General features: G+C 41.2%; 4 protein-coding genes across 6 annotated transcripts; 3 read left to right on the plus strand and 1 right to left on the minus strand.

The window, feature by feature from the left end:
* The first annotated feature begins 21,576 nt into the window (after nucleotides 1-21,576).
* On the plus strand, nucleotides 21,577-42,284 carry NDUFB6 (NADH:ubiquinone oxidoreductase subunit B6). 2 transcript variants are annotated; one of them, XM_032137760.2, is made up of 4 exons: nucleotides 21,577-21,877; nucleotides 23,702-23,794; nucleotides 36,060-36,104; nucleotides 41,022-42,284. In XM_032137760.2, the coding sequence occupies exons 1-4, from the start codon at nucleotides 21,698-21,700 to the stop codon at nucleotides 41,088-41,090; spliced, it is 387 nt and encodes a 128-aa protein (XP_031993651.1). In that variant the 5' UTR covers nucleotides 21,577-21,697; the 3' UTR covers nucleotides 41,091-42,284. The 2 variants fall into 2 exon arrangements, with proteins under 2 accessions (XP_031993651.1, XP_031993652.1); XM_032137761.2 differs by lacking the exon at nucleotides 36,060-36,104.
* LOC116459099 (DNA fragmentation factor subunit beta) lies at nucleotides 24,469-28,871 on the plus strand. Its single transcript, XM_032139379.3, is given in 6 exon segments — nucleotides 24,469-24,543; nucleotides 27,416-27,689; nucleotides 27,692-27,715; nucleotides 27,718-27,872; nucleotides 27,874-28,326; nucleotides 28,328-28,871. Coding segments are annotated over 6 exon segments (1,209 nt in total). The 3' UTR covers nucleotides 28,556-28,871.
* On the minus strand, nucleotides 42,278-44,154 carry SMIM27 (small integral membrane protein 27). Of its 2 annotated transcripts, none has more exons than XM_032137764.2 (3): nucleotides 43,607-44,154; nucleotides 42,802-43,053; nucleotides 42,278-42,484 (listed from the first exon to the last, which is right to left on the minus strand). In XM_032137764.2, exons 2-3 carry the CDS (start codon nucleotides 42,844-42,846, stop codon nucleotides 42,362-42,364), a joined length of 168 nt encoding a protein of 55 aa, XP_031993655.1. In that variant the 5' UTR covers nucleotides 42,847-43,053; nucleotides 43,607-44,154; the 3' UTR covers nucleotides 42,278-42,361. The 2 variants fall into 2 exon arrangements, with proteins under 2 accessions (XP_031993655.1, XP_058287379.1); XM_058431396.1 differs by having other exon boundaries at nucleotides 43,507-43,693.
* TOPORS (TOP1 binding arginine/serine rich protein, E3 ubiquitin ligase) lies at nucleotides 43,911-54,739 on the plus strand. The gene is made up of 3 exons (XM_058431395.1): nucleotides 43,911-44,053; nucleotides 44,331-44,525; nucleotides 50,953-54,739. Exon 3 carries the CDS (start codon nucleotides 50,956-50,958, stop codon nucleotides 53,890-53,892), a length of 2,937 nt encoding a protein of 978 aa, XP_058287378.1. The 5' UTR covers nucleotides 43,911-44,053; nucleotides 44,331-44,525; nucleotides 50,953-50,955; the 3' UTR covers nucleotides 53,893-54,739.
* The last annotated feature ends 16,570 nt before the right edge of the window (nucleotides 54,740-71,309 follow it).

The following is a 71,309-nucleotide window of genomic DNA, read 5'->3' on the forward strand; positions in this document are numbered from 1 at the left end:
ACGCCTGTAATCACAGCTACTCAGGAGGCTGAGACAGGAGAATCTCTTGAACCCGAGAGGCAGAGGTTGCAGTGAGCCGAGATTGCATCATTGCACTCCAGCGTGGGTGACAGAGCGAGACACCATCTCAAAAAAAAAAAAAAAAAGGAAGAAAAAAAGTTTTAATTGCTCTACTTACTTGTCAATACTTGGTATAATCATTCTTTTTAAATTGCACTGGGGGGCTGGGTATGGTGGCTCATACCTGTAATCCCAGCACTTTGGGAGGACGAGGTAGATGGATCATTTGAGGTCAGGAGTTTGAGACCAGCCTGGCCAACATGGTGAAACCCCGTCTCTAGTAAAAATACAAAAAAATTAACTGGGCATGGTGGTGCATGCCTGTAATCCCAGCTACTCGGGAGGCTGAGGCAGGAGAATCACTTGAACCCAGGAGACAGAGGTTTCAGTGAGCCCAGATCGCACCACTGCACTCCAGTCTGGGTGACAGAGTGAGATTGCACCTCAAAAATAATAATAATAATAATAAGTTGCACTGTGTTTTTTTTTGGCATTTCTGTAATGTCCAATAATGTTGAGCATCTCTTCTGTGCTTGTCATTCAAAACTGTACTTTATCAAAGTGTCTATTCAAATTTTTTTTGCCTATTATAAAAATGAGATTAAAAAATTTTTTAATCATGTATTTTTTTTCTTATTACTGAGTTGCAAAAGTGCCATGTCTATTTAAAACCTGTTGGCATTTTGACTGAAAATGTGTTGATGCTATGGATCAATTTACAGAGAATTGTCATCTTAATAATATTTAGTTTTCTTATCTATAAATATTCTTTTTGTATTTATATAGGTCTTTAATTTCTCTTGGCAAAATTTTATAGTTTCTCAGTGTGTGGCTCTTAAATATGTTTTATTAAATATATCCCTAAGTATTTAATATTTTTGATGTTATTGTAAATTGTATTTTTTATTTCAACTTCCAATTGTTCATTCTAGTGTATATGAATATAAATTATTTTTATGTATGGATCTTGTATCCTACAATCTTGTTAAATTCATTATTTCTAGGAGCATTATTGGCCTACAAATAAAGATGGTTTTAGTTCTTCCTTTCAAATCTGTGTATCTTTTATTTCTTTTCTTAGCATTATGGTGCTGACTAGGGCCTTCAGTACAATATTAAATAGAAGTAGTATAAGCAGGCATCTTTGTCTTATTCCCAATTTTAAGGGAAAGAATTAAGATTTTCTCCATTAAATATGTTAGTAGCTAGTGCAGTGGCGTGTACCTGTAGTCCCAGCTATTCAGGAAGCTGAGGCTTGAGGGTCACCTGAACCCAGGAGTTCAAAGTTTGAGGCCGGCCTTGGCAACACAGCAAGATCACATCTCTTAAAAGAAACAATAAAAAAGATGTTAGTTGTAGAATTTTTGTAAATACTCTTTACCAGATTTAGGAAGTTCCCTTCTTTTCCTAGTTTGCTGAGAGAGTCTTTGTTCTGTTTGTTTTGGGTTTTTCTTAAATCATGAATGGGTGTTAAATCTTGTCAAATACTTCTCGGTCTATTGATTATACAGTTTTTCTCTTTTCCTATGTTAATATGGTAAGTTCCGTAAGTTGATCTTTGAACTTTCAACCAAACTTGCATTCTTGGGATAAACTCTATGTAGTCCTGATGTTATCATATTGTATACTGCAGGATGTGATTTGCTAAAGTTTTCTAAAGACTTTTTGTATCTATATATTATGAAGGATGATGGCCTGTGATTGAGTTTTCTTGTAATGTCTTTGTTTGGTTTTGATGTTGGGGTACTGCTTCCCTTGTAGAATGATTTGGGAAGTGTTCCCTCATCTTCGGTTTTCTCAAGAGTTTGTGTAGAACCGGTATTATTTCTTCCTAAAATGTTTGTTAGAATTCACCAGTAGAGCCATCAGGAGCTGAAGTTTACTTTGTGGGAGGTTTTTAAACTACAAATTAAATCTCCCTAATAGATATAGGGTTATTCACGTTATCTATTTGTTAATGTATGAGCTTTGCGAGTGTTTGTCATGCAAGGGATTTGTCCATTTCATCCAAATTGTTGAATTTATTGGCATGGCATTGTTTATAACACTCTTTTATTTTCCTTTTAATGTCTGCAGGATCTGTAGTGATGTTCTCTCTTTCATTTGACATTGGTGACTTGTGATCTCTCTACTTTTTCTCATCAGTCTGACTAGAAATTTATGATTTACTTTTTTGTCTTTTCAAAGAAACAACTCTTGGTTTCATTGTTTTTTTTCTCTATTACCTTTCTTTTCCCTTTTTCTTTGATTTCTGCTCTTCATTTATTTCCTTTTGCTTACTTTAGGTTTCATTTGTTCTTCTAATAGTTTTTTAAGTGGAAGCTTAAATCATGGATTTGAGTCAGTTCTTCTTAAATATTATTCTTCAATATGATAACTTTCCTTTTTGAGCACTGTTTTAACTAAAACCCCACAAATTTTTATGTGTTTTTGTTTTTTTTTATTATTATTATTTTTAAGTTCTGGGGTACATGTACAGGATGTGCAGGTTTGTTACATAGGTAAACGTGTGCTATGGTGGTTTGCTGCACCCTATCAACCCATCACCTACATATTAAGCCCAGCATGCATTAGCTGTTTTCCCTAATGCTCTCCCCTCACTGCCCTCCCTCAACAGGCCCCAGTGAGTGTTGTTCCCCTCCCTGTACCCATGTGTTCTCATTGTTCAGCTCCCACTTATAAATGAGAACATGCAGTGTTTGGTTTTCTGTTCCTGAGTTAGTTTGCTAAGGATAATGGCTTCCACTTTTATCTATGTGCCTGCAAAGGTAATGATCTCGTTCCTTTTTATGGCTGCATAGTATTCCATGGTGTATATGTGCCACATTTTCTTTATCCAGTCTATCATTGTTGGGTATTTGGGTTGATTCCATGTCTTTGCTATTGTGAATAGTGCTGCAGTGAATGACTTCTATTCCTTTGGGTATATACCCAGTAATGAGATTGCTGGATCAAAAATGGTATTTCCAGTTCTAAATCTCTGAGGAATTGCCACACTGTCTTTCACAATGGTTGAACTAATTTACATTCCCACCAACAGTGTAAAAGTGTTCCTATTTTTCTGCAACCTTGCCAGCATCTATTGTTTCTTGACTTTTTAATAATCACCATACTGACTGGTGTGAGATGATACCTCATTGTGGTTTTGATTTGCATTGCTCTAATGATCAGTGATGTTGAGCTTTTTTTCACTTTTGTTGGCCGCCTGTATGTCTTTTTTGAGAAATGTCTGTTCATATCCTTTGCCCACTTTTTAATGGAGTTGTTTGTTTTTTCTTGTAAATTTACTTAAGTTCCTGGTATATACTGGCTATTAGACCTTTGTCAGATAGGTAGATTGCAAAAAATTTTTCCCATTCTCTAGGTTGTCTCATTCCTCTCCTGATCATTCTTGCTTTCCTCCAACTTATTGAATATATGGAGCATATTTGTAATAGCTTTTTAAAACATCCTTCTTTGCTAATTCCATTACCTTTGTCATTTTTGTTTTTTTCTATCAATTATTTTTTCCTGGTTATGGATCTGTTTTCCTGCTTTTTTGCATGCTTGGCATTGTTTGTTGTAGTGATTTCTCAGGCTTCTTTCTCTGGCCTCAGGTAGTTTTCTCTGACTCATGCACAGATCACTATTGAGTGGAAGACTTCAGAGCTCTCTCCCTCTGTAGCTCCCTCCTTTCTGAAAGAAATTCTAGCTGCTTTGGCCTCCTAAAACTTCAGTCTCTAACTCAGTGAGACTGCCGTGCTCTGTTTGGGTTTTCTCTTCCTGCACTGCAACCTAAAAACTTCTTCAAGCAGAAAACGGGGAAATTGTAGGGCTCACCTCATCTATTTTCCTCTGGCAGGGATCATAATCACACATTGTCCAATGTCTTAGAACCATTGCTTCATATGTTTTGTCAGATATTCTAGTTGTTTGGGGGTAGAAAGGTAAATCCAGTCCCGGGTAGTTCATCATAGCCAGAGGTAGAATTACATACATATTAGCTCAGCCAAATTTAATCCCTCAACTCTCTGGACTCCTTATTCTACCTCCCACACACAGATAAAAGCACACACAAATGTGCAACATTTTTGGTCTAGGTTTTAGTGGATAAGGAAATATATGACTGCTATAAATCTGGAAGTACTGGGATGGAAGGTACTTTCAACATAATATCCAAGATAGCTAGATAGCCATAGTGTCTGGTAGGAGACTATCTTAGCCGAAAGTAGTACTCTGATTTCTTATCTACAATTGTGGACATGTCTTAGAACTGTTTAATAATAAGCTGGGTGCGGCGGTACATGCCTGTAATCCCAGCACTTTGGGAGGCCGAGATGGGCGGATCATCTGAGGTCAGGAGTTCGAGACCAGCCTGGCCAACATGGAGAAACCCCATCTCTACTAAAAATACAAAATTAGCTGGGCATGGTGACACATGCCTATAATCCCAGCTACTGGGGAGGCTGAGGCAGCAGAAGTGCTTGACCCAGGGAGGCGGAGGTTGCCGTGAACTGAGATCATGACATTGCACTCCAGCCCGGGCAACAAGAGTGAAACTCCGTCTCAAAAAAAACAAAAAACAAAAAACAAAAAAAAAGAACTGTTTAATAATGTTGAGTATAGTGTGGGGCCTCCTTTTACATACAGGAACAATCCTGATGGATGGTAGGAGTGGAGGCTCTGCTGTTGGCTTCCTTTGTTTCTGGGAATAAACCAATGTTGCCACTATCAAATTTGCAGGAGGCGATGATGAGAGCAGAAGTGGTGGAAGATCCCACCATTGGTCTTTAATCTTTAATCGGATAAACTTCCTATTAGGCTTGAGAGCCAATACCTGACACAAAGGATGCCAGTATTAATGAATGCACAGTTAGGAAAAAGAGACACTAGCATTCTCTGTTCTATCTCGTCAGCAATTCTGGAGATGTCTAATAAGGACAACTACCAGGCCCTAGTTAATAAATACGGGTTTTGCAGCTTTTTATTGTAATCATCCTATTTTAGTTTCAGAAAATATTTTAATTGGGTGGTTTAGACTTATTTGGAGTTGTCAAAATCCATATAACATAGCAGAATAACCTAGGACTTTGAAATGTGTGTCTCAAAATAGAGCTGGAAAAGGGAGGGGGGACAGAATCTGTGTTGGCTTTAAAATCCACTTGGAGCGAGGGAAATTTACAGCTCCAGCTTCTTCCTAAACTCTTGCAGCATCACTGCTGATTCTGCACTTTGGGGGACAGGCTGTCATTTCAGTGCAGGTTGTTCATTTTTAATGATTTGTTCAGAACAAAATACTCTGTTAAGAAAACTCGGGCTAAATTCTTTCACCAAAACATTTCCATGTCATACTAAAAGAAGAGATTTGCCACATCAATAGTATTTTAGAAAAATCAACTGCAATTGCTAACGAAGTGCCCTAAATACTTGAAAAGGTCTGAGAGCCGCAGTTACCAGGAAGCTGTACATCTCCAGCTTTGTAGCATTTTGAAACGAGGCCATCTAGTGGAATCTCCTAATTGTGAAACCATGAGTGCATCCTTTAAGACCTTACATTTGAGTCTTTAAAATATGCGTTTTCATGCCTCTAGACCCAAATTAACTGTCTCCAATACAAATCTTTTGCTCAGAAATAAGTATCTTTCCATTCAATTTCCCGCACTGATTAATTTTGTAATATCATGTTCTGTGGATATACATTCAATTAAGTTTCTAAAACTAAGTTGTTTTCTTTTTTCCCTTCCTGTGGAAAACAGCCCTTTCTAGCTTGTCTCCTTTCACTGCCACCCCCTCAACTGTGAAGTCTCATTGAAGAATTAACAAACGTTTAACAAACGTATAGGTGAGACGACCCGAGATTTATACAAGATAGTATATTGTATAGGATCTAGATGTTTGTTACAGAAGTAACTGGACTGTGTATGACCCATCAAACACATTGTTGGCATGTATGAGATGTCAAAGGATGTTTCCGTGGACTGGTTGCATATGCCCTTCCTTAGCCCTCCAAGGAAGCGTATACATAAACCTCTCCCTAGCCAAATGGAATGAAGGGTTTGTTCATCAAACCCATTTTGTTCTTTTCCTGAAAACATAGCTAAATTACATTTTCCAGCATTCCCTGCAGTTAGGTGGGGCCCTGTGACTGAGTTCTGGCAAACAGAATGTGGATGGAAGACGTGCAGTCCTAGCTCCTAAAATATCCGACATTGTCCCCCATTTTTTTGTCTCCCCTCCCCACCCACATCTGGTGGATGTCATTGCTCAGGCAGACCATGGGACCCTTTATCATCCTGCGTCCTTGAATGTCTAAGTAGAGCCTAATCCTCCGCCCTAATCCCCATAACCTGCAATAGACTGTGATGGGGACATGAAATACACTTTTAGCATTCTAGGCCAGTGAAAATTTGGAGTTATCTGTTAATTACCCTGATTAAGACAGGAGAGAAGAAACTGGGAGAAGGAAAGAAGATAATAGGAGAGAAAGGCAATGATTTTCTTCAGAGACACATGTGAGCATTTGAACTCTTTTCTGCAAGTTTTAAGAGCAAGCACATGGTTTATAAATACTGAAAACGTCCAGCAGAACAGCTGTAAGTAAAACCACAACATTCTGTTTGACAGAATTTGCTCTTGTGGAGTCAGAGGCAGGCTTTGGCTGGAAATGATGAGACTTGGAAAGAGGTGCTTCCCACAGCTTTAGCCATGGTGAGTGCAGTGTGAGGTGTTCACCACATGGGAAGTTTGGAAACAGGGCCTTGTCAGTTTAGCCACCAGACATTTACTAATGTTATCATACATCATTTCCTACTAATTAAACTTCTTAATGAACTCTATTCCAAGATGTCCTGCAAAGATATGGATGTGCCTTTTTCCAAATAATAGATATTTCAGTTATATTCAAGCTATGCAGAGTGGGATGTTGAATAAATTTTTCAACGAGCCATTTGTGAAAGCAAAACTTGGCACAGGTTTAACAGACAAAGAAGCCTTTAGATGGGCAAAAGCAGCAAAAATCACAGAGCCACGGAGGTCAAAGTTTACAGAGGCAATAGGACTTGGGTAAGACTCTGCTGGCAGATGGAAAAAGTCAAGGAGAAGGTAGTGAATACGGTGATATTTTTGAGGGACAGAAATGCAATTGCTCCATAATGTAGGGTTGAGGTAGGGGAAAAGGGTGAAATTAAGTGGTGTAGCCAAATAAAGAGCCTTGAAAACTATCAGTGGGATTTTTTGTTTGTTTGTTTGTTTGTTTTGAGACAGTCTTGCTCTGTCACCCTGGCTGAAGTGCAGTGGCACAATCTAGGCTCACTGCAACCTCCTCCTCCTGGGTTCAAGCAATTCTCTTGCCTTGGCCTCCCGAGTAGCTGGGATTACAGGTGTGCACCACCACACCCAGCTAAGTTTTGTGTTTTTAGTAGAGACAGGGTTTCGCCATGTTGGCCGGGCTGGTCTCAAATTCCCGGCCTCAAGTGATCCACCCATCTCAGCCTCCTAAAGTTTGGGATTACAGGTGTGAGCCACTGCCTAGCCTGGGATTTTGATTTGAAGCTACAGGCCAGAGTTCCTGGGTCAAATGCAGGCATACCTTGGTGTATTGTGCTTCACTTTATGACACTTCACATAAGTTGTATGTTTTACAAATTAATTGTTTGTGGCAATTGTATGGCGAGCAAGTCTATCCGCACCATTTTTCCAACAGCATGTGCTCACTTCACGTATATGTGTCACCGTTGGTGATTCTTGCAATGTTTCGATCTATTTCATTATTATATCTGGTATGGTGATCTTTCACAGTAATCTTTGTTGTTACTATTCTAATTGTTTTGTGGTGCAATGAACCGCACCCATAGAAGATGGCAAACGTAATTGATAAATGTTCTGTGGGTTCTGGCTGCTCCACCGACTGGTTGTTTCTCCATTGGTTCATTAGGTTTAAGGAAAGAAGCCCTCTCCATAACAAAAGTGCAAGGTGAAGCAGCAAGTGCCGATGTAGAAGCTGCAGCAAGTTAACCAGAAGATGTAGCTAAGATCTGTGATGAAGATGGCTACACTGAACAACAGATTTTCAATGTAGACCAAAAAGTTTTATATTGGAAGAAGATGCCATCTAGGACTTTTATAGCTAGAGAGAAGTCAATGCCTGGCTTCAACGCTTCAAAGGATAGGCTGACTCTCTTGTTAGGGGCGAATATAGCTGGAGACTTTAAGTGGAAGCCATTGCTAATTACCATTCTGAAAATCCCTAAAAAGCCCTTAAGAATTTTGCTCAGTCTACTCTGCTTGTGATCTATAAATGGAACAACAAAGCCTGGATGACAGCACATCTGTCTACAGCATGGTTTACTGAATATTTTAAACCCACTGTTGAGAACGACTGCTTAGAAAAAGAGACTTCTTTCAAAACATTACTGCTCATTGACAATGCACCTTGTCACCCAAGAGCTCTGATGGAGATGTACAAAGAAATGAATGTTGTATTTATGCTTTCAAACACAGCATCCATTCTGCAGCCCATGGATCAAGGAGTAATTTCAACTTTCAAGTCTTACTCTTTAAGAAATATATTTTGTAAGGTTACAGCTGTCATAGATAGTGATTCCTCTGATGGATCTTGGCAAAGTAAATTGAAAACCTTCTGGGAAGGAATTTACTGTCATATATGCCATTAAGAAGACTTGTGATTCATGGGAGGAAGTCAAAGTATCAACATGAACAGGAGTTTGGAAGAAGTTGATTTCAACTCTCATAAATGATTTTGAGGGGTTCAAGACTTCAGTGGAGGAAGTAACTGCAGATGTGTTGGCTATAGCAAGAGAACTAGAATTAGAACTGGAGCCTGAAGATGTGACTGAAGTGCCTCAATCTCATGATAAAACTTGGTAGATGAGAAGTTGCTTCTTCTGGATAAGCAAAGAAAGTGGTTTCTTGAGATGGAAACTGTTCCTGGTGAAGACGCTATGAACATTGTTGAAATGACAACAAAGGATGTCAAGTGTTACATAAACTTAGTTGCTAAAGCAGCAGCATGGTTTGAGAGGATTGACTCCAATTTTGAAAGAAGTTATTTCGGAAGCATAAACAGAAGACGGCCGCATTTATATACAATGCTCAACAATACTTTTTACTAACAGTAAGGACTTTTAAGACTCTTAAGTCACATCTATGAAGTAAAAAATGAAGGCAAAGTGTATCAATTACCCTGTAAATTTGTATTATAATCAGTTGAAATTATTCAGATCCCACTTTTTTTCCCTCCAAAAGCCATCTTTCGCCCAAGAAAATCAACTAAAACTAAGGAGAAAAAAGACAAAATTAGTTACTCATGGTGGGAAAAGAGAAAAGAAGGAAAGGAAGAACAAAAAGAAAACATACCTTTCCGGAAGACTTTAGAAAACTTTAGGCTTAAACACTTGGCCTCTGAGGTTCCATGAGATGCATCATTATGAAATGTAATTTACTAGGTTGAAATTAAAGAATAATCTCTTACAACTAAGAATACTAGATCTTTCCTCAAAAAACTAAAAATAGAACTACCATGTGATCTAGCAATTCTACTTCTAGATATATATCCAAAGGAATTGAAATCAATATGTTGAAAAGATTTTTATCTGCGCTCCCATGTTCATTGCAGCACTATTCACAATAGCCTATGATGTGGAATCAACCTAAGTGTTCATCAGTGGATGAATAGATAAAGAAAATGTGGTGTGTACACACAATGGAATGCTATTCAGCCTTAAAAAAAATACGGAAATCCTGTCATTTGCAACAGCATGAATGAATTAGAGGACGTTATACTATATGAAATAAACCAGGCAATAAAGACAAATACTACATGATCTCACATATACATGGAATCTAAAAAAAGTCGAACTCATGAAAGTAAACAGTAGAATGGTAGTTACCAGAGGCTGGTAGTAAGGGGGAGTGGGTGGACAGAGAGATGTTGGTCAAAGGGTACAAAATTTAAGTTAGGCAAGAGGAATAAATTTGTGGGATGTGTTACACAGCAGGGTGCCTACAGTTAAAATAGTGTATACATCAAAATTGCTAAAAGAATAAATATTTTTTTCTTTTCTTTCTTTTTTTTTTTTTTAGACAGAGTCTTGCTCTGTCACCCAGGCTGGAGTGCAGTGGTATGATCATGGCTCACTTTAGCCTTGGCCTCCCAGTCTCAAGTGATCCTCTCATCCCAGCCTCCCAAGCAGCTGGGACCACGGGCATACACCACCACGCTGGGCTAATTTTTTAATTTTTGTAGAGACGGGGGTCTGACTATGTTGCCCAGACTGGTCTTGAACACCTGGGCTCAAGTGATCCTCCCGCCTCAACCTCCCAAAACGCTGGGATTACAGGTGTGAGCCACTGTGCCCAGCCAAAGAGAGTAAATTTCTAATGTCTCACCACAGAAAATTAGTAAGCAATGGATATATTAATTAGCTTGATTTAATCACTGTACAGTATATTCAAAACATTATATTGTACCCCATAAATATATATACTTATTACTATTAGTATTTTCTAGAGACAAGGTCTCACTATATTGCCCAGGCTGGTCTCAAACTCCTGACCTCAAGCAATCCTCCTGCCTTGGCCTCCCAAAGTGCTGGGATTACAGGCGTAAGCCACCATGCCCTGCCACATGTATAATGATTATCTGTCAACTAAAAATAATACTAATAATGTGTTTTGAAAAAAATATTAGATCCTACAAAGTTATTTGTCATTCTAGTCCCTAAAAGGCAGTTTAGCTGAGCTTTTGATTATATTCCCTGTTGATTATTAATAACTTTATAGAAAAAATAAACTTGTATGATGTTATAACAGTGTTTTTCAAACTTAAATAATATAATAATCCCTTTTAGAGGAGCAAAAAATTATTGCATATCTCCAGTGTTAAATTATTTTTATTCCTTTATTTAAGTGTTCATAAGCATCAAATTACATATACACTCAGTGTGTAGTTTGTTTCAACTACAAAACTGAAATTAATTTTCAAGTTAAGTGCAAACAAAAACATAAAACTAATAAAATTCAAGGAATAGTGTTTTCATAAAACAAAAACAATGGTATGGGTTGAATAGTGGAAAGATGCATTTGGAGATTTTATGCTTCATTGTGTATTGCACTGACTTTGAACACACTGGAACATTATTTGAGTCATGGGCATTGTTTTTATTTTTCCTTTTAAATAATGACAATCATTTGAAACAATTCATTGTTTTGAAGAGCTGATCTGCTTCATAGCACCCTCCAAGTTGCCATAGTAATAAAATATTAGAACAATTAAAAGTCATAATAAATGCCTTTCCATTTGGCCTATTTATTACCTCATCTACTAATGGAAGTGTCATGTGAAGTGTGCTATGAGGTGACTCTCTTCACCACCTCCCTACATCTGAACGACTATGAAACCTTTATTCATATAAAGTGCCAGAGCATTACAGGGCCTCCTCTTGGCTCTCACACAATTGTAAACACTCATACAGTTTGGGTATTTGGTTATAAGGTGGTTATCCAAGTGATCTAGAATATACTCATGCCAGAGTTTTAAAATGATCATTGAAATGAAAACACAAAGTTCAGAAACTCTTTCAGAGAACTCGAGGGCTCCGGTGTTACAAAGTTAGTGATTTTAATCAGTTGCTCTTTCTTTTGTTTTGTTTTGTTTTTGTTTTTGAGACGGAGTCTCGCTCTGTCGCCCAGGCTGGAGTGCAGAGGCGCGAACTTGGCTCACTGCCAGCTCCGCCTCCCGGGTTCACGCCATTCTCCTGCCTCAGCCTCCCGAGTAGCTGGGACTACAGGCGTCCACCACCACGCCTGGCTAATTTTTTGGTATTTTTAGTAGAGATGGGGTTTCACCATGTTAGCCAGGATGGTCTCGATTTCTTAACCTTGTGATCCGCCCACCTCGGCCTCCCAAAGTGCTGGGATTACAGGAGTGAGCCACTGCGCCGGGCCAATCAGTTGCTCTTTCTAAAGAGAGTTTCACCGGCACCGCACCACTTGCCACTGAGAGTGCCGGGATCCAACTAGAAGTCAAATTTGAGCAAATGAATATTGTTTTAGACTACTAAATGTTTAAGACGTCAGAGAAGTGATTCTGCTCTACTAATATCAGAAGGATAAGAAGACAGTGGTAGTCAAGCCCATTGTGCTCCCCAGATGGAAACTAATATTCAACTAAAGGTGCAGCTCAAAACTCTGTCTCTGGTACACAGTGCGTGACCGTCTGCCCTATAAGTAGCAAACTTCACCATGAATTGCTGATGCCATTAGTTTCTGTGTATCTCCAAAACACTGACCAGAAAAGTTCCACGGTAGAGATTTGTAAGAGAATGCCCTCGCTCGTGCATCTTCACAGATTTTTCTGATCAACATGAGCAAGTTTGCCTCCTTGTCCCCTTGAAAATAATAATGTCTTATGTGGTTGAGTGAAGCTATATATATATTTGCTAAAAAAAAAAAAAGAATCTTACAGGGAGATAAAGGGATTTCTGGAGAAATTAATTTTTTTTTCAATTATATGGGACAAATGATGCTTAAAATGAAGATAGGACAACGGATCTTAAACTTTTGACTGAACAGTGGAAAGGGAACTTGGATGTGAAATTCCCATCTCCATTCCTGGTTGCAGACTCAGTCTGACGGGGAGGTCTTGCATTCAAATCTGCCTTCTCCCCACAGCCTCTGAAATCCACGGCCTGTGTGCCCCAATTAGTACACTCTGCCAGGGGGCAAATGAAGCCCCCTACTGGCTTTTAAAAACATAGCTGGAGGTGTAGACCCTTATTAGACAGATCCAAAGTTGAAGATGTAACCTTACTGACAGAAGACGACACCTCCTCATCTTATTTCCTGGCCCCGTCTCTTCCCTGCCCACTGTGCTTTAGCTCCTTTGAGTTTTGTGGACTGGTTACTGAGGCCTTAGATAAAATGCAGTTTACCTGTATTTATAATTTTTCAGCAAGTTAGAGTGCCCTCTGGTGGGAATGTCTCCAGTAGTTACCCAGGTCTTGCAGACTATCTGAATTTGAGTCCACATTTTCTGCTTGTGCTAAGCTGAACATGGTCTCTTACTGCTCCCTTTTTATTCAACTCAGCCTCATGAGTTTCACAGCCAGATATAAGTGAGAAAGGATGGAAATGTGGTCGTCAGTAGCCAGTGGTATATTTTTCTAAGCAATATTGATTTTATTTATGTTTATTTTCAAATGTGGTAGTGGTGGGGAGTGGGGGGGGGGGGGGAATGTAGTAATTTCCCAGAGTAAGCCAGAATGATGGATGGTTCCAAATTCAAGAAATACTAAATGTATTTAACTCCACTAGCAAAGGAAACATTTGGGTTATCAAATGACTCATTGCGTAACTAAGTGTCCTGTTTTTAAAAGTTTTTTTTCTCTCTCTTTCCTGCCGGTTCCTTGTCTTGCCTTTAACAATGAGTCTCTGCTCTCACTCTTTCTCCCAGGCACCCCCTTGCAAAGTGTTTCCCTTATCTAATTACGTGTTTGTTTAGAAGTTCCAGAGACTAAATCTTAAAGCAATTCAGGCTACTATGGGATTCTCCCCCACCTGGAGATTACTTCAAGGCTGCAGTTAATTTGCAACCTGGCTGTCCCAGAGATGGCACCAGCCCACACACCAGATGGGGCGACAGCTCAAGATAGTCATCAGAACAAGTCACATAGGCTGACCCCTATCACCACTCCTGCGCGCCCATCATACCAAACTCCCTTTCAGCCTTTATCCTTGACCTAGAAAGCTGAAACGGTTTCTTTAAGGCACTAGCTTTGGCCATTTTTCCACTGCTAGCTCTGGAATAAAGTAACTTTCCTTTAGTTGTAGTTCATTTTGTTATTGGCTTTGCAAGTGGTGAGCAGCTGAGCCTGCACTCGGTAACAATTGGGAACCTAAATTTAGTATTTCCTGTGATGTTTAAGCACTCAGGGGCTTATCGTCCCTTTAGTATCAATTGTTCAGATCTCACCATAACAAAGTTGAGAGTTCAATCTAAGTAGCTTGCAAAATTTTAGTCCAAAATGTAGTAAGACAGACTGAGGATTAGTAATAGTTTAAATACACAGTTTAGTTACTACTTCAAGGCATTTTTTTTTGGTGGAGACGGGGGTCTTAGTATGTTGCCTAGGCTGGTCTCGAACTCCTGGGCTTACACAATCTTCCTGTCTCAGCCTCCCAAAGCAATGGGATTATAGGCTTGAGCCACTGTGCCCAGCCTCAAGGCATAATTAAAAAATTTTTTTTATTTAGAATATTTTAAAATATTTACAAAATAGTATATGAGAGACTATAATAAGCCCCCATTTACCTATCAGATAGCTTCAACAGTTGCCAACTTATTACTAGTCTTATTTCTCTATGCCTTCTTCCTCCTTTCTCAATTATTCAGAAGTAAACTTCAGACCTCATAGCCTTTCATCTATAAATATTTCAGAAGAGATCTCTAAGAGATTAGAACTTCATTTCAAAAATATAACCACAAATCATCATATGCAAAAAAATTAATGACAGTTCCCTAATAGCATATCGAGGTAATGTTTAAATTTCCCTCTGTCTCTTTTAATCCATGGATTCTCCTCTTTCTCCTTTCTTTTTACTCAATATATTTTTAAAGAAACCGAGTCACTTATATGCAGTTCCTACAATCTAGATTTATCTCAATGAATCATTTTGGTGTTGTATAAGGAGCTCCTCTGTTATTAAATAACTAGTTAGATCTAGAAACTTGATCAGATTCAGGTTCAATTTTTGTTTGGCAAGGCAACTTCACAGGCAATGAGGCAGCTTTCCACCAGGAGGCGCAGTAGGTCTCTTTTTGAGATCTTTGCAGATATTGATGGATAAATCACTGCATTGATTTATTAATAAACTAACAGTTGCAAAATGGTGATATTCTACTGTGCCATCCCCTTTTCTTTCATTAGCTTTTTAATGATTCTTTGAGGAAATTTCCCCTCATGAATCATTTTATTACTTTAAGATGCAATTTGTATAGACAGCCTAGAAAAATGCTTGATTTTTTTCCTTACCAGTTTTCAAAATGAGTTGGTTCTTCTGAAGAATAGAAAGGAAAAACAAATTCAGTTTCTCACACTATAGTCTCACAACCCACTTCTGACACCAGAAGCAGGGGTGTTCTTCTCCCCTCCCTGCCCCCCGACCAGCCGACCTCAAGCAAGCAATCAATTCTGCAGGAGACACCAGCTGAGCGTCCTCTAATTCAATTCAGTTCTGACACTATCTACCTGGAGACAGTGTTACAGGACAGAGAAATATGCTACAGGAAAGGGGTCCCAATCCAGACCCCGAGACATGGTTCTTGGATCTCGTGCAAGAAAGAATTCAGGGCAAGTTTGCAGTGCAAAGTAAAAGGAAGTTTATTAAGAAAGTAAAGGAATAAAAGAATGGCCATTCCATAGTCAGAGCAACGCTGAGGGCTGCTGGTTGTCCATTTTTAATGGCTATTTCTTGATGATATGCTAAACAGGGGGTGGATTATTCATGCCTCCCCTTTGTAGACCATCTAGGGTAACTTCCTGACATTGCCATGGCGTTTGTCAACTGTCATGGTGCTGCTGGGAGTGTCTAGTGAGAATGACCAGAGGTCAGTCTCGTTGCTATTTTGATTTTGGTGGATTTTGGCTGGCTCCTTTACTGCAACCTGTTTTATCACCAAGGTCTTTATGACCTGTATTTTGTGCTGATCTCCTATCTCATCCTGTGACTTAGAATGCCTTAACCATCTGGGAATGCAGCCCAGTAGGTTTCAGCCTCATTTTACCCAGCTCCTATTTGAGATGGAGTTGCTCTGATTCACACATCTTTGACAACAGCATCAGAACCCACAGGTTGAGGGTTCAGCCCCACAAGAGTTCTTCCCACTTCAGATCTGAAGTAACAAGTTGTCACCCATATTTCTGTCCAATCGGCTATAAATTGGGGTTTCTATGACCGCCCTGCTCTGGCTTTATTAATTTGTTAGGACAATTCACAGAACTCAGGGAAACACATTTTCTGGCTTATTATCGTAAAAGATATCACAAAGGCTACAGAAGAACAGTCAGATGGAAGAGGTGCACACAGCAAGATATGTGAGAAGGGGTGTGGAGTTTCCATGCCGTCTCTGCCACCCTCCAGGAACCTCCATATGTTCAGCTATCCAGTCTCTTTGGATTTTTGTGGAAGCTTCATTACACAGGCATGACTGATTAAATTATTGGCCATTGGTAATGAACTCAACCTTCAGCCCCTCTCTCCTCACCAAAAGTTGAGGTGGTGGGGCTGGAAGTCCCAACCCTGTAATTATGTCTTATTCTTTCCAGTGACCAGTTCTCATCCTGAGGCTATCCAGGGAGAGCCAGTCATGAATCATTAGCATACAAAAAGACACATCACTTTGGAGATTCCAAGGATTTTAGAAGCTATGTGCCAGGAAATGGGAAGAAGACCAAATATATATGTTACAATATCACAGTTCCCTAACATCATCCAAAGGTGAAAAGTGAGGTTTTAAAAAATCATTATGAATTCATGTATGTGAATATAGTTGATAGTTTTCAATCCACTGAAGTTATTATACTTGTTGATGCTCAAATTTTCCCATCTTTAACCAATGGGAACCTATTTAAGTTGGCTCCCAAATCCTTTTGACATAACCCTACTGGCCTTTAAAACTTCCCTGCTTTCTGACATGATAAGATGTTTCAGGCTTTCTTTACATTTCCTAATCCAACCCAGGCCTGGGGTTAGCCATTTTTCCAAGGCAGAGGTTCTCAAAGCTTGGCCCAGGTCCTCTTAGGAGTCCCTGTGATCCTTTTATGGGGTCCGTGATGTCAAGATTATTTTCATAGTAAGAGTTATCACTCAGTATCCATGTCCCCAAGGATACTGAGGGTCCCAGGGCCCCTCTCAGATACCCAAATCCACAGATGCTCATCTCCCTTGTTAAAAGAAAAACTGTAGACAAATTAAATTTAACAAAGTTTAATTGATCAAGGAAAAAGCAATTGGGCCCTCAGAATCACAGCAAATTCAGAGAGTTATCTCTGCACAGTTGGAGAGATTTTAAGAATAGAAAAAGGAAACTGAAATTTAAAAAAAACAAAAAACAGAAGTGAGGTACAGAAACAGCCAGATTGGTTACAGCTTGGCGTTTGCCTTATTTAGACCTGGTTTGGACAGTTGGCCACCTGTGAGTGGTTGAAGTATGGCTGCAGTGATTGACTGAGATGCAGCTATTGTTACAGAAGTATGTCTCCATTAGATTTGTCAGTTTGCTCATCTATCAAGTTAGGTTGCAATTCCTAAGTAAGAACTCAAGTAAGCAAGTATGGAGACTTTCTCGGGCCAGATTTTAGTTTGGTTTAGCACCCTCATGTAAAATGGGGTAGTATTTGCATATAACCTATGCACATCCTCACATATACTTTAAATCATCTCTAGGTTATGTAACTGGGTATCCCCATTTTTCTAAGAAAAAGAGAATGAGTTATTATTTTTTATTAGTTTTCTTCTTTTCTCGTTTCTTGCTGTTCTCCACTTCCTACTAGCCCGTTTGAAATGCAATTATAACCTTTTACCTCCCCTTCACCAGACACTCCCTACCGGGCAAGTTCATCTAACTCTGTACTCAGAAGCCCCAGAACAAACTCTCACCACCAGGAGATTGCCTCAAGAGGTAACAGTCGATTTACAACCCAAAGTATACCTGATAAGAAACCCTTTCCCACCGGGAAAGTTTTTGGCCATTTTTATAACTTATTTCTGCCCATAAAGATGCCAACTTGACTGCCTACTAGATAAGGTGCCAAGCTAGCATGTGGACTTACTACCCACTTGCTGTCTCCCCTGCCTTTCGAAAGTACCCACTTTCTGCTCCAAAAGTGAAGCAGTACCTTTGAGGCTGGAAGCCCATACTTCTTCCCCTAAGCTAGCTTTGGAATACAAAGTCACTTTCTTTATACCAGACCTCGCTCTTGTTTACTGGACTCTGCAAGTGTTGAATGACTAAACCTGTGTTTCAGTTACAATTACTTATAATACCTGATACAATGTCAATACTCTGTCAATAGTTGTTAGGCTGTATTGTTTAAAATTCATATTACTGTTTATTGTTTTTTTTTTTTTCCTGAATAGTTTCTATCTGTGGTTGGCTGAATATGTAATTGTGGAACCCACAGATACAGACGACTGACTATTTGCCCTTTTTATTTTATGCTTATAAAGTCTTATTCTCTCACAAATATACATGGGGATCTTCAGAGGCTATACGATGTGTTACATTATGATTGAATGCAGAAGCAGTTATAACAATTCCGCTGTCATTTATGAAGCGAGACATTAAAGACATTTACAAAAATGTAAAACAATGGCATTCTTCTCACTAATTTTTTAATGAGTATATTGTTACTTTAAAATGTTTAATTTCTAATGCAGTAAACATCAATAGATTTAACCCACATAAACAAAAGCTCTTCGGGATCTCCAACAATTTTTAAGAATTTAAGAAGTCTTGGAAGCAAAACTTGAGAACTGCTGCTTCAAGCAGTCCTAGTTCCTTTCAATGGAAAATGTACATGAGAGATCACAATCTAAGAACAAAAGATGCTCATGATTACTGGTTTGGCAATTTCTTTTAGGCCATTATCAACAGGCAGAGCTAAGACAAAATGATATACATTTTTAAAGATAAAATACAATATGAGTTCATACTGATTCTTCCCGTTCACAATTTAAGACTATAGGATTTTTACTTAAATACATACAATTTATATACATATCTCCCCGTACCAAAAAAGATCAGTTTTTACAATACTCACGTAAACAGTTATTTTAAGTGTCAGATTAACAATACCACGATCAACACCACTATCCCTAATATGATTATTTAAAACAGTTTAAGATTTTTTTTTTTTTTTGAGACGGAGTCTCACTCTGTCGCCCAGGCTGGAGTGCAGTGGCGCGATCTCGGCTCACTGCAAGCTCCGCCTCCCAGGTTCACGCCATTCTCCTGCCTCAGCCTCCCGAGTAGCTAGGACTACAGGCGCCCGCCACCACACCCGGCTAATTTTTGTATTTTTAGTAGAGACTGGGTTTCACTGTGTTAGCCAGGATGGTCTCAATCTCCTGACCTCATGATCCACCCGCCTCAGCCTCCCGAAGTGCTGGGATTACAGGCGTCAGCCACCATGCCTGGCCAAGATTTTTTTTAAGTTGTTTTTTTTGTTTGTTTTTACAGGTTGTCTCTCTGTGGATTTACAATAATTCAATGGTTTAAAGTTATAGCTGATCCTTGAAAAAAACAGGTTGAACTTCGAGGGTCCATCATACGTGGATTTTTTTCTGCCTCTGGCACCCCAAGACAGCAAGACCAACCCCTCTCTTTGCCTCCTTATGATTTTCTTAATAACAGTTTATTTTCTCTGGCTTACTTTATTGTAATAATATAGTATATAATACATATTCAAAATGTGTGTTAATCGACTGTATGTTATCAGTAAAACTTCTGGCCAAGAGTAGGCTATTAAGTTTTTGGAGAGTCCAAAGTTATATGTGGATGTGTGATTGTGCCAAGTGGAGGGGACTGGCACTCCTAACCCCAGAGTTGTTACAAGGGCTATTGTATTTAGAATGATGTGTACCTTTGAGACTATGCCACCAAGCGGACCAATTAAGAGCTACTGGTTTTTACTTGATTTTTATGGACTGCTTTTTGTAAATTTAATTTTGTTTTATAACGATATTGTTAAAATTAAAACTTTAGAAAAATTAAATTTAGCAGAAATTAATTGAGCAATGACCAATTTGAGAATCAGGCAGCCCTCAGAACCAGAGAAGGTTCAGAAAGCATCGTTCCACAAAGAGGCCAGGCAGCACGCATAGAAAAAAAACAGAAATGAGATACAGAAACAGCTTGATTGGCTACAGGTTGGCCTTTGCCTTTTTTGAACATGGGCTGATCAGTTGACCACCTGTGATGATTAGCTGAGACTCATTTGTTACAGAAGTATACTCCTAAGTTAGGCTGTGAGTTAAATTGCATACTAAGTTGGGTTGCAGTTCATTATATAAGGACTCAAAATAGGGAGACATCTTTAAGCTAAATTTAGTTTCACAATGTGAAATATTTACTTGGTTCTAAAGTCAAATTTATGAAGTAAGATGTTTCCAGAGATGTCTAGATTCTATCCCTGTCTCCTCTATCCTATTTATTTCCTCCACCATAGGTAACATCTTTAAAAACCTCAATTGTTTTCATTCCCATTATTTTGAAAATTTAAGAAAATATGTATATATATTGAAATTACCACCATCTTTCTCTTTTTGGGTAAAAGATAGCATACTGTATAAATTCCTATCCATTTATTTTTTTCACTTTATAATGTATTCTGGAGATCACACCACAGATGTATATAGAGTTCTTCCTTATTACTTTTGACGATTGTATTAGCATTTCATTGCTTTGTTGTGTGAAAGTTCTTGAGAAGCCACTGTTTTGGCCTAGCTTCATGCACTAGGCCCCAGCAGACCAGACCAAACCAGAATGGAGTCGTTTGTGCTACGTACCACACAATCAAACTGAACTTTGAAATGGGCCAGTTTCCCAAAAAATAGGAAATTCTCTTAAGCCTGAGTCAGTGAAACAAGGACGTTTCTTCTGCTTTAACCCCAAGAGAAAGGTAACTTTGAAACGATGAGTCCGCTGTTTGTTCGGTTTCTGCTTTCTTCAGCCCGTTTGCCAATAAAACCAACCGCCTCTGCTCAGCTGATCAGAACACTCATTCTACTTTATAGAATGAGGTGTTTTCTGATTCTAGAATCATAAATAAGAGTCAATTCAGAATTTTAAACTAATTCGTTGTAATGCTGTCTTTTGACTGTTGTACTACAATTAATTCAAGCAGTCCTTTATTTAGGAATTTGGGGGTAATTTCCAATATTTTGGTATTATGAATCGTGCTGAATAGTCGTGCATGCCCTTTCATATTTTCACCACATGTATTTTTGGGTGAAAGCATGAATGCATCTACGCAATTTTGCTAGATATTAAGCTGCTCTTTTCACTATTCCTGTACAGATGGAGGGACAGATGAGACAGCTGCCCAGGACACTTCAGCAGTTACTGGCACAGCTGGGATTTGAACTGGGATGTAACTATTTTCAAACACTCTCTAGGTCATTCCAAGGTGGGAGAGGCAAGCAAATAATTTTGAATCTGGACAGCATATTCACTGGAACACTTATGCTTATCCTTCCTCCTCCTAGCATACAAGTTCTTCCTTAGCAAAACCTCCAGTCCTCTAATTTAGCATACTTTCGTCTAATCTGTCACTTTCCCCAGGCCCCACAACTACGAGTTCTCCTTGTCCCCACCCGGTCGTAACTTGGTCGGGTATAGCGGAGGTGGGCGGAGAGAGAACTTGAGGTGGAGACCTTTGCGCATGCCCGGACACTGCTTTCCTCGCGAGGAATCTGGGGCCCCTGCAGAGGCAGGACCAGGATGTGACGTAAGAACTGCGCGCGGCGCCCGGCGCTCGGCGTTCCCGCAAGGTCGCTTTGCAGAGCGGGAGCGCGCTTAAGTAACTAGTCCGTAGTTCGAGGGTGCGCCGTGTCCTTTTGCGTTGGTACCAGCGGCGACATGACGGGCTACACTCCGGATGAGAAACTGCGGCTGCAGCAGCTGCGAGAGCTGAGAAGGCGATGGCTGAAGGACCAGGAGCTGAGCCCTCGGGAGCCGGTGCTGCCCCCACAGAGGATGGGGCCTATGGAGAAATTCTGGAATAAATTTTTGGAGAATAAATCCCCTTGGAGGAAAATGGTGAGTGACAGACCTTTCCGGTCCCCCCCAACACACCCCACCGCAGCCGGCAGCCTGAACCCTGAACGTCCGCTCCCTGCAGCCACACCAAGGACTGATAACGCTCAGTGCTCTGGGACACTGGCCAGTCCCGAGAGTCCTCCTGGAGTCTCGGGAGGCAGGAGTCCAGGAATATGTATGGCTTTGAGAGAATCATGCCTTTTACTGTTAAGTACAGTGAGACGGGGGCGAATTTTAATACTTAGGTTTTCCAGGACGCTGCACATTTGATTCTCCTTTGACAGTAGAAATCTTCCCTCAGAATAATAACCAAGGACTCGCTAGAATTGAAATTCTGTGATTTAAGTATTTGAGGACACTTGTCTAACATTTAAGTGTGAGGTTCTAGAGACCAAGTAACACAGTATCCAACTACCAGAGGGCACAGCCAGCCCCTAGCTGGTGGTACAGCCCCTTGTGATCCCCGTAAAAGACAGGGTCCTGTTGGTATGCCTTGTGAGTCACATTCAAGAGCTACCTTTCTAAACTACCGTTCTGTACTTTTAACACAATGTTTCATTAAAAAATGACATTTTGGGCTTTGAAGAAAATCACTCATTCAAGAACTTTATTTTCAAGGCCTCTGGGTATTTTCTTGAGGTCTGTTATGGGTGATAAACATCTCAGAATTGCTTTCAGTTACCTGCAACACTTACTGATGACAGGATAATAGTAGTAATAATACTAAGTAACACATGGGTGCTTGCTGTGTGCTTGGCACTCTACTGAGGGTTTTACATGCGTTACTTCATTTCTTTATTCCTATAAGGTAGAGATTCCTAATCCTCACTTTAAATGTGAAGAAGCTGAGGCCTACAAAGCTTCAGTGGTTTGCTGGTGGTCAGGGAGGTAGGAATTGAATATGAGTTCATATTGTAATCAACATGTATCTGTTTCTTACTGTGCTACAAAGTCTAGTGCAATAGAATTGTTGAAAATTTTTCTGAGAAAGTGGTATTGGATACTTATTTATGGTGGTAAAATCCAACTCTTCTCCTACCCTTTGTATCCCTGACATTATCGGAATATTGGCTGTCACTGATTTAAAGTTGACATCCCATCCATCAGCCAGTGATATAAGGAAGTAAACAAATAATCATGTGTCGAAATTCACCTTACCTTACTTTAATTTATTCTTTTATAATCATATGTGTTATAATTCTTAGATTCTGGATTCCCCCTTCCTTGAATGGATAGGTGTTTTTTAATCAAATTGGAAGACATGGGAAAGTTCCATTTTTAGTTCTTTTTTAAAATAGTGTTGCAGAGGGCATTTTGGAGTGAGTTTGGGACACCCCATCTTAGTATGTAAAACGGCCTTTTTCCAGCATTGGTGTTGTCAAGGTTGTCTGCCTTATACCTAAAATGATGCGAGTGCCATTGATCAATAAATAGGTGAGATGACTGTACCTGAAAAATTCTATAGGTTTGATTACTCTGGTTAAATACGTTAAAATTATTCTTTCATTATTTTGCTATATTTTATCTTTAACAAACTTATAATAAGGATACTTTTAGAAGTCTTTAAACTATAAATGCCTTGTTATAGTCTTGCAAAATACTACTTAAGCATTTTGGTCTGGACTTTGTAGGTATCTTCTAGCAGACTCTGCATTTACTAAGAATATTTGAGTAGATGAGGTTACCTACGGACTATAAGAAAATATGTACCATTTAGAGTTTTGTAAAATAATCATGACATTGTTACATCATTGATGCCTTTTGTTCTGCCATAAATATAAAAAATGGGATATGTTTATTTTGTGTATGTGTTTTTCCCCCCAGGTCCATGGGGTATACCAAAAGAGTATCTTTGTTTTCACTCATATACTTGTACCTGCCTGGATTATTCATTATTACATGAAGTATCATGTGTCTGTAAGTATGTCCTTTTCAGAATTTATTTTTAATATTGTCCAAAATTATTTTCTTTGTGGCTATCTTACCCTACTTAGTGGAAATAATATGCCACTTATAAACAGATTTTGAAGTACTTTGAATTCTCTTAGGTAAAAGGTTTAATGAAAGTTACGTAATTGGGTATAGTTTTTTAAAAATACCGTCACTAGTTTACAACTTGAAATGGATTTCCTCATAGAAATTAGTTTTAAAGTGATAAGAATGTAGTGACCTAATAATACTAGGGTAAATTTGGGGTCATGAATAGGAAGGGAGAAAACAATTCTGCTCCTTTTTAAAAACCTGTATCTCTTATAAGGTAAAAATTCAAAATAGACAAAGCTTATCTTTGTCATCACCCCATTTCTGTTTCCTTCATTTTATCTGATTCCTCACAATTTTTATTTATTTAGAACTCAGGATGTCCAGATGCCTGCACTTTTTCACTGATAACAGATCTTGCATGGGCTGATTGAACTGAGCCAGTTGTGGTATTTTAAAGGCTCGGTCTGGTGCAGGGTGTTGGATCCCAGGCAGAATGAGAAGGGCATGCATTTTGGGAGGTGGCGTGGCAGAGGGAGCAGTGGTGACTGCGTAGCATGTAGTGTTGGAACACAAAAGAGTGAGGAGGGCATTCGTATACCAAGAGAGGGATGTTAGATCCTCAGTGGGTTGCAGGAGAGGAGGGTGAGCACATCTGTTTGGGGAGCAACAGTGGCAACAGCCTAGTATAGGATATTGGTACCTGAGCGGAGGGAGGAAGACATCTGGAAGAAGGATGGTATGAGGCAGTGAGGCAAGTGATAACTCAGAGTAAGAGGTCAGAAACTGAATGAGGTGAGGCAGGTATTAATGCTGGGATGTGGTTGTGGTGACAGGAGATGGATTATATATAGGGAGATTGGCCAAATACAGGCATACCTCAGAGATATTGCAGAATTGGTTGTAGAACCCTGCAGTGCCAAAAGTATTCTTTGGTTCTAGACCACCAAAACGAGTTACACAATTTTTTTGGCTTCCTAGTGCATATAAAAGTTATGTTTACGCTGTGCTGTGGTATAAGTGTGTAATAGCAGTATGTGTAAAAGAACAATTTATATGCTTTAATTTAAAAATACTTTATTGCTGGGCCATGCATGGCGGCTCCCACCTGTAGCCCTAGCACTTTGAGAGGCCAAGGCAGGAAGATTGCTTGAGGCCAGAAGTTCGACCAGCCTGGGCAACATAGTGAGACTCCATGTCTACAAAAAAAAAAAAAAAAAAAAATAGCTGGATGTGGTGGTCCACACCTGTAATCCCAGCTACTCAAGAGGCTGAGATGGGAGGATTGCTTGAGCCCAGGAGGTTGAGGCTGCAATAAACTGTGATTGCGCCACTGCACTCTGGCCTAGGTGCCAGGTTGATATCCTACCTTAAAAAGAAAAAACAGGCTGGGCACGGTGGCTTATGCCTGTAATCCCAGCACTTTGGGAGGTTGAGGTGGGTGGATCATGAGGTCAAGAGATCGAGACCATCGTGGCCAACGTGGTGAAACCCCACCTCTACTAAAAATAAAAAAAATGAGCTGGGCATGGTGGCATGTGCCTGTAGTCCTAGCTATTCGGGAGGTTGAGGCAGAAGAATCACTTGAACCTGGGAGGTGGAGGTTGCAGTGAGCTGAGATTGTGCCACTGCACTCCAGCCTGGCGACAGAGCGAGACTCCGTCTCAAAAAAGAAAAAGAAAAAACAAAAACTTAATTGCTAAAAAATGCTAATGATCATCTGAGCCTTCAGTGACTGTGTATGATCTTTTTGCTAGTGGAAGGTCTTGCTTCGATGTTGATAACTGCTGACTGGTCAGGGTGATGGTTGTTGCAGGCTGGAGTGGCTGTGGCAATTTCTTAATATAAGATAGCAGGCGGGGCGCGGTGACCCACGCCTGTAATCCTACCACTTTGGGAGGCCAAGGCAGGTGGATCACAAGGTCAGGAGTTCAAGACCAGCCTGGTCAAGATGGTGAGACCCTGTCTCTACTAAAAATACAAAAATTAGCTGGGCGTAGTAGTGGGCGCCTGTAATCCCAGCTACTCGGGAGGCTGAGGCAGGAGAATCACTTGAACCCAGGAGGCGGAGGTTGCAGTGAGCTGAGATTGCACCACTGCACTCCATCCTGGGCAACAGAGCAAGACTCCATCTCAAAAAACAAAACAAAACAAACAACAACAACAAAATATATATACATATATATATGTATGTACATGAGACAACAGTGAGGTTTGCCACATCGATTGACTTTTATTTTCATGAAAGATATCTCTGTAGCATGAGATGCTGTTTGATAGCATTTTACCCACAGTAGAACTTTCAAAATTGGAGTCAGGCCTTTCAAACCATGCCGCTGCTTTATCAACTAAGATGATGTAATATTTGAAATTCTTTGTTGTCATTTCAACAATGTTCATAGCATCTTCACCAGGAGCAGATTCCATCTCAAGAAACCACTTTGTTTGCTCATCCAAAGGAGCACCTTCTCATCTATCAAGCTTTATCATGTGATTGAGGCACTTCAGTCACATCTTCAGGCTCCCCTTCTAATTCTAGTTCTTTTGCTATATCCACTACATCAAGAGTTCCTTCCTGCACTGAATTCTTGAACCCCTCAAAGTAATCCACGAGAGTTGAAATCAACTTCTTCCAAACTCTTGTTCATGTTGATACTTTGACCTCCTCCTGTTAATCACGAATTTTCTTAATGGCATATAGGATAGTAAATTCTTTCCCAGAAGATTTTCCATTTTCTTTGCCTAGATCCATCAGAGGAATCACAATCTTTTTTTTTTCTTTTTGAGACAAGGTCTTGCTGTGTCACCCAGGCTGGAGTGCGGTGGTGCCATCTCGACTCACTGCAACCTCCGCCACCCAGGTTCAAGTAATTCTCCTGCCTCAGCCTACCAAGTAGCTTTTGATATGAAGTGAGAAACATGCAGCTCTTTCTTTTATTTGAACAGTTAGAGGTCATTGTAGTGTTATTAAATTGGCCTAATTTCAATATTGTTGTGTCTCAGGGAATAGGACGGTCCAAGGAGAGAGAGAGAGGTGGGGAATGGCCAGTTGGAACAGTCACAACACACAGCGTATACTCATTAAATTCACTATCTTATATGGGTGTGATTTGTGTTGTCCCTAAAATTTGTAGTAGTAACATCAAAAATCACTGAGTGCAGATTACCATAACAGATGTTAATATAACAATAATTGCAAAGTTTGAGGCCAGGCACGGTGGCTCACACCTGTAATCCCAGCACTTTGGGAGGCTGAGGTGGGCAGATCAGCTGAGGTGAGGAGTTCAAGATCAGCCTGGCCAATATGGTGAAACCCCATCTCTACTAAAAATACAAAAATTAGCCGGGCTTGGTGGTGCACGTCTGTAGTCCCAGCTACTGGGGAGGCTGAGGCAGGAGAATCCCTTGAACCTGGGAGAAGGAGGTTGCAGTGAGCCAAGATTGCACCACTGCACTCCAGCCTGGGTGACAGAGCGACACTCCATCTGAAAAAGTTTGAAATATTAGGAGAATTACCAAAATATGGCACAGAGACGTGAAGTGAACACATGCTTTTAGCAAAATGGCACTGAGTTTCCAGGATTGGTGCCTAGCCCATGCCAGTTTTGCAGAGCACACCTGGTAGACCCCTGCGGCCGGAGCCTGGACCGGCTTGAGCAGCTGACCAGCGGGTGCCACTGCCTGCGGGGCCCAGAGGCCTTGAGGACATCTGCAGTGCTCCAGAAGCCCAAGACTGTGAAGCTGCGGGCCCTGTGCAGCCCGAGGAAGTTTGGCATGGCGGGCAGGAGCTGCTGGGAGATGCTGCGCAAGGGCTACCTCTGCTTCCAGCTCCCTCGTACGAGGATGGCATGGAGCTGACCAAAGCGTCCTTGACAGCGCCGAGCTGGTACTGCTCACCTCAGGCCAGGCCTGGCAGGGCTATGTCAGTGACATCGGGTGCTGCTTCAGTGCTTTTTGCCAGCCGCACGCGTGACTCATCCAGGCCGCTCGGCAGCTACTGTGTGATGAGCAGGCCTCCGCGGAGGCAGAGGCTGCTGGCCGACCTCCTGTACAACGTCAGCCAGAACATCGCAGCCGACACCCGGGCTGAGGACCCGCTGTGGTTTGAAGGCTTGGAGTCCCGATTTTGGAATGAGTCTGGCTATCTGAGATACAGCTGTGAGAGCTGGATCCGGAGTTACCTGAGAGAGGTGAGCTCCTGCTCCTCCATGGTGGGTGCAGAGGCTCAGGAGGAATTCCTGTGGGTCCTCCGCTCCATGTGCCAGAAGCTCCAGTCTGTGCAGTACAATGGCAGCTACTATGACAGAGGAGCCAAGGGTGGCAGCCGTCTCTGCACACTGGAAGGCTAGTTTTCCTGCCAGGGTCCCTTCGACATGGACGGCTGCTTGTCAGGATACTCCATCAACCCCTACAGTAACAGGGAGAGCAGGATCCTCTTCAGCACCTGGAACCTGGATCACATAATAGAAACAAAAACACACCATCATTCCTACACTGGTGGCAGCAATTAAAGAACAAGACGGAAGAGAAGTGGACTGGGAATATTTTTATGGCCTGCTTTTTACCTCAGAGAACCTAAAATTAGTGCACATTGTCTGCCATAAGAAAACCACCCACAAAACCAGCTATGACCCAAACAGAAGCTACAAACCCCAGACAAGGTTGAAGAGGAAGTGGCCTGTGCGAAAGCTCCAGTGACATATACACACCACTTTCTCGTCTTTGTTCGAGGCCTGTCGTGGGCATAATTTTAACAGGTGCCTTTTTTTTTTTTTTTGGTCACTCCATTAGCTCCTGGAAAAAACTTTAAAAAATATTTCCGGCAAATCTGATTTCAGTACATTTCTGAATCATTGTTTGTTTGTTTGTTTTTTGTAGATGGAGTTTCACTTTTGTTGCCCAGGCTGGAGTGTAGTAGTGCGATCTCAGCTCACTGCAACCTCTGCCTCCCGGGTTCAAGTGATTCTCCTACCTCAGCCTCCCAAGTAGCTAGGATTACAGGTATGTGCCACCATGCCCGGCTAATTTTTGTATTTTTAGTAGAGACAGGGTTTCGCCATGTTGGTTGGGCTGGTCTCGAACTCTTGACCTCAGGTGATCCACCTGCCTTGGCCTCCCAAAGTGCTGGGATTACAGGCATGGGCCTCCATGCCTGGCCTGAATCATTTTTTGTACCTTCTGACAGCCCAACTTCCAGAGGACAGCTTTGGGGTACTCACTGGATGTCTTGTGAGTCATCAGTAGGGTTAAGAATTGTCCTGAGCTGAAGAATTCTTCTGTTCTCTGGTTTTACCAGTATTTGGTTTGCTCATGTGGTGTGGTCACCGTACTAAAACGGTGTCATGGCTGAAGTTAGCCACTCTTGTTTGAGGGACAAGTTGTTTGTGTGTCAGCTGTCTGCTGGGTCTCCATTTCCATGGCAAATGGTCAGCTCCATCCTTCTTGACAGTTCTAAATGCCCAAAAGAGAGGTGTCATGCTTTGGGGGTAAGATATTTGTACTCCATAAAGAACATAAAAGGACATTCACTGCTGAATTTTTTCTTTTTTTTTTTTGAGACAGAGTCTCACTGTGTCTCCTAGCTGGAGTGCAGTGGCGTGATCTCGGCTCACTGCAACCTCTGCCTCCTGGGTTCAAGCGATTCTCCTGCCTCAGCCTCCCAAGTAGCTGGGATTACAGGTGTCCACCACCATGGCTGGCTAATTTTTGTATTTTTAGCAGAGATGAGGTTTTGCCATGTTGGCCAGGCTGGTCTCGAACTCCTGACCTCAGGTGATCTGCCCGCTTTGGCCACCCAAAGTGCTGGGATTACAGGCGTGAGCCACCTCACCTGGCCTGCTGAATTGTTTATAATGGCAAAAAGTAGGAAACCTCCCAATGTCTATGAATAGGGCCATAGCTATTATGTTGAACCACATGAAACTGCCATTTTCTAGGCCAAAAATGGTGAGCAATCGTTAATTTCATGATTCAACTTGATACATAGTGCAAAACGATGTTGCAGTTTCAAGCTTTTATGAAGAAAGCGTTTCTGTGTAGAAACTGAGGCCGGGTGCGGTGGCTCACGCCTGTAATCCCAGCACTTTGGGAGGCCGAGGCGGGTGGATCAGGAGGTCAGGAGATCGAGACCATCCTGGCTAACACAGTGAAACCCCGTCTCTACTAAAAATACAAAAAATTAGCCGGGCGAGGTGGCGGGCGCCTGTAGTCCCAGCTACTCGGGAGGCTGAGGCAGGAGAATGGCATGAATCCCGGGGGGCAGAGCCTGCAGTGAGCCGAGATCGCACCACTGCACTCCAGCCTGGGCGACAGCGAGACTCTGTCTCAAAAAAAAAAAAAAAAAAAAAGAAACTGGAAGCTGTTCAGTGCACCAGCAGCTGAACCCTGCTCCTGTTCCATTTATTAGAGTTACTATCATCTCAGATAATATGGAGCTCATGTCAGCAGTGCAGGTGGTGGGTGCGCAGAGACAATCTGGAAGGAAACACGCTGATCTGAACAGCAGTAATCCTGGGGGACACGGGGGTGGGACTAGATTACAGAGGACTCATTTTCTAAATCATGTATTTTTATGATACTTGAATTTTTTTGAAATGGGCATTTTTAATGACATAATGTACTTTTTTTTAAAAAGTGTAATATTTGAATTTTTACATTTGTTGTATAATCAGGAAAAGCAATAAAGATTTTTCAGAAAAAAGAAAAATGGCACTGATAGAGTTGCTTGTCTCGGGGTTGCTAAAACCTTCTATTTATAAGAAAACACAATATATCTGAAGTGCAGTAAAGCAAAGTGCAATAAGGTGAGGTATGCCTGTGAGTACATATGTTGATGATAAAAGGACACAAGATTCTCACTGCCGGAAAAGGGAGTTACATATGTGAAAAGGAAGAAAAGTTTGTGGTGGTATAATGGAATTGGAGGTACTGGTGTGAACTCATGGTTTTTAAAATGTATTGATAGACCTAGAAATAGATATAGATGTAAATGTGGATGTGTGCATGTGTGTCTGTGTGTACATATTCTCTAGCTCTGTCCACTGAGAGGACCTGGAAACATTGCCACTCCTTAGTAATTAGCACACTTAGAAGCTAGGTCTTATTTTCTAAATACAGTTATGCACTGAAAGGACCCAGAGCTCAGAGCAGTGGCCGATTCTAGGGCGGGAGGAGAGAAAATATAAGATGAGCTTGGAACATATTATTGTGCCAGAAAGTAAAGAAGTGCTGAAAGAATGATGGGAACATATTTCAAAGGACACAGAGTCGTGCAAGGACTCCTGCCTGGGCAGTTTGAACTTTAAAATAAATAATGATAGTAATAGATGATAGTCACCTGAATAAAATGAAAATCCATGAGTGCAAACTGATATAAATAAGTGAATTAATAAATGGGTAGAAAAGAAAGCTTTTTGATGCAATAATTTGCTGAATGATAGAATTAGAAAAATTACCATTTGAGAATCATCATAGTAATATTTAATTCAGCTAAGGAACATCATAGAATGCTAACATTAGTCTGGGCACAGTGGCTCACACCTGTAATCCCAACACTTTGGGAGGCTGAGGTGGGAGGACTGCTTGAGGCCAAGAGTTTGAGATCAACCTGGGAAACATAGTGAGACCCCATCCCTCCAAAAAAAAAAAAAGAGCCGAATAGTCCCACCTATTGAGGAGGCTGAGGCAGGAGGATCGCTTGAGCCCAGGATATGGAGCCTGCAGTGAACTATGATTGTGCTGCCCTCTGTACTCCTGCCATCCTGGGTGACACAGTGAGACTCCCATCTCAATCAAAAAAAGAATTTAAAAAAAAGAGGATGCTAATACTAATTTTAAAATACTTATCCTCAAAGTACTTATTTGTTACAAAGGGAGAAAGAGTATCTTTGTAGTAGAGAAATCTGGCAGACGCCGCCTTAGTCAAGGGGTCTAAATTAACATTATTGATAATGGGGCAAACTGAAATTATGTGTTACTTGATAGGCTGCAATAAGAACACAGCATTACTTTTGTGATATTCCTGCCAAAGGTACATAACTTGAATGTAATTTATTGATTAAATTCATATGAGGAAACAGAAGATAAACCCAAAGTGAGGGGCTATTCTGCATCATTATTGGCATTATACCTTCAGAAATGTCAAGATCATGAATGTTAAAGGACAGCTTTAAGATTGTTCCAGATTGAGGAAGAATAAAGAGATATGCCAACTAAATGCAATTCTTCATTAATAGGCATAATTGCATTATCTGTAAGAACAGTGACGGTGTTGGCAGTCAGAATTTTAAAGAGCCTACACAATCAATGGAGAACATGTCATGTAAGGGGATTTTCTGGTAAGTCCAAACAATTGTTGAGACAATTGAGAAGATTTGAATGGATTTTTTAGACCAGGTAGAGATAGTAATGTATGAGTGTTAATTTCCTGATCTTGATAGTTGTATTGTAATTATTTTAAGAATATTGTCTTTGTAGGAAGTATACTAGAGTAATAAACTAGTCAGCAATTTACTATAAAGTGATTCAAGGAAAAAATTCTTTTTTTTCATTCTTGCAGCTTTATGTAAGTTTAAAATTATTTCAGAATAAAGACAGAAGTTAAGGACTGCCTAACAAATTATAGAGAATCCAGTGGATATTGGCTTTCTGTTAGCCTATTGACAGAAGAGTGAAACAACCAAAATTTTGGGGGGTTTTCAGAACACCCCTGCCCCCAACATAACTTATTCTCTTTGATTGTGTTCTCTACTGATTGTGTAGACTCTTTAAAATTCTGATTGCTGACATCTTTGTTCCATGTACTAAGCAGATTAAGCCCCTTGATTAACAAGTACGGAGTGTCTAGCATGTCCTCTTCCTTTATTGCTGTAGAAGAATATACAAGACCAAATTCCTGACCTCAAAGACTTTATAGTAAAGTTGGAAGATAGGTATAATTTGGGAAGGAGTATGGAGGAAAAAAGTTAATTCCTGTTAGAAGCAAAGATATGGAGTCAGTAATGAACGTGGCCGTTTGTACCTAAGACTGAGGAGCTGACTAGAATGGAAGGTCTGTTGACTAGGTAGTCTGGGACCAATTTATGGAGGGTCTCGAAAGTTAGATAGAAGAAGTTGAACAACATGTGATAGGCAATGGGAAGCTTTCCATTTTTTAATGGGAGAGTGACTTGATGAATGTGATACATTGAGGAAAACAAAGAAAAACATTGAAATGTATGGTGAATTGAAGGGAAGAAAGTTCTGACAGCAGGGCAGATCAGCTGGAGGCCATTGCATTTTAGTAGATGTCAGTTGAGAATCTGGTTAGGGTGAAGATAGCAGGGATGAAGAGGAAAAATAAAGCCAGAGACACTTTTAAAGGAAGAAACACCTGAAGTTGGTGGTTGATTAAGTTGGGGATAAAACCAAAGTTCACAGTCATTTATGACTGTAAAATCTCTAGCCTTGGAAATTACAAGTAGGGTATTGGAAGGGAGGGCTTTCTGATGATGGAATAGAAGTGAATATTTTAGGCTGGGTGTGGTGGCTCATGCTTGTAATCCTAGCACTTTGGGAGGCTGAGGCAGGCGGATTGCTTGAGCTCAGAAGTTCGAGACCAGCCTGGGCAACATGGTGAAACCCCATCTCTACTAAAATACAAAAAAATTAGCTGGGCTTGGTGGCGTGTGCCTGTAATCCCAGGTACTCAGGAGGCTGAGGCAGAAGAATTGCTAGAACCCGGGAGGCAGAAGTTGCAGTGAGTCGAGATCAGGCCACCACACTCTCCAGCCTGGGCGATGTAACAAGACTCCATCTCAAAAAAAAAAAAAAAAAAAAAAAAATAGTGAAGTTTTTAGAAGCATGTGCTGCCATGGCAGTTTTGGAGATGTCCAAGTGGACATGGCCTGTCTTATACATGAGATTATTAGTTCTAAGAGGAGTTAGAGTTGGGTTAGGGGATTTTCACATTACAAACTAACACAAACTCTCTCTACAACTATTAAAAAGGGCTAACAATTTATATATCTAAGGGTGAGAGAATAGTTTGTATTTCTGTTGTTGATGGGCTTAAAAAAACTTTATGTTCATAAAAAGACTACTTCGTTTCATTATACATCTGTTATATTTTCACTATTTTGGCACGTAAGACCCTAGAGAAGAAAATATATTACTTTCTGTTAGTGAAAGTTTAACATCCAAGAGTGATTTTTATGTGCAGAAAGAACTGGTTACAGTGACTTAAAATACAGATTAATATTCAGTTCTTGAGTTTCAAATTTAAAAACATAATTTTTTCCTAATTCTTTAAATTCAGTTTTAAAATTCTACTAAACTATGCATCTAGTAAAATAAGAATAATCTCCTTTGTTTTTTACTATCTTTGGATTAACTGAAGTTGAACTCTTCTGAAACAATTCCATTTACAAACATAGCCAAATTCTGTTAAATATTTTAAATTGTATTTATACATTTTGTGTGTTCAGTTTTATTTCGATGTATTTATATGGTAAATTTATGATTCTAAGAAGTAATTTTTTTCAACATAGGATCACAAATCTAAATCAATTATGCATTTTAACTAGAATCCTAAACCAATATTTATTTATTTATTTATTTTTTTGAGACGGAGTCTCGCTCTGTCCCCCAGAGCGGAGTGCAGTGGCGCAGTCTCGGCTCACTGCAAGCTCCGCCTCCCAGGTTCACTCCATTCTCCTGCCTCAGCCTCTCCGAGTAGCTGCGACTACAGGCGTCCGCCACCATGCCTGGCTAATTTTTTTTTTTTTTTTGTATTTTTAGTAGAGACGGGGTTTCACCGTGGTCTCGATCTCCTGACCTTGTGATCCGCCCGCCTTGGCCTCCCAAAGTGCTGGGATTACAAGCGTGAGCCACCGCGCCTGGCCCTAAACCTAATTTTTTAAAACCTCTATTAGCCAGATTATCTTACACATTACAAACTCTAACCAACAGAATGTATGGAATGTACCAATGTTTTCAGAACTTTTAAAAGTTCACACATTCACTTATTTATACTCTGGGTTTAACTTAGTTTATCATATCTAAATTTAACTACATTTTTCTGGGATCGAAAAGACATTTCTTTTTTTTTTTTTTTTTTTGAGACGGAGTCTTGCTCTGTCGCCCAGGCTGGAGTGCAGTGGCGCAATCTCGGCTCACTGCAAGCTCCGCCTCCCGGGTTCACACCATTCTCCTGCCTCAGCCTCTCCGAGTAGCTGGGACTACAGGCGCCCCCCACCACGCCCGGCTAATTTTTTTGTATTTTTAGTAGAGACGGGGTTTCACCGTGGTCTCGATGTCCTGACCTCGTGATCCGCCCGCCTCGGCCTCCCAAAGTGCTGGGATTACAAGCGTGAGCCATCGCGCCCGGCCGAAAAGACATTTCTAAGAGAAGCAAATTTAACAAGCTGCAGTCACTAGGTTGACAATTCAATACAGTAATGTGGTTGCTTATCTGAGGGTTCACACTTCCGGGTGATTTTTCCTGAGCCACAGATGGACATATTTAGTTAAACATTTTGTGTCAGTAGAGGTCCCAAAGCCACTCACTTACCTTTTCTCTTGATTTGGTGGCGGGCGCCTGTAGTCCCAGCTACTCGGAGAGGCTGAGGCAGGAGAATGGCGTGAACCCGGGAGGCGGAGCTTGCAGTGAGCCGAGATTGCGCCACTGCACTCCAGCCTGGGCGACAGAGCGAGACTCCGTCTCAAAAAAAAATAAATAAATAAATAAAAGAATCAGTGTACTCTGCCTTGAAGTGTGGAGAATAGACTGTTTTCATTTGCCTAGGAGGGCACAAGTGGAAGCAGGGAGGCTAGTAGGTGCTGTTGTGGTAGTTGAGGTGAAAATATGATAGAGGCTTGGACAAGGGTGGTGATGAGAACCAGTTGGATTGAGGGTATATTCTCAAGATAGAATTAACAGGCTCTGCTGAGGAGTCAAGGTTTCTGGCTTTCATAACTGGGGGAATAAGAGTGTCATTTACTGGAGGAACAGTTTGAGGATGGGAGAAGTTAAGTGTTGGACCTGGTTAAGTTTGAGATGCCTATTTGATAGCTAAGTAGAGATATTGAGTAAACAGTTGGATATGTGAATCTGGAGTTCTGTGAAAGTTTGGAGCTTAAGTTAAAATTTGGGGTATGACCTATTTCTTATTTTCAGAAGAAACTCTTAACACCATAATTAACACAGAGTTAACTTTTATTACAGGAAAAACCATATGGCATAGTTGAAAGGAAGCCCAGAATATTCCCTGTAAGTCTTAAAACTTCTGATTTTGTTTGTTGTTTTTCTCTCTCCTTTTCCTCCCTTTCCAAGCAATTATTAGATTAAAATGTTCTTTCCTTCTCACTTTCGGTTTAAGTCCATTTTGGGTATTCTTGTAAAAAAAAAAAAAAAAAAGGAAGAACTAGCATGAGGTGACAATTACAGTTCAAGCGGGAAGTGAGCACATTTATTTTCAACCTGGCTGTAAAACGTATTTTGTGACCCTGATTTTCCTAAAGGGAGTACCAAAAGTTTTTCACTGTGTCCTGTTTCATGTTGGGTAAAGAGCTTAGGGCATGAGCCTAAGCAAACATCCATGCATGGTGACAGCAACTGAATTTCTGTTATTAATTCCAAACTCTCATGTCCTATGGCTTTGTGCCTCATTTTCAAGATTTGACCTTAAGTCCTCCATCTGTGAATTTAATATCCACTAATGAGTGTTTTAAATTTTATACTATGGGCCGGGCGCAGTGGCTCACGCCTTGTAATCCCAGCACTTTGGGAGGCCGAGACGGGTGGATCGTGAGGTCAGGAGATCGAGACCATCCTGGCTAACACGGTGAAACCCCGTCTCTACTAAAAATACAAAAAATTAGCTGGGCGTGGTGGCGGGCGCCTGTAGTCCCAGCTACTCAGGAGGCTGAGGCAGGAGAATGGCGTGAACCCGGGAGGCGGAGCTTGCAGTGAGCCGAGATTGCGCCACTGCACTCCAGCCTAGGCGACAGAGCGAGACTCCGTCTCAAAAAAGAAAAAAAAAAATTTATACTATGAATGTGTGAGCTATAGTACTAATTTGAAATGAGTTATTTTAGCATTAAAAGATGACTCAGTAGTTGGTGTTTACTAGCTGTTTGTGAGGTTATTGTTTAGCATAGTAGAATACATACTATGTTCTTGTGTACTTCTAGTCACAGATAATGAACTATCATAACTCAAAAGGACACAATTTAAATAACAAAACTTACCGTGATTCTTGCTTTAATCAAATGACTTAGTCACAGTAATGATTATCTGTTGCAACAAGGGAATTTTAGGAAGGGCTACCAAAACTGGCCAACTGGCCCAGTTGGAACGCTGGTTTAAGAAATAGTTGGGGGAGGGCCCAGGCACGGTGGCTCACGCCTGTAATCCCAGCACTGTGGGAGGCCGAGGTGGGTGGATCACAAGGTCAGGAGTTCGAGACCAGCCTGGCCAACGTGGTGAAACCCCGTCTGTACTAAAAATACAAAAATTACCGTGCGTGGTGGCGGGCGCCTGTAATCCCAGCTACTGAGGAGGCTGAGGCAGGAGAATTGCTTGAAACTGGAAGGCGGAGGTTGCAGTGAGCTGAGATCATGCCACTGCACTCCAGCCTGGGAAATGAGTGAAACTCCATCTCAAAAAAAAAGAAAAAGCAAAAAAAAAAGGGGGTATCGGGGGCTCATGCCTGTAATTACAGCACTATGGGAGGCCGAGGTGGTGGATCCCTTGAGGCTAGGAGTTCGAGACCAGCCTGGCCAACATGGTGAAACACCATCTCTACTAAAAAAAATACAAAAATTAGCCAGGTGTGGTGGTGCATGCCTGTAATCCCAGCTACCTGGAGGCTGAGGCACAAGAATTGCTTGAACCTGGAAGATGGAAGTTGCAGTGTGTGTGCGGAGATTGCGCCACTGCACTCCAGCCTGGGTCACAGAGTGAGACTCTGTCTCAGAAAAAAAAAAAAGCAGTAGGGGCCAGGCGTGGTGGCTCACACCTGTAATGCCAGCACTTTGGGAGGGGGAGGCAGGTGGATCACCTGAGGTCAGGATTTTGAGACCAGCCTGGCCAACATGGTGAAACTCCATCTCTACTATTAATAAAAATACAAAAATTAGCTGGGCATGGTGGTGCACGCGTGTAATCCTAGCTACTGGGGAGGCTGAGGCACAAGAATTGCCTGAACCTGGGAGGCAGAGGTTGCAGTGAGCCAAGATTGCGCCACTGCACTCCAGCCTGAGTGACAGAGCACCCTGCCTCAAAAAAAAAAAAAAAAAGTAGGGGATTTCTCCTTTTTTATTGTGTAACATTGATGTGTGTTATAGCCTAGGTAGTCTCAAAATAGGAAATTATCTTGCTGGTTTTTCCATTTGGGCAATTTATATTTATTTAGTCTTCCATTTATTCTATTTAAATGTTAATTTATTTTGCCATTTACTGTTCAAAGGAAAAGGAGAGCTCTATTCAGAAGACCATATCAGGGATCCTGTAGCATTTCTCATATTTCTTTTTTTTTTGCCACTGTGGTTCTTTCCTGTTTCTGTGCCATGACCCCTTTGAGGAACTGAAGAATGCTCATTGTATATATGTTTAGAATAGGACAAGTAATAACAAACTTCCAAATCTCAATGGCTTAACAAAACAGAGGTTTATTTCTTGTTGACATCACAGACTACTGTGGATCAGGTGATCCTCCTCAATCTTATAGCCGTGCCTCTCGAATATGAGGTTCCAAGATCGTGATAGAAAGATAGGGCAAGATGTCTCGGGATGATTTTTAGGGTCTAAGCTTAGAAGTAGCTTACATCACTTCTGCTCAAATTCTGTTAGCTAAAACTCACTCTCATCTTCCCAAATATTATCTGTGTGCTCTTTGCTATTTCCCAGACCCCTGTTCATGGAGTTTCTGCTACATTCCATCTTTCTAGTCACCAAACAGCTCTTTGCTTCTTTCTTTACCCATGCATAACACACTTAGTCCCTCTCCTTAGGGAGAAACCCCAAAGTCCCATCACTGCACCCAGCCCCAAATCCATGATCTCCAGATAATGTACAATAGTATGTCAGGTTTAGATATGACTTCTGTTGATCTGAGGATCAGTGAACTAAGAAGACAAGTTAACTGTATCCTTGTCCCCCAACCACACCCATTGTTCAGTGGTAGAATTTGGATAGCATAGTAGTCACTGGTTCTTGGCAATTCTGAAATCTCACTCCTAACCCCTGTGTGTGAGAAATTACTTGAATGGGCACTGATTTTGTTTTCTTGGAAGAACACCTTTATCCATAGTTCTTCCTAGTTCCTGGCTCTGTCCAGGGGGTTTGTTCTTTTCATTATCTACCTAGACCACATCTAAATGGTATTGGGAAGCATGCCCTCCTTAGGGGCTGTATGGGCTTCAGAATCTGCCACCTGCTTGCGGGAGGTTGAATGCCAGAGGTTGTTTTAATTTCAAACATTCTGGCAGGATTTTGAAAACTATTATGTTTGGTTTGTCCATCCATTTCCCTTAACATTTAGAAGCATGAAAAGAAAAATATTTGGTAGGAATCTAATGTGTTTACTTCTAGTCAGTTTCTCATGCCAGTATCTGTTTTTCCTATACACAGTTACCAGCTTCTCTCATTTCTTTGTCCTTATGCATCTGCCTCTCTCACAGATGGCAGCTATGTGGAGGCCATCTGAGGCAGACTGGTTCAAAGGCTACCTTCATTTTAAACTGATCTTTGCCATAGGGCTGTGTCCCTCTGTTTGAGTTTTACTGGGCTTCTGTTGCTCAAATCTCTTGTGTTAACTTATTGTTTAGGAATTCTGAAGTAGTCTGATTTTCCAATACCGCAAGGTCCTGATTTTTTATTTATTTTTTAGATACAGGGTCCCACTCTTGCTCAGGCTGGTTTTGAACTCTGGGCCTCAAGCAATCCTCCTGCCTTGGACTCCCAAAATGCTGGGATTACAGGCATGAGCCACCATAACTGGCCTGAATTTTTAGATTCTATTAACTTTTTTTTTTGGTCAGGAACAGAAAGTCTGTAGCGTGGACGAAAGTGTTCTCTCTTCCTCTCCATTTTATGTCTCCTCTCAAATCAGCCACTTTGCCTAAGCTCATGCTTCTTAAAGGACATTCCTAAGGCATCCAAGGATCCCAAGGATCCAAACACATACTGTAACTTTTTTTCCCAGCTTCTTGTAGAACCTCAAGTTCATTAGGCAGTCTGCTTCCAAGTTATAGGAGATATTTTGCTAAATAGTTTGCCACTGCCTTTTGTTTCCATCTTTATCTTTGCTACCGGACTGCTAAGCCAGTGCCCTGTAGCTTGATTTTTATTACAGCAGCATTAGTGCCACTTCAAGGCAATGATTTCCATTGGGATAATGCTAGCTGTAGTAACAAATTGTTGCCCAAATGTATAATGGCATAAACATAATATATTTATTTTTTCATTAGATTATAATCCTGAGCAGTACCAGGTCAGGGAATGGCAGGGATTGGGATGGGGATGGGGACAATTCTACTCTTCCAGTCATTCAGGGACTGGCAGGCTAACAGAATCTATCTTAAACACATGGCTGAAACTGAAATTGAATAATCTGTCTTAAAACTATACAGCTTGTCAGTGGAGGTTACAAGATTCTTACCACTTGGTTCTGGCTTCAAAGCCCATGCCTTTTTGCCCACACTCTATATCAAGAATTGAAAAGACGCCTGGACCAGTTGCCTAGGCAAAGTTTGTATTCTGTATTCAGTATGTAACCCAGTCAGAAAACTGGTGATTGCTTAACACATTCAGTTGCTGGGGGTACATTACCTCCTTATCTGGAACTGCAGATGTTTCCTTGCAACTTCTTTCTGGGGCCTCCATTTATTGGGGCCATACAAAATAAAAGATTATCCCTTTATCACTTAGAGAACACAATTTTCGTGCTCTTTTCGATTATTTTGTTTCTGAGTGAAAATTTCCCTATTATTTCACTGTACCTTAAGATTTTGAATACTGATTGTTCAGATTTAGTCAGCTTCTACTTTGCCTAGGGTCCTTTTAAAGGGAATGCCAGAACTCAAGTACATTTTCCATGTGAGATCTGATGAACATGGAACAGAATAGAACTATCACCTCTGTAGACTTAAGATTTTTGTACTAACTGTATCTTTGTTTTCCTAGGGTGATATAATTCTGGAGACTGGAGAAGTAATTCCACCAATGAAAGAATTTCCTGATCAACATCATTAAAGATTATGTAAAAACTTAAAAGGCTTATGAGCCTAAGTTTGTTCCTATATTACCATATTTACTGAATTTTCTGGAAAAGTAACTTTAATAAAGTTTAATCTCAGAAATTGTCATATTTGTTTTCAAGCATTGTACAATTTGAGACTGAGTAATTTAACAATAAGTAAAAAGTGGACATGCTAAACAAATATGAGAAACCACCTACTTTTTCTGGTCATTCTTGACTTGGAAAACAGGATATGGAAAAGTATTTAGTTATATGTTAGTCTTTTTTTTTCTTACACAGTACTTACTCTAATTTGGTATCAGCGTATGCAACAGTGAAATATCACAATAAACAAATATAAGAACAGCAATTCCATGCACTTTTGTTTTAAGGAAATCTTTCCGGCCAGGCGCAGTGGCTCATGTCTGTAATCCCAGCACTTTGGGAGGCTGAGGCAGGCAGATCACGAGGTCAGGAGATCGAGACCATCCTGGCTAACACGGTGAAACCCCGTCGCTACTAAAAATACAAATAAATTAGCCGGGCGTGGTGGCGGGCGCCTTGTAGTACCAGCTACTCCGGAGGCTGAGGCACGAGAATGGTATGAACCTGGAAGGTGGAGCTTGCAGTAAGCCAAGACAGTGCCACTGCACTCCAGCCTGGGCAACAGAGCAAGACTCCGCCTCAAAAAAAAAAAAAAAAAATCTTTCCGAATCATTTTTAAAGAATTTAGGCCGGGCGCTGTGGCTCACGCTTGTAATCCCAGCACTTTGGGAGGCCGAGGCGGGCGGATCACGAGGTCAGGAAATCAAGACCACAGTGAAACCCCGTCTCTACTAAAAATACAAAAAAGTAGCCGGGCGTGGTGGCGGGCGCCTGTAGTCCCAGCTACTCGGAGGCTGAGGCAGGAGAATGGCGTGAACCCGGGAGGCGGAGCTTGCAGTGAGCCGAGAGTGCGCCACTGCACTCCAGCCTGGGCGACAGAGCAAGACTCCGTCTCAAAAAAAAGAAAAAAAAGAAGAGAAAGAAAGAATTTAGAAACTTGATTGAAAAGCTTATTCCAACTATGATATGACACTCGAGACTGTCAGATCTAGGTTGCTGTTAATTTTGTCATGAGAATGTAAAATACTAAAATCTGTAAGTGAAAAATTTGCATACTAGTGCTTGTTATAAAGGATAATGCAAAAATAAACTTGGGAACTTTGCATTATGAATTTTATTTTTAAATCTACATAAGCATGAGGGAAAGAACTGTATTTTCAGAGAATTAAATCCAGAGGAGTTACAAATTTTCATTCGTCCCAAAGATTTTGTCTGGGTATTTCTTCCTTAGCAGTCGTCTTGCAGACACCATTGAAGCATAGATGATGCAGCCCCAGGAGATTAAAACGATGGCAAGCAGCAACTAAACCAAAAATCGCAAAGGAGGTGTGAAATGTGCCTGATATTTCCCCTCGGCCCCGTCAGGTTACCGTGTGCCATTGCTAAGGTGGGAATTAAAGTAACAAAATCGAATAAATGGAGTTCCAGTGGCGGGTACACCCAGCAGCCTTTACGTAAGAAGCGGAAGATCGTATCCTCCAGGAAGAGGCGGAGTCGAGGTGAGGGAGTGAAATGCTTAATTCAGGAATGGATTTTGGAGTTTCTGGGTGCTGAAGAGGCCTTTCCGCCTGCGGGCCCAGTGAGTCGACACGGTGGGGGCCCGCGATCCCTGGGACTTACCACTGAATAAATCCAGTCCAGCGTGCGACGACTTACTGGCTTCATGGTAAGGAGGCGGCAGCAGTCCGCGGGAGCTGGCGGGAGCTGGGGGCCTTACAGTAACCTCCCAGGCGGTGGCCGCCCGGCGGCAGCGGCCATCTTTTAGCCGGGCACGAGCGCCCGCCCACTCGCTTCGTGCAGCGCTGTCGCTGGCCTCTTCCGCCCGGAGTTGGGGGGGGGGGTCGGTATCACGTGATCGGGGGCCTTGCCCGCCTTTTAGAGAGGGGAAATAAACGAGAAAATGTTAAAAATTGCCTTTTTTTTTTTTTTTTTTTTTTTTTTTGCCGACTAGAGAGGAGATAGGCGTGCCTCCACTGGTTTTCTTTCTAGTTGCAATGCAATATTAATGCAGGATAAGGTGATGTCCTGTCCATTTAAAAGTTTATTTGAAAAACAATCCACGTTTTAAATATTACGTCTGGCTCTAAAGCTGGAAGAATTAACGCTTTCTCCCCCCCCCCCCCCCCCCGCCTCCCCGCATCTGATACCACACGATTTAGGTGGACGTTCTCCTGTTCATCTTTGACGTAAAAATACCACCCACTCTTTTATATGTGACAAATCGTTGTGGGAACCCCTGTAAATCGAGCCATTCTTGAGAAACGTATAGCGTGATGTATATCTCTAAGAAGAAATACGTGGGACGCGTTACTCGCCATACTGTACCAGTCAAGCAACAAGTGTTTGTTGAGCGTGTCTGATGTTCTTGAACGGCCGCGCTTGAGATACTAAGCCCCGAGCACGGCAGTTTGGCGGGCGAGCGTACCAGGTTCAGCTCTAGAATGTTTGGGACGTCACATTTGAGGCCTGAGGAGTAGAATCTGGCAACGGACCGCTTAGGCTCTAGATGTACTTTATACCTCGCAGTTGTCTTAAAAGACTTTTAGTCTAGATTTCAGGGAGTGGGAAGGGGAAGAGCGGAGAAAAACGTGGTCTGTTTAGGGGGGAGTCCAGGCCCTGTTTTGTTAGGTTGTACTGTTTCTCCCCAGCCTGGAGGGGGTCCCTCTCTGAAGACTTTATAGGATACTGGTTGGGTTTTGGTTTGGGATCCCGTTGGACTCCCGGTGTTGCTTCCGGGAGGCGTACAACAGGAGGTGAGAGACTTCAAGTCCGTCTAACAATTCCCCTATCTAGACACTAGAGACAATTTCCTAAGTTTCCGCAGAGTTTGGTGAGGTTGAAACGCCATCGAACTAGTTCTCGTGTTTTCCGGGTAAGTTAGGGGCGAACATTCAGTCAGTGTCCCCAGTGGCTAAGTACCAGTAACAAGATGGGAGGGTCGCGCTGCCCTCCTCCCGGGTCTGGAGCGGCGGGGGAGGGGCCGCGTTTCGGCCGGTGCGCTGAGCCCCGCCCTCGGGGCCGGCGCCCATCTGCTGCGCATGCGTGGCGAAGGCGGGTGTTGTGTTTTGACGCGCCGGGAGCTGGGGGGTGGGTCTCGCTCTCTGCCCTGCTTCCCAGCTGCCATTGGTGATGAGCGCTTTGCGTCACAGGGGTCGCAGCCGCCGCTGGGGTCTCCGCTGTCTCGCGAGGAGGGTGAAGCGCCCCCGCCTGCTCCCGCTTCGGAGGGTAGGCGGAGAAGTCGCCGGGTACGCCTTCGCGGATCCTGCCGTCACCGACCTAGCTTTCTGGGCTGCCGGGAGCTCGCGGCGAGCGCCCCAGCCAGGCCTGCGCCGGCATCCTCCGAGGTGAGTGAGATTCGGAACAATGGGACGCGGGGGTCGGAAGGGCCGTGCGAGCTGGTGCTCCCTCCTGAAGCAGCGCCTCGGGACCTGAGGGCTGCGGTCATGGCCTGCGGGGCTGTCCGGGCCTCGACGGGCCAGAGCCAGGGCCCCCGGGCGGCTCCTGCGCGCACCTGTGGATTGGTGCGGGCAGGCGAGGGTTGCTCTTCCCACAAGCGCTCCCGAGGGGCGCGAGCCTGGCCGTGTACTGGAAAGAGCTTGGTCTCAGGGAAAAGCAAAAAAGCAATGAGACTGAATCGTGGCGTCACCACTTACAGGATATGTGACCTTGCCTAGGTCCCCTAAGCCCCTGAGCCTGCCTGTAAAATGGGAATAACAATATTTAAGTTCATTGTGGTTATGTAATGCTCATGCTGCTTATCTTAGTCTAGTGGCAGTTCTGAACCAAAGTAAACGACTATCACCGTGGCTTTGGGACTTGTTTGTGTTGTGTTAAACATTCTGAGCAGAAATTGCCCGTGACTTGTTCATCCATCAAGTTACTGCAGCTTTCCTCATGGGTTGCTGATTGTAGGCTGGAAGGGGGCAGTGCTGAGATGAGCCACATAGTGATTTAAGAGGAAAACGGAGTAGACCTTTTGATAGGTAATTTTCAAGATTATTTAAGATAAATTAAGAAACAGCTGCCCAAGATTTAAGTTAATAGTGGTGAGAGCTTTCGGGGTTTTGTCCATGAAATGCAAAGAAAGCTATACAATCAGCTAAAATCAATCATACTTGTCTGGAATGGGTGGTTTTAGAGGCGAACGGTTCCCAGCCAATTCTTTTTGCTGGAATTGGAATTAAATTTGATAGGATCTGGTCAGTAGATCCTATGACTTTTGTATCTTCTTTTGGAGTTGATTAAATGCAGTTCAGAGAGGTGCAGTGATTTTTTTAAGGTGGCAAGAGGTAGGAACCAGTTTATTTTTAACACTTGGGTGATCTTTCTATTTCATCTACTCGTGAACCCTTTTTAGTCACTTTGCCTAGAAATATTAAGTATAATAATTATATTATGATGATTATTTTGTTGTTATAGGCTATCCTCCGTCTGGACCCTTATTATAAGTTATGAGTGATGAGCTACTAAAATTCACTTCGCGTCCACATAACATAAAGAACAGTGTTGAGTTCTTACTGTGCACCAAGTACTGTGCTAAGGGTTTTTATGAAGTATGTCCCGTCACACAACCACCTTTTCAATTCCATTTTAGAATTGAGAAAACGTGAGATTTTGAGAAAAAAGTTCCTCCAGGTTACACACCTAATAAGTGGTGGCGATTCTCAGCCTTGGCTCTGCATCAGAATTAACATCACTCCCGCAAATGTAATCAGCAGATGATTAAATTTTATACACAGTGTATGCCATAGATGACTTTTTATTTTTATTTATTTATTTATTTATTTTTTGAGACGGAGTCTTGCTCTTTCGCCCAGGCTGTAGTGCAGTGGCGCAGTCTCAGCTCACTGCAAGTTCCGCCTGCCAGGTTCACGCCATTCCCCTGCCTCAGTCTCCCGAGTAGCTGGGACTACAGGCGCCCGTCGCCACGCCCAGCTAATTTTTTGTGTTTTTAGTAGAGACAGGGTTTCACCGTGTTAGCCAGGATGATCTCGATCTCCTGACCTTGTGATCTGCTCCCCTCGGCCTCCCAAAGTGCTGGGATTACAGGCATGAGCCACCACGCCCGGCCGTAGATTACTTTTGGAGTAAGTCTGACTTTAATTCTACAGAGCAGTTATACTTCGTTTATATCATCGTGGAGTTTTTCAAATATCCAGTCTCCTGAAATGTAGATTCGAGCTTCCTGATATCTCCCCCATCCATTTTCCCTAGATGTGTGTCCATATTAATTGTCTGAAATTTCCCCGAATTGTTCTTATCTTTGTTAAAACCAGATTTGAGGATTTTTCGGGAAAGGGGAGTTTTGGCTTAATCAGTTTATACTAAAGATGGTGAACTTCATTTAGGATTTGGGAGACAGTTTAGGAAGTGCGACTGGAAGAACTGATTGTCTCCTGTGAGGAAATGAATAGTCCTAATTCCTAGAGTGCTAGGATGGAAAAACCTTAATACAGGCTTCTTACAGAACCTGAAGCACTGTGTTTTTCATCGGGTCTACCTTTGCTACTTAAATTCAGAATGTCTCTTGCAAATCAGCCACTCGTGTGTGTGTGTGTGTGTGGCAGTTTCGCTCTTGTTGCCCAGGCTGGAGTGCAGTGGCGCAATCTTGGCTCACTGCAACCTCCGCCTCCCGGGTTCAAGCGATTCTCCTGCTTCAGCCTCCCGAGTAGCTGGGATTCCAGGCATGCGCCACCACGCCCGGCTAATTTTTGTGTTTTTAGTAGAGATGGGGTTTCTCCATGTTGGTCAGGCTGGCCTCGAACTCCCGATCTCAGGTGATCCGCCTGCCTCAGCCTCCCAAAGTGTTGAGATTACAGGCGTGAGCCACCGCGCCCGGCCAGCAAATCAACCACTCTTAATCTGTATCTAGTCATCCCAGTTTTTATGCCTTAATTTGTAGTTTTAAACAGCTTTGTTAAGATTACATTCCGGGCCGGGCGCGGTGGCTTACGCCTGTAATCCCAGCACTTTGGGAGGCCGAGACGGGCGGATCTCAAGGTCAGGAGATCGAGACCATCCTGGCTAACACGGTGAAACCCCGTCTCTACTACAAATACAAAAAAAAAAAAAAAAAAAAGCAGACCGTGGTGGCGGGCGCCTGTAATCCCAGCTACTACTGGAAAGGCTGAGGCAGGAGAATGGTGTGAACCCGGGAGGTGGAGCTTGCAGTGAGCCAAGATCACACGCCACTGCACTCCAGCCTGGGCGACAGAGCAAGACTGTCTCAACAACAACAACAAAAAGATTACATTCCATCCATAAAGTTCACCCGTTTAAAGTTTATAAGTCAATGATTTTTAGTATATTTACAGAGTTGTACAACTATCACAATAATTCATTGTAGAACATTTTCATCATCCCAGAAATAAACCTCTTTACTGCCCCAGCAGCAGCCACCAGCCTCATTTCATCTCTATAGCTTTGCCTATTCTGGACATTTCATATAAAAGGTATCATACAATATGTGGGTTCTTGTGAATTTTTTTTCATTCGTTTAGCATAATAAAAAGGTTCATCCATATTACAACATGGTACCAGTATTTTGTTCCTTTTTATTGCCAAATAAAATTCCATTGTATGGATAGACCACATTTTATTAATCTGTTAATCAATTGATGGGTATTTGAGTTTCTCCTTTTGAGGTATTATGACTAAAGTTGCTGTGAATATTCATATACAGTTTTTTATGTGGACAAGTTTTCATTTCCCTTGGGTATATCTAGGTGTGTAATTGCCGGGTCATATGTTTGACTTCATTTGCGTTTTAAAAAACATTTTAATTTAGCATTTAGTGATGATTTTGAAGAGCTAATTACTTATTTGATGATCTACATGCATCCCAATTGTTTGATGTTTCTTTTTCTTTTTTAAGATAGAGACTGGATCTCGCTTTGTTGCCTAGGCTGTCTCAAATTCCTGGCCTCAAGGGTCTCCTGCCTTGACTTCCCAAAGTGATGGGATTACAGGCGTGAGCCACCGTGCCCCGCCTCTTTGATGTTTCTGATGAAGACTGTTTGTTTATTTTGAAACGGGGTCTCATTCTGCTGCCCAGGCTGGAGTGAGGTGGTGCAGTTATGGCTCACTGCAGCCTGGACCTCCCAGGCTCAGTTAATCCTCCTGCCTTAGCCTCCTGAGTAGCTGGGACTACAGGTGTGCCCATCATGCCCAGCTAAGATTATTCTTTTCAGCTAATGATTCCTGTGTAGAAATACAAGAATGAATTCTAATTTATGATTATTTTTTAACCTGTTATGGAGGACATTACCAGTCATTCATTCACCTTTTACCGTCAAAGTGGTTAACAGGCTTATAAAACTAGAGAAGGGAAGGGTAAGGTTTCATTTTTTTTTTTTTAAATCATACTTTGTTGAGATTTTACTTTATTTGAACTTCAAGTTTACTACCTAATAATTCCCTTCAATAAATTCATTTTCAGCTGTAATTTTTATATGAACTGGAAGTGTTCAGAAAACACTAAAATTCTATTTAAAATAACTAAGTGAAGATAAAATGCATTAACTTGGAATTCACAGGTCTTTTTTCCAAGTCCAGTAATCCTTTCATTATATAGAGGAGAAAACTAAAGTCTAGAGTAATGTGGTTTTCTTCACATTAACTAGAGCTAGTTCTGGGTGAAGCCTGGTCTTCGGTCCAGATCTTTTGATAACCTCTTTGATTCCCTCCCAACTTCTCTCTGTTCCTTCCCTCTACCACACACACAGTCTCTGAACTGAAAGGTTTTTATTTTTATGTGTGTGCTTCTTTAAATTTCCTGAGTAGGCAGATTAAAAAATGTTAAAAGTAGAGGGAAATGCTGAGAAAATTGTGCAGTATTAGGGTTTTAGAGTGTTTATGAATAAAAAAGCAGTATTATGTATTTATAATTCTGCTTTTCCAGACCTTCCAGGACAGTGATGATTTTTTGCATTTTCAGTTCAGTAAATAGAAGACTAGACATACCTGGACCCCTGAAGAAACGCTTAATTAGCATTAATTGATTCTCTGTTAAGTTATGTTCTTGAGAAAGCCACGGTGTCCTAAAGTGAGCAAGTTTAATATGAAAGCTATGGTGGAATACTTGTATTTCAGTCATGAGTTTTTGTTGTGGGTTTTGTTTAATGGTTTTTCTTATAGTTTGTTAAGGCCAATGAGTCTATTTAGAAAATTACAATTCTGTTATTTGATTAACTTGACCCCAGTTGACTAGTGATGGAACTTCCTGTGATAAAGGAGGTGGAGGAAGATGAATATTAGGCCTGGGAAACCAAGGGCCTAGTAGTTTTTTGTTGTTGTTTGTTTGTTTTGAGACAGAGTTTCACTCTTGTCACGCAGGCTAGAGCACAATGGTGCAATCTCTGCTCACTGCAACCTCTGCCCACTGCAACCTCTGCCTCCTGGGTTCAAGCGATTCTCCTGTCTCAGCCTCCCAAGTAGCTGGGATTACAGGTGCCCGCCACCATGCCTGGCTAATTTTTGTATTCTTAGTAGAGACAGGGTTTCACCATGTTGGCCAGGCTGGTCCTGAACTCCTGACCTCAGGTGATCTGCCTGCCTTGGCCTCCCAAAGTGCTGAATTACAGGCATGAGCCACCGCGCCTGACCCCCCAGTAGTCAATATATTCAAAATGATTAGTATAAAATGCAGCTTTGGAGTTTATGAGATAAAGCCAAAATGCATACTAGATTTCAGCTCTAGCAAAGTTTTGAGCCAATGTAAACTGATAAAACAAACTGATCTTTAATATTCTAGTCATCCATATGGGAAAGGATAATAGGGAAGGGGACCAAAAACATGATTTCAAGATATTCTGTGGCCTGACTTTTGGATTAAAGAAAAAAAGCTAAAGGAAGACTTATTAGGAATGCTGAATGGAATAAGTTATTAACTGAATATAATAGTGTAGTAATAATAGTAATACAGTGTAGTAATAATAACAGCTAACATTTACTCAGCACCTACTGTGAGCCAGGTACTGCCTCTTGGCTGCCTTTTCATTTATTATTTAATCTTCACTAAAAGTTTCCTCTCCCTTTTTAAAATTAGCTTTCTAAGGTTGAGAAAAGAATCTTTCACTAAAAACCATAGGATTGGTTTAAACAGGTGAACTTTCTGGTATGTAAGTTATATGTCACCAAAGTTGTTTTAGAAAAGTACATATAAAATATCACAGATAAATCAGTCTGTATTGTTAGTGGCATATGTATATGAAAGGTATAAAGCCATGCATAGAAATAACATCAACTGAGGACTGTGGTGTTTTTGTTTTTTGTTTTCTAGAGAGTGATAGGAGGGGAAGATAAGGGGCATAAGTGGTGGATACATGGGTATTTGGTACGTTTTTTTTTTATATGTCAGATATTTCTCAAATTATTTTTAAAAAGAATAATAGAATGTTACATAATATTTGAGAGCTTTGCTATGTACCAGGTGCCTTTTCTAAGGGCTTTTTACATCTTCACAAACCCTGTGAGGCAGATTCTGTTATCACTGACCTGCAGATGAAATTAAAGCACAGAGATACTAACTGGCACATAGTCACGCTGGTAGTGTGGAACCAGGATTCAGTCTTAGGAAATCTGACTTCAGAGCTTATGCTTTAAGCACTATATTACTATGCTACAGTGTCCCTTTATAACACAACAAAAGTAATGGGTCACTTAAGTATTTTCACCAAAATATGTTTCAAGGTCTTTATTTGCATTTTTGTTGAGACTATTTAGTCATTCCTCTAATATCAGGTTACTGATATATTTCTTTCCCTTTTACAGATAATGGCATCAGCTGCTAAGGAATTTAAAATGGACAACTTTTCACCTAAAGCTGGCACTAGCAAATTGCAACAGACAGTACCAGCTGATGCATCTCCTGATTCTAAGTGTCCCATATGCTTGGATAGATTTGATAATGTGTCTTACTTAGATCGCTGCTTACATAAGTTCTGTTTTCGCTGTGTACAGGAGTGGTCAAAAAACAAAGCTGAATGCCCACTATGTAAACAGCCCTTTGATTCTATTTTCCATTCTGTGAGGGCAGAAGATGACTTCAAGGAGTATGTCCTAAGGCCTTCGTATAATGGTTCTTTTGTCACCCCTGATCGACGATTTCGCTACCGTACAACTCTGACAAGGGAACGAAATGCTTCTGTTTATTCACCTAGTGGTCCTGTGAACAGAAGAACAACAACTCCACCAGATAGTGGAGTACTATTTGAAGGGTTAGGCATTTCAACAAGACCTAGAGATGTTGAAATTCCTCAATTTATGAGACAAATTGCAGTAAGGAGGCCAACTACCGCAGATGAAAGATCTTTGCGGAAAATTCAAGAGCAAGATATTATTAATTTTAGACGAACTCTCTATCGTGCTGGTGCTCGAGTTAGAAATATTGAAGATGGTGGCCGCTACAGGGATATTTCCGCTGAATTTTTCCGTAGAAATCCAGCTTGCCTTCACAGATTAGTCCCCTGGTTAAAACGTGAACTTACAGTTCTTTTTGGAGCTCATGGATCTTTAGTGAATATTGTCCAGCATATTATCATGAGTAATGTTACTCGCTATGACTTGGAGAGTCAGGCATTTGTGTCTGATTTAAGACCATTTTTACTTAATCGAACCGAGCATTTTATACATGAATTTATCAGTTTTGCCCGATCTCCTTTTAACATGGCAGCCTTTGACCAGCATGCCAATTATGATTGCCCTGCTCCTTCATATGAAGAAGGCAGCCATTCTGATTCTTCAGTCATAACAATATCTCCAGATGAGGCTGAGACCCAAGAACTGGATATTAATGTAGCCACTGTTAGTCAGGCACCATGGGATGATGAAACTCCAGGACCATCTTACTCAAGCTCAGAGCAGGTACACGTTACTATGTCTTCTCTTTTAAATACTTCTGACAGTTCAGATGAAGAACTTGTCACAGGAGGAGCCACGTCTCAGATACAAGGAGTACAAACCAATGAGGACCTAAATAATGACAGTGATGATTCTTCAGATAATTGTGTCATTGTTGGGTTTGTTAAACCACTAGCTGAGAGGACCCCAGAACTTGTTGAACTGTCCTCTGATTCTGAGGACTTAGGTTCTTATGAGAAAATGGAGACAGTGAAGACACAAGAACAAGAGCAATCTTACAGTTCTGGTGATAGCGATGTTAGTAGATGCTCATCTCCACACTCTGTCCTTGGAAAGGATGAACAAATAAATAAAGGTCATTGTGATTCTAGTACAAGAATCAAATCAAAGAAGGAAGAGAAACGATCTACATCATTGTCATCTCCCAGAAACCTAAGCTCATCTGTAAGAGGAGACAGAGTATATTCTCCATATAACCATAGACACAGAAAGAGGGGAAGATCAAGAAGTTCAGATTCACGTTCTCAGAGTAGAAGTGGGCATGATCAGAAGAATCATAGAAAGCATCATGGGAAGAAAAGGATGAAAAGTAAACGATCCAGAAGCAGGGAAAGTAGCAGACCTAGAGGGAGAAGAGACAAAAAGAGATCAAGAACTAGAGATAGCAGTTGGTCCAGAAGAAGCCAAACTTTGTCTCTAAGTAGTGAAAGCACAAGCAGATCAAGGTCTCGTAGCAGTGATCATGGTAAAAGAAGATCACGGAGCAGAAATAGAGATCGTTATTATTTAAGAAATAATTATGGAAGCAGATACAAATGGGAGTATACTTATTACAGTAGAAACAAGGACAGGGATGGGTACGAATCATCTTACAGGAGGAGGACTCTGTCCAGAGCTCATTATTCTAGACAGTCTTCAAGTCCAGAAGTTAGAGTTCAGTCCTTTTCTGAAAGAACAAATGCTAGGAAAAAAAATAATCACAGTGAGAGGAAGTATTACTACTATGAAAGGCACAGATCAAGGAGCCTGTCTAGTAACAGATCAAGGACTGCATCTACCGGGACTGACCGGGTAAGAAATGAAAAGCCTGGAGGGAAACGAAAATACAAAACACGCCATTTGGAGGGTACTAACGAAGTGGCTCAGCCATCTCGTGAATTTGCTTCTAAAGCAAAGGACAGTCATTACCAAAAATCTTCATCAAAATTGGATGGAAACTACAAAAATGAGAGTGATACCTTTTCAGACAGCCGATCATCAGACAGAGAGACAAAACACAAAAGGAGAAAAAGGAAGACCCGGAGCCTAAGTGTAGAGATAGTTTATGAAGGAAAAGCTACTGATACAACTAAACACCATAAAAAGAAAAAGAAGAAACATAAGAAGAAGCATAAGAAGCACCATGGAGATAATGCTTCACGTTCCCCAGTTGTAATTACCATTGACAGTGACAGTGATAAGGATTCTGAAGTAAAGGAGGATACAGAATGTGACCATAGTGGTCCTCAAGACCCTCTACAAAATGAGTTTTTGGCTCCTTCCTTGGAACCATTTGAAACTAAAGATGTAGTTACAATAGAAGATGAATTTGGTGTGCTGGACAAGGAATGTGATATTGCCACACTTACTAACAACTTGAATAATGCCAACAAAACTGTAGATAATATTCCACCTCTGGCAGCTTCAGTTGAACAAACTCTCGATGTAAGAGAAGACAGCACCTTTGTTTCTGATTTGCAGAACCAGCCCACTAACATTGTGTCTATTCAAACTGAGCCATCAAGGCAGTTGCCATCTCCACGGACATCATTAATGTCAGTATGTCTTGGTAGAGACTGTGATATGTCTTAAAACTGCCAAAGCATTTCATTGAGAATTCTGATGTTATAAAAAGAAAAAAGGAAGAATGTCATCTACTGCAGTCTATTTAAAGATGACATTTGGTGAAAACTCTCTTCCTCCTTACAATATTTTAAGTGATTTTTTTTTTTGGTGTTAATTTGTAAAAATCATTATTTGTTCAAAATGTATGTCCAACCCTCAAAGATATGCACTTTTAAGTGAAGAAAAGATACTGCTAGCAGTTTATTTAAAACTTGGGGTCCTTTTTAAATAAGAAAAAATATATAAATTTTAGAAGTTATTTCATAAAGCCATATGGTATTGACATATTTTTAAGGTAGTCAATGAGTATTTTTGAATTTTTTTTTTTTGAGAGTTATTCTGGAAATGTGTTATAAGCTAGGAGAATCCCTTTGGACAGTCTTTATTTTTCTTCTTAAAAATTTATATGATTCAAAACCATTTCTTCAGGTTAAATTGAGGCATTTTAATCTGCACAGTTTATCTTCTGCCAAAATAAAAATTTACTATTTCCTTTATATACTTGTTTATCTGGACTGCCAGTAAAACAAATGTGTACTCAACAAAAGAAAAAAAATAAAACAATAACACTTTAAAACAAGAATCAGACATTTTCCTATGCAGTATTTTTTTTTAAAGTTTATTTTAGTAAAGTTAAAATCTTGAATGTAGCTAAGGGCATAATTATGTCATAAATACTGAACTTCAGGTGAACAAATACTTTATAGTTTTAATTATTTTAGTTCTTTGATTTTGAGGAGTATCTTATTTGCTTTCTATCATCAGTAAAAACAGCATTTAACTTGCTAAATAAACATGAAAAACCCTTGTCATACTTCTTTTACATTGGTAGTTCTTTTATATAAAGTGGTTATGTTTTATCTTGTTTTAGGGATGATAAAATTACATCTATGCTGATGTAGGGTTGCCACTGAACAGTGGAGCTTGAGTTAAATCTTAATTCAGCCTTCAGTTTGCCTTTGCCTTGCTACCATATTCATTCTTTATTCAGTAGAAATTGCAGTGCCTACTATGTGGCAGGTTCTGCACTAAGTTGTTTGTTTGTTTGTTTGTTTTGTTTGGTTTTGAGTTGGAGTCTGGCTCTGTTGCCCAGGCTGGAGTTCAGTGGTGCAATCTCACTTCACCACAACCTCTGCCTCCCGGGTTCAAGCGATTCTCCTGCCTCAGCCTCCCGAGTAGCTGGGACTGCAGGCACGCGCCACCATGCCCGGTTAATTTTTGTGTTTTTAATAGAGGCGGGGTTTCACTATGTTGGCCAGACTGGTCTCAAACTCCTGACCGCGATCCGCCCGCCTCAGCCTCCCAAAGTGCTGGGATTACAGGCATGAGCCACTGTACCCGGCGGTTCTGTTTTATCAATAGAGCAAAGCAGATAATGCTCCCTGTCTTCATGGTGCTTATGGACTGTTAAGACATATTTATGTAAGTATAACATTATAAACTATCATATGTTCTCTAAGGAGAAAGTATAATTCCCTTACAAGTGAATGGGGACCTAATCATGCTTGGACGTAATAGTTGAATCCAGAAAACAAGCCAGCATTAACTGGGGGGAGGAATTGCTGTTGGCAAAGGATCCAAGGGCAGATGAAGAGCCTAGCATATTCCAAGAACTAAAAGCAGGATTAGACAAAGGACAGGGTGGGAACAGTCTTGGTAGGCCATGTTTAGAATCTGTTCTAAGGACAGTAGAAAATTAAGAAGAATCTAAAATTGATGTTGGCAATTTTTAAGTAAGCTCAGACATTGAGAAATCGTGGGAAGACTGCAGTTGATCAAGAAATACACATTAAATTTGAAATTACTTTGTAGTTACAATGTAATTTTTCTTAAGTATTAAAAACAACACTATTCCACATGGTAATTTCACATCATGTTTTCCGTTAAACATTTAATGAAAACAATACATGGCACCATCATCCTTTTGGGTGTTCAAGCCAAAAATTGCCAAGTCTTGATTCGTCCCTGCCCTTCAGCCCCCCTCATTCAGCTGCCAAATCCTTGGCACTAATGATTTTTATGATTTTTCTATTGTGTCTATACCATTCATATCCAATCTGGGTAGCCAAGATCTCTCATCTGTGCTACCATAATGGGTCAGCCTGCATTCATTGTTGGTCTGCACCCACTCCTTTCCCCCATCCATTTGTGATGCAGCACTGAAAAGATTTTTTTTTCTCCCTTGAGACAGTCTCACTCTGTCGCCCAGGCTGGAGTACAGTGGCACAATCTCGGCTCACTGCAACGCAACCTCCACCTCCTGGGTTCAAGCGATTATCCTATCCCAGCTTCCCGAGTAGCTGGGATTACAGATGCCCACCACTACACCTGGCTAGTTTTTGTATTTTTAGTAGAGATGGGGTTTCACCGTGTTGGCCAGGCTGGTCTCGAACTCCTGACCTCAGGTGATCTGCCTGCTTTTGCCTCCCAAAGTGCTGGGATTACAGGCATGAGCCACTGTGCCCTACCGATTTTTTTAAATTTTAATTTCATCCGCTTCTTAAAATCCTTCAGTAGCTTCCTATTCTCTTAGGATATTAAAAGCAGACAAAAAAATCCAACAACATGATATGGTTTATAGCTTTCTGCCTAATTAGGCGGTGGCCCATCTTCAGCATTTCTGTCACTTCATTTGGGCTCATGCCACGCTAGGCTGCTCCAGGGCTATGGAGGTGCTGCTCTGTACTACATGAGAGCTTTCATTCGTGGCAGTTTTCATCTGCTGGAAACTGAGCTCCACCCTGGCTAAACTAGATTTCTGTTAAAAGTGTGCCCTCTTCGCACCTCCCCAAAACTGCTTCAAACAACTCCAGGCTCCTTCAGACCACGCATCACAATTAGCAGTTGATTACTAAATGCCTTATCTCCCACTAGTCTGAAAGTTCTGTGAAACTGTGTATCAGTGTAGTGCTAGACTCTTTCACTACTTGACAACCAACATGCTTAAAACACGGGCTGAATGAATGGGACCCGGAGAATTTGAAAATGAGCTGAGGCCTGCTTTCAAGAAGCTCCACTATCTATAAACTTTTAGAATAATAGTATATTCTTTTAATATGCATCTGAATTCAGTGTCCATGCCATTTTATTTTACCTCAGGTTCTCAGTGTAGTGCTTTTGTCATTTAATCTATGTAAGAAATGTAACTAAACCATTCATGCTTCCTTACTCATGATCATGATCCTGAGGTTCACAACACGAAAATTTGTTACTACTTTTTACCTCCTAGTCCAAGTAGTGGAGTTCAATCTTCCCCAATTTCTAGGCTAGCCAATCTAAAAGGCCTCACTAACTCATCCAGTCTGTAGTAAAGATGGGCAGTGTGTACAAAGGGGCTTACAAGAGGCAAGCTGACAACCCACACTTGCTGGGAATTCTAACCTTGTGAAGAATAATTGCAGTCCTCTGCCAGTGCAGGATGTAGACATGCTGAGCAAGCCAGTAGCACATCTCTGGATGCAGAAAAATTTTTGGAAGGCACTTTGGGGTGCTGGAACCCAAGTGTGATCTGGTTTAGGCTGTTGCCACTCCCAGTATTCCCACCAACAGGGGCAAGGAATGGGAAGGGGAGAGGGAGGAGTTTCCCTGCGTCAAAACCCTTGATTTCCTCAGCATTCAGTGTGGATGCACTTTTAGAAGAGTATAGAGTTTAGAGGGGTATAAAATCAAAAGGGTATGCTTTGTTTTTGTTTTGAAACTTAAAATGGGAGGGAGACAGGAACCTTTTTTGGGAGAGAGCCCCTTGAGAAGGAAAGGTTGACTAATGAAACAAAGTTCCTGAATGGGAAAGATGGTCCAGAGCACAGAGAAATGAAATTAGCAATGGACAAGCAAAGGCAAGTCTTATTATAAAATGGCAGGAGGTAAAAATAGACAAAAAAGTATTTGTGGGTAGATGCATTAAGATGAGGTAATACATGCCCTAAAGCCTCTCCTTTCTCTATGAAATAGGAAGAATGCCATCTTCTGAGAAGGTTGGATCATGAGGAGGAGTGGAAAAAATGCCCCTTGAAAGGCACAGAGAGAGGGTTAAGAATTGCTGATTAGTGTTGAGGCCTCACCTGAGATGGGATATTTGAATTTGTAGGACACTATGATTTGTGACTTCTTTTTGTCCCACCAGCATTCAACATTGGAAGTAGAAGCAGAAACTAATGTTGGACTTATAGTATTCATTTAGTATTTTTACTGAGCAAATGAATAAATGGGTGGATTTATGATTGGATGTTCTGGATGTGAGCAGTAAAAGGACAAGGGGGCAAGGGAATTGAGGGATAGAGTGGCGAGAATAGCGGAATTGATGCATTCTGTTGCCTGGACTGAGTAGGGAGGGAAGTGAAGCTATGACATGACCAATATACTTGGAGAACAGGGAGAGTTTCAAGGGATTCATTTTCCAACGGGGTTCCAGTAGGTACAAGGGCAGGAGTAATTACGAAGACTATATATATATATGTGTGTGTGTGTGTGTGTGTGTATATATATATATTATATATATATATATATATAGATTAGAGACTGCCTAATTGTAGGCATTGTTGGAAGTAGGTGACTGAAATTGAAACGGGTGGAGCTGAAGGTGACTGGAATTGAGAATAATGATCTGCGAGGCTTTAGGTATATCCTCAACAAGAAAGACATTCTGTGATGGCAGGTGACATAGGATGGGGAAGAAAATAGTTGTGTTGTGATTATATCTTCCTTTAAATTATATTTGTCTTCCTCCACAGCAGCTGGCATGCAGAGAAGATTTAAAATGTGCTGAATAAATGATTATTTCCTCATTCTTGGTTTTTAGTCAAAACCTGAATCACTTAGTTATTAGAAAACTGTGGGATATGGCCATTTTAAAAAATACAGTAGGATTAGTTGTTACAATGTCGTGAAAATCGGTAAGTTCTTTCCTATTTTACCTGCAAAGATACTGGGCGATGGTAAATAACATTGGATCTGTCCTTGAAGAAAGCAAGAGGCAAGGAAATGGAGTTCAAATTAGGCTAAGCTCTGAGGCCAAATTCCTACCTATAGAATCCGTAACTGTGGTTGCTCTAGAACATTGGGTAATATACTTTTATACAGACACAAGGGGGCAAAGTTAGGCATCTTCTACAATTTGCTTGGAGTAGGCTGGTTCCAGCTTATCTGCATGACTGTTTGCACTGTAAATAGGTAAATAGTTCTCTCCTGGACAAGGGGATATCCCTTTGCTTTTCTATCTGTAAAACTCATTTATTCATCAGGCATTGAGTACATAGAGTCCAAGAGTATTCTAAATGCTAGGGATATAAGGATGAATAGGATGGAACCAACAGGAATCTTAAAGAAGGTAGGAATGGAACAATAAGATTTGTTCTTAAGAAACAACTAGTAGTTATGTAAAAGAAGGTTTTGAGTAGGGAAAGCCTCATAAAAAGACTGTTTAAGAAGCTCTTGTCTTGATGCAGTGGTTCATGCCTGCAATCCCAGCACTTTGGGTGGCCGAGGCAGGAGGATCGCTTGAATCCAGGAGTTTGAAGCTGCAGTAGCCGTGATCACGCCACTGCACTCCAGCCTGGGTGACAGAGTGAAACCCTGTCTCACACACAAAGGAAAAAAAGGAAGCTGACTAGTAGCTCAAACCAGATATCAGAAGGGCCTGTACAAGAACAGGGACAATAAGGATCCAGAGAAGGGGCTAGATTGGAGATTTCTGAGGTACACGAGACAATACTTGAGTACAATTTAAATGAAGATGGGCTGTGAAGGGGAGGGAAAAGTCTGGGATGACCAGACCTTTTTTTTTTTTCAATATGAGAGTTGGATGCATGGTGATACCAGTATCCATGGTGAGAAATACAGGAATAGGAATAGGAATAGTCTGGGGAGGAAAATTAGTTCAGTTTGAAACTAAGCAGCCTAGAGTTGTGCTATAGTAGCTGCTAGCCACATGTTGATATCAAGCACTTAAAATGTATGTGGCTGGTAAAACCTAGGAGTTGAACTTTAAATTTTATTTGGTTTTAATTAATTTAAATAGCCACATGAGGCTAGTGGCTACCGCATTCTTTATTTTTAATTTATTCTTTTTAGTTGGGTTATGTTTCTAATCCACTCTTTTTTTTTTTTTTTAATGTTGTAAAGGTATACAACATTCCCACCATCACAAATGAAATAGAAGATACTCATCAGGAGGAAAATTTCCAGTGGGAATCTGAAAATTGGAGTGTGAATCTTGGAGGCAAGATTGGGGCTAGAGAAATGATTTGGAGTTGCTTTGAAACAGAGTAGTACTGAGGCTGTGGGAGGATGAGATACTCCAGAGGGGAGGCAGAGCAAGAGAAGCAGACATAAGTGAGAATTCTAGGGAACATAATATGAAAAGTTGGCTGGCAACAGAAAATAAGCTTTCAAAAGAGGCCAAGAAGTGTTTCCCATAGTCCCATATACTTTCTTTGCCTCTTCGATTTTATGTTGTGTCTCCTGTATCTAATACAGTGCCCTCGTCACTATGGAACATAGACTTTTTGAGAGGTTAATCTTATTTTTAGGTTCTTGGGAGCACCTCACTCTTATCTTCATGTGATCATTATATTAGAAACCGTTGCTTTGGTGGAGCAGGTTAGGCTGCCTCCAAGGAAATCTAATAGGATTTTTAGAATATAGGACTGGGAAGTACCATCTTTAGATTCTACTCTGTCAGTCACTCTCCTTTGCTTTCCTTCATGTCCAGTTATGATTTTCCAGATAATGTTTTAATCACTCTCCTTGCACTACCCTCCAACTCACTTGCCCTTTCTTTCATCATTTACCTACTTTAGGAGTTGGAAAACTTTTCCTCTAGGGCCATACACAGGTTGTGTCACATAATCTCTGTTTTTTCCTACACTTTTTTTCAAATTGAGGTGGAGCTTTGCTTTGTTACCCAGCAGGGTCTCAAACTCCTGGGTTCAAGCAGTCCTCCCACCTTGGCCTCCCAAAGTGCTGGGATTACAGGTGTGAGCCACCATGCCTGGCCTACAACACTTTCTAAATGTTAAAACAATTTTTAGCTTTTGGTCTGTACAAAAACAAGACACGTGCCAGATTTGGCATGCAAGCTGTAGTTGGCTAATGCTTTACCTAGCAAGATCTCAGTCTGGATGAACCCAGCTCTTCAGTTGTACATACATGCATGCTGCTAAGTATCGTGAAGGAAATCAGTAACTGGTAACTGTGCAGATTGGTGTATATCAGCTTCATAAGCTGTACGACATTAGAGGGCAAGTTTTTGTAGTATTTTTGCTCATTGTATTTTGCATAATGGCTGTTTTACACCTTTTTCTCCTCAAACCTATTTCTCTACCACCCATATATTTTAGAGATAGGATTGAGTGACTGGCTGGGCAGTTATGATCAGCACAGGCTCAAACAGAAACCCTGCCTGTTTACCAAAACCAATATCTGTGTCATATTAGTTCTTAGAGATACTGCCTGCCAAGATTGTCTTGACTGGCATTCTTGTGTGTCTTCAGTCAACTTGTGGGTCGGCTGATCTAAGGCTTCACCTGGGGTTACTGGGCTCTATGTGGTTTCTCATCCTCCAGCACATTGGCCTGAGCTTGTTTACGTGATCTGACCAACTCATCTAATATAAGCAGCCCCATTACTCCTTATTCCTTTTTCTACTTTATTTCTCCTCACAGCACTTATTACTATATAACATCTACTTTTCTGTCTGTCTCCCTCACTAGAATGTGGTAAGCTCTAAAGCCATATTCTCCACTTTTGTCGTGGTAATACCATTCTCCCAGTTGCTCAAACCAGATACCTGGAATTTATCCTCGATTTTTCTCATTCCTTTCCTCTGCCAGCCACTCAATCCTGTCTCTAAAATATATCTCAATTAACTTCTTACACTCTCTGCCACAATGTCCTTATCTATGCCTTATCTATGTCCTTATCTCTTACTTGAGTCACCTCCCAACTGATCTCATTCTGGCTAGGAGCCAGAGAGGTTTTTAAAAAATGTAATCAGATTATGTTATGCCTTGCTTAAAACCCTGCAGTATGGCCGGGCGCGGTGGCTCACGCCTGTAATCTTAGCATTTTGGAAGGCCGAGACCATCCTGGCTGACACGGTGAAACTCTGTTTCTACTAAAAATACAAAAACAAAATTAGCCTGGCATGGTGGTGGGCGCGGGAGAATGGTATGAACCCGGGAGGCAGAGCTTGCAGTGAGCCTAGATGGCACCACTGCACTCCAGCCTGGGCGACAGAGCAAGACTCCGTCTCAAAAAAATACATAAATAAACAACAACAACAACAAAAAACCCTGCAGTATGTTATTGCACTTCATTCCTTGCATTAAAAATGCTGCTTACTATTTCAACTCCACTGCAATATCATTTACCCCTTGCTCACAGAGTTCCAGCTACAAGCATCTTGCATCTTTCGCTTTTTTTTTTTTTAAACTCTTTAGTGCATTCTGTCTCCCTGTATGGAATAACCCCTTTACCTGCTTTTTTTTTTTTTTTGAGACGGGGTCTGGCTCTGTTGCCCAGACTGGAGGGCAGTGGCGTGATCTCGGTTCACTGCAACCCGTCTCCCAGGTTTAAGCAATTATCCTGCCTCAGCCTCCGAGTAGCTGGGACTACAGGTGTGTGCCACCACACCCAATTTTTTGTGTTTTTAGTAGAGATGGGGTTTCACCATGTTGGCCAGGCTGGTCTCAAACTCCTGACTGCAAATGATCCACCCGCCTTGGCCTCCCAGAGTGCTGGGATTACATGTGTGAGCCACTGTGCCCAGCCTACCTGCTCTTTTTGAATAGCTAATTCCTTCTCATTCTTCAGGATTCAGCTGAAATGTGACCTCCTCAGAAAGGTATTCCCTTATCACTGTATTGAAATAGTTTTCTCCATGTCACTTCACATTTGGCAGTTACTAGTTGTGTTATTACATCTTTATTGTGTCTTCTTCCTCCTTCAATCAGACTCTAAGCTCTTGACAGAGACTCTTTTCCACTTATCTCCATGTATCTAGTGTTTTTCACAGTACCTGACATACAGTAGATATTCTGTAAATATGTTGAGTAAATTAATGCCCAGGTGAGGAGATGGTCTAAGACTGAGATTTTTTTTTAATTTTTAATTTTATTTTAAGTTCTGGGGTACATCTGCAGGATGTGCAGGTTTGTTACATAGGTAAATGTGTGCCATGGTGGTTTGCTGCACCTATCAACCCATCACCTAGGTATTAGGTGGTAAGATATCACCTAATCCTTCTATGACACTCCCCTTCTTTCCTGGCCTTGGTCAAATTTTACCTATGAATCTGTCAAATCATTCCATTTCTGGAACTTCAGTTCTTTCAGATATAATCTATACTATAATTGTTGATGTTTTCTAAATCTGTTGTTATTCAGGGATACATTATTTCCCACTAGTAGCATAGAAGGAGGCATGTCTTTATCTTTTTAAAGGAATTTTGGATCTGATTTCTTTTTCTCAGCTAAAACCCAAATCCAGGTATTGGCAGAGTAGCTTGCATGAGATAATAATTATAAACATAGGCAAAACATAAGGGTATAAAGAACTTGAAGTCACTGGAGGGCAATCAAAAAGCAGAAACTGGAGGGAATTAGACCCTTGAAAGACGGAGATGACACTGTATGAGAACAGTTTCTTGGGCGTTTCATCTGAGGGTCATCCCCGGTCCACAGGGAGACTGGAATGCAAGCAGAGCGCCACAGTCATTGTGTCAGAAGATGGACCCTGGGGCTGCCCGAGTGACTGCATTTTGAGGGAGAAATTTCAGAAAACAGACAAAGAAAACAAGCCCTAAAATTTTTGTATAACTTTTACTCAAATCCTGACCCTGAAATATACACGTGCAGGGAAGATTCCAAAAAGCCCATGTAAGCAATAGCTGGAAAGCTAAAAGGGCTCAGTAGGTACATTTCAGTCACCACCACAGGGAATATAGAACTTGGAGGTTGAATCCCACCAACTTAGATGGGCTGAGAAACATGTAGGACTTTTCACTGGAACATGCAGGGCCACAGCTTACTGTGGAAGACTGACTCAGGACTAAGGACTTACCCTGCAAGAAGGGCAAAACTTGAAACAGACCTACTACAGTGTGTAAACAATGCCTTTGTAAGTTTAAAGTAATTCACTGGTAATTCAGTGGAATGCTAGAACAAAAAGTAATACTCTTGAGAGTAAAATAATAGAATCCAGAGATTCTATAATACATCTATAGCATCCAGTATAAAAAAAATACTAGACATGTGAATGAACCCATAGTCAAGAGAAAAAGCAGTCACCAAAACAGGTTCCGAGATGGAATTCGCAGACAAGGGCTTTAAAGACACTATTAGAAATACGTATATGAACTTAAAGGAAAAGATGGTTATAATGAATGAATAGATAGTGGTTCTCAGCTGAGACATGAGAAGTAGAAAAAAGAAACAATGGAAATCCTAGAACTACAAAAAAAAAAAAAACAAAAAAAACCTGAAATGAAAAAGTTACCGGAAGCCTTAACAAATTGGAGAAGACAGAAGTGAAATAACATTAGATGGAAACCAGTGTTTACCAGAGGAAATGAATAGCACCAGAAATAGCAAACAGCACGGAAAAACAAAAACTAATTTTTTTCTTATTTTGCTTAAAAGACAACAAGCTATAACAAGGTTTATAACATTTTTTTTTTTTTGAGACGGAGTCTTTCTCTGTCCCCCAGGCTGGAGTGCAGTGGCGCGATCTCGGCTCACCGCAACCTCCACCTCCTGGGTTCACGCCATTCTCCTGCCTCAGCCTCCCGAGTAGCTGGGAATACAGGCGCCCGCCAACACGCCCGGCTAATTTTTTGTGTTTTTAGTAGAGACGGGGTTTCACCGTGTTAGCCAGGATGGTCTCGATCTCCTGACCTCGTGATCCGCCCGCCTCAGCCTCCCAAAGTGCTGGGATTACAGGCTTGAGCCACCGCGCCCGGCATAACATTGTATTATTGTAGTATGTATTTTATAACATATAGAAGTACAGTTTCAGACAATGATAGCAAAAAGGATGGGGTGGAATTATATGGTTGTGATGATCTTATATTTTACCTAATGTGGTACAATATTAGTTCTAAATAGATTGAGATAAGTTGAGAATGCATATTATAATCCCTAGTGCAACCACTAAATACACACACACACACATCTAAAATAATATATAGAGTGTATACACATATATATGTATATGTGTGTATGGAGAAAGACCTATAGCTAAAAGAATACGAAGAGTTATAGCTAAAAGAGATTAAAGTTATATTTGATTAACGTACATCCAAGGAGTCCATTTTACTGGATGACACAGCAAAACCCTGTCTCTTAAAAAAAATAAAATTATTGAACTAAAAGTTTGTTCTTTGAAAAGATGCAATTGGTAAATCCCTGGCAAGACTGATTTTTTAAAAAGGCAAAAAGATAATAAGGTCTATCACGAACACCATATGCCAATACATTTAACAATTTAGAGGAAATGATCAAATTCCTTGTGTTAAAATATAAACTTTTCCACATTAAAATTTCAAGCTGGCCAGGCATGGTGGCTCACACCTGTAATCCCATCAGTTTGGGAGGTCAAGGCAGGTGGATTGCCTGAGCCCAGGAGTTCAAGACCACCCAGGCAACATGGTGAAACCCAGTCTCTACTAAAAATACAAAAAAATTAACTGGGTGTGATGGCACATGCCTCTAGTCCCAGCTACTTGGGGGCTGAGGCAGGAGAATCTCTTGAGCCCTAGAGGTGAAGGCTGCAGTGAGCCAAGATTGTGCCACTGCACTCCAGCTTGGGCTACAGAGTGAGACTCTGTCTCAAAAAAAAAAAAAAAAAAAAAATTAAGGTGTTCCAGCAGTGATTCATAAATTGAGCAGCTACAAACCAGAAGTGGTTTGGGGCTCTGTTAGAGGGGGTTGAAGGGACGCAGAGCAAAGAAATTGTTTCATTGGTTAAAGTTTGAGTGTTTGCCTTATTTGGACTATCCAAGTGAGAAATTTATGACAATATAACCAATGTCCCAGTTAGCCAACTGTGATTGGCTAAACTAAGTTTCATTTTCCTCATGAGGGTGTTAGAGCTACATCGGTCTAATGGCCTACCAATTATTTTAACACTTGAGAAGCACAATTTATCAAAACTGATTAAAGATTAAAAGCCAGAATAGCTTTATATTTAATTGAGAAATTGAATTCATTATAAAGAATCTTCAAACAAGGAAAATGTCAAGACCAAATAGTTTTATTGGTGAATTCTGTTATCATTTAAGGGGAAAATGATACCAATCTGAAACAAACTCTTGTTTTATGAGACTACCGTAACTCTGATATCAAAACCTGATAAACACATTACAAGAAAATAAAATTATTGACTAATATTCCTCATGAACATAGACACAAAAGTATTTATGAAAATACTCATTTGGTCATGATATAGCATCCTTTGTATCTAAAACCAAATGAGATTTATCCCAGGAATGGTAGGTTGGGTGAACATTCAAAAATTGATCAATGAAATTTGGTATGTTAACAGAATATATGATTACCTCAATAAATGCAGGAAAAAACATTTGAAAAATTCAACACCCAGGCATTATAAAAACTCAGCAAACCAGGAATAAAAGAGACCATCAATCTGACAAAAGGTATCTAAGAAAAATTTACAGCTACCATATTATTTAAAGTGATTATTATTACTTGATGATTTCCCCACTGAAATTAGCAAAAAAGTAATGGTGTCAACTGTCACCACTTTTATTCTATTTTCTATAGGAGGCTCTGGGAGGTACCATAATAAAGAAAGGAAGCAAAAAGCATGAAGACTGGAAAGAAAGAAGTAAAACTGGATGGGCGTGGTGGCTCATGTCTGTAATTCCAGCACTTTGAGAGGCCGAGATGGGCGGATCGCTTGAGTTCAGGAGTTTGAGACCAGCCTGGGCATCAGGGCGAAACCCCATCTCTACAAAAAAATATAAAAATTAGCTGGGTGTAGTGGTGTGCACCTGTGGTCCTAGCTACTCAGGAGGCTGCGGTGGGAGGATCCTTGAGCCTGGGAGGTGGAGGCTGCAGCAGCCTGGGTGACAAAAGTGAGACCTTGTCTCAAAAAGAAAAAGTAAAACTACAATGAAAGGAAATAAAAGGCATAAAGATTGGAAAGGAAGAATTTAAAGTGTGTATTCACAAATGACATCATTATTTATCTAGAAAACTTAAAGGAATTTACAGAACAATTACTAGAACAAATAAATGAAGTTAGCAATGTTGCATGTTTTAAGGTCAAAAAACAAAAATCACTTGTATTTCTTTTTTTTTTTCTTGAGATGGAGTCTCACTCTGTCTCCGAGGCTGGAGTGCAGTGGTGCGATCTTGGCTCACCGCACCCTCCGCTTCCTGGGCTCAAGCGATTCTCCTGCCTCAGCCTCCCAAGTAGCTAGGATTACAGGTGCCCGCCACCACGCCCGGCTATTTTTTGTATTTTTAGTAGAGACGGGGTTTCTCCATGTTGGCCAGGCTGGTCTCGAACTCCTGACCTCAGGTGATCCACCCACCTCGGCCTCCCAAAGTGCTGGGATTACAGACGCGGGCCACCACGCCCAGCCAATCATTTGTATTTCTATACAGTAGCAACAGACAATTTGAAAATGAAATCTTAAAAACAATTCCATTGACAGTAGCATCAAATAACATAAAATAGTTCAGAATAGCCAGGTGTGATGGCCCATGCCTGTAGTCCCAGCTACTCTGGATGGCTGAGGTAGGAGGATTGCTTGAGTCCAGGTGGATCCCTTGAGCCCACGAGTTCAAGGCTGTAGCACACTATAATTGTGCCTGTGAATAGCCACTGCACTCCAGCTTGGGCAACATAGTGAGACTCCGTCTGTAAAATAAAATGAAACAAAACTAAAATACTGCTGAGAGAAATTATAGACCTAAGTAAATGAAAAGGCATACCATGCTTATGGATTAGAAGACTCAATATTGTTAAGATGTCACTTCTCCCCAAGTTTATCTGTAGGTTCAATGCAATCTTGATCAAAATCCCAATAAGCTTTTTTGGGGGGTAGGAAGGGGTAATTGACAAGTTGATTCTTATTTCATATGGAAATGCACAGGGATTCAAGGTTGCAGTGACCCCTGTTTGCACCACTGCACTCCAGCCTGGGAGACAGAGTGAGACCTTGTCTCAAAAAAGAAATTAAAAAAAAAAAAAAAAAAAGGAATGCAAAGAATCTCAAATAGCTAATATCTTCACGGTGAAAAACAAATTTGGAGAACTTAGTAGTACTTGATTTTGAGACTTAGTTGAAATCTAAAGTAACCAAGAGCCAGTGGTATTGTCATAAGTAGTAGGAAGTAGAATATAACAAGAGTCAGAAATAGACACACATACATTCAATGGACTTGGTGTTTTTACAAAGGTCCCAAGGCTATCCAACGGCAAAAGGAAAAGTTTTCAACAAATGATGCTGAAACAATTAGAAATATGGGAAAAGTGAAACTGGACCCCCCATCTCACACCACAACAAGATTATTTTGAGATAGTAATAGACCCAGCAGTAAAGGCTAAAAATATAAATCTAAAAGGAAACAATATTTTCATGACCTTGGGGAAGGCAAAGATTAAAGAGGACACAAAAAACAAGAAACAAGAAAAACCTGAAAAAATTGCATCAATATAAGTGTCTGCTCCTCAAAAGACACCTTTAAGAAAATGAAATGGTAAGCCACAGACTGGAAGAAGATACTTCGAATATATATATTTAACAATTTTGTATCCAGAATAAATAACTCCTGTAAATCCATAAACCAAAAAACTCCAAAGTCAGGCAAAAGATTGGAGCAGATGCTTCACAAAAGATATATGAATGACTCAGTAAGCACATGCAAATGTGCCCACCATTAATTATATGGGAAATTAAAATTAAAACCACAATAATATACCATTTCACACCGACCAAGATGGAAGTTAAAAAAAAAAAAAAAAAGGCTGACCAATGTGTCTATCTACTGGAGCTCTCCTACTGCGGGTGGGAATGTAAACTGGATATAATCAATCATTTTGGAAAACAGGTGGCGGTTTCCTATAAAGCTAAACATAGACTTACCCTGGCACCCAGCCAGCGTGGGAGAACTGGGTACATGGGTGTACACTTTACAAAACTCATCGAATTGCACACTCAGATTGTGTGCATTTTACTGTGTCTAAAAGCGCTATAAAAGCAAAACAAAATATAAGATCATAAAAATAAAAGCAATTCCTAGGGGTCCTCTCCGTTCCCGGGCTTCCTCGGTGCGGAGGGAAACGAAACTAGCCCGTGGCAGCACAGCCTCCGCGGCCCCCGGCCGCCGCCAGTTACACTTCGATTTTCACTTGAAAGTTCCAAGCAGCTCCGCCTCCCGTCCGGTATCATTTCATCGGAAAAATCCCTGCTTTCCCCGCTCGCCACGCCCTCCTCCTACCCGGCTTTAAAGCTAGTGAGGCACAGCCGGGCCGGTACGTAGCTGGAAGCAGAGGTCGGCATGACTGCCGAGCAGCGGTGCAGCCTGCAAGCCTTCCAGGATTATATCCGGAAGACCCTGGACCCTACCTACATCCTGAGCTACATGGCCCCCTGTTTTAGGGAGGGTGAGTGTCCCCAGCGGCGCCTTCTCGGCGGAAAACAATTGAGGACTTGTTTTTCTCTTCCTTCGTTCCCTTCTTTTAATCAATGCAGATAGCCTGCCAGACACCCCAGGTTTGTGGTAAGATCTCCGCAGCATTTTAGGCTAAAGGTTGCCAGAGTTTGAGGAGCCCTCCGAGGCCTAGGTGGGGAAACTGAGTTCCAGCGAGGTGAAGTGACTTGCTTAAGGGTGCTCATCTATTTAGGTTCAAAGCTGGGGAAGAAATTTTCTGTTTCATTTATTTTCACTAATATTAAAGTCTACTGTGTGCTTGGCTGGGTACTGACAGATTGAGAAATAAGATAAGGGCTCTTCCTTAGTATACATTACAGCCCAAGGGATGGGACACAAAGGACAGATAATTACAGTACTGAGCACAAAATGCGGTCTGAGCTTAAAGGAAGTTGATGCTTACGCTGCCGAGTCTTATTTGCACGTCTAAAGAACTGGAAGCTGGAGAGGAGCCGGACTTTTCCAGACCAAATAGCTTTAGGCTTTAATACAGGTGTTTCCATCTAGCTTCGGAGACAGGTGATCCTGGGTAATGACCATTTTGTAAATTTGTATCGAATTACTTTGTGCTGGAGATGAGCAGAGGCTTCTGGGAAAGAGGTGAAAGGAGGTGGTACTTAAAATATATCGATGAGGCCGGGCGTGGTCGCTCACGCTGTAATCCCAGCTGTAGAGCACCCGATGCTGTTGCTGTTCAGGGTGCCACTATGTAACCCGCACGGACCTAGGGGACTGAACACAGAGGGGCGAACGCAGGAATAAAAGAGACAAAAGAGTATATTTGGAAGAAGGGGTCAGGGGGCACCTTGCCTCTAGTGGATAAGGGCCCTGAGCTTTACACAGCCCTTCTTATTTATTAGGCAAAAGAGATAGCGAGAAGGGGAGGTGGTTGTTGGCTGCCTGCTTGATTCATAGCAGGCTTGCAAGACTGCATTCATCGAACAATAGGTGCTAGATTTCTCAATAAATAATTTCAAGGAGCCCAGCGCCAGGGAGTGAGGCGCTCAGCAAACCTTTTGGTGGCAAGGCAGTGAGTTTGCCCACGTGCTGCATTCATGATAAACAGTTTGCTGTTTGATCATATAGCCTCCAGCTGGAATGCTGAGTTGGTCACGTCCCAAGGGCCTTCGGCTCCCTGCACCCAGTACTTTGGGAGGCCTAGGCGAGTGGATCACAAGGTCAGGAGTTCAAGACCAGCTTGGCCAATATGGTGAAACCCCGTCTCTACTGAAAAATACAAAATTAGCCAGGCGTAGTGGTGCACGCCTGTAGTCCCAGCTACTCAGGAGGCTGAGGAAGGAAAATCGCTTGAACCAGGGAGGCGGAGGTTGTGGTGAGCCAAGATCGCACCACTGCACGCAAGGCCTGGGCGACATCGTGAGACTCTTGTCTCCAAAAAAAAAAAAAAAAAAAAAGTCGATGAGAGGGGGCCTGGGAATCCTAAAAGTCTCCAAGTGCCAGTCTTTCCTGATGTTATTGCAGTTTTTGGAAATTTCGTTAAGACTGGCAACTAATTGAATGCTAATTGCTCTACAAAACTAAAAGAAAGGTTATGGAATGGCATTCTAGTGACCAGTGTAGCTTGGCACCTGAAAAAGTACTTGGAAGAAACACAACTGGTGTGAATTCCATTTTTTCATGCACTCATATATTGATTTGATACACCTTGATGGAATAAAATAAGCAACTCATGTGTCAGTATTA

Source organism: Hylobates moloch, unplaced genomic scaffold (genome assembly GCF_009828535.3).
Source record: "Hylobates moloch isolate HMO894 unplaced genomic scaffold, HMol_V3 SCAFFOLD_19, whole genome shotgun sequence".
Taxonomy (NCBI): domain Eukaryota; kingdom Metazoa; phylum Chordata; class Mammalia; order Primates; family Hylobatidae; genus Hylobates; species Hylobates moloch.

Bases quoted from the DNA above. Each gene is read 5' to 3' on its own strand.
- NDUFB6 (XM_032137760.2), top strand. From the start codon at position 21,698: ATGACGGGCTACACTCCGGATGAGAAACTGCGGCTGCAGCAGCTGCGA. The intron at 21,878-23,701 runs GTGAGTGACAGA...TTTTCCCCCCAG, and splicing joins AATCCCCTTGGAGGAAAATG to GTCCATGGGGTATACCAAAA. The intron at 23,795-36,059 runs GTAAGTATGTCC...CTTTTATTACAG, and splicing joins ACATGAAGTATCATGTGTCT to GAAAAACCATATGGCATAGT.
- SMIM27 (XM_032137764.2), bottom strand. From the start codon at position 42,846: ATGAAGCCAGTAAGTCGTCGCACGCTGGACTGGATTTATTCAGTG. The intron at 42,485-42,801 runs GTAAGTCCCAGG...TTTTTGGTTTAG, and splicing joins TGGACTGGATTTATTCAGTG to TTGCTGCTTGCCATCGTTTT.
- TOPORS (XM_058431395.1), top strand. From the start codon at position 50,956: ATGGCATCAGCTGCTAAGGAATTTAAAATGGACAACTTTTCACCTAAA.